Here is a 72089-nt window from a genome sequence, read left to right as displayed (position 1 = left end):
CAGTAGCGGACAGGCCACTATTCATGGCCAGCAAGTGTCCGGTAGGCCACTTCCATGGCTGGTAGGTGGCCAGCAACGTTCATCACTGGCCAGTCGGCCACTAGTGCAAAATTGGGAAGTAAGTTTGTAAGGTAGAGCAGAGTAAGCAGCAATGTTGGTGTTCAACTGTGCAAACAGAGGCATTCGGAAGCAAAACGGTGGTCTTTTCGGGTGGAAATCGAGCACGTGCATAAGCATTCTTTGAATATTGAGCCTGTTTAGCTTAAATATTTAGATTAAATTTTTGTTGTAATTAAGTAGTTGTAGCTAATTAATTTTGTTCACGTGCTGTAACTTAAATAACTAGAATAGTTAGTTGATTCATGTGTTGTAATTATTTAATTAGTTAGTTAACTAGTTTGTTAATTCAAGTGTTGTAATAATTAGCTTAATTAGCTTTAGTCTAATTAGTTAGCTTTAATTAGTTAGTTAATTAGCTAGTTTTTTCATTCGGACTCTTCTTCGTGAGAGCGCAATGTAATAATGTGTATGTCTTCCAACCCCATGTCTTTCTCCCTTTTATTTAACTGCTTATGATAGTTAGTTTAGGGACATCATTTTTTGTTTAGCATACTTCATGTTTGCATCCATTCCTATTGCATGCACCGAAGCTCGGTTAATCATTCTAATTGCATTGTCAATTTAATACTTCTTTGAATACGTGCTTAGACCGCATGTTATCAAATTGTTTCATATGCCATATTAAGTAGCCGAGGCTACTTAGTTGCATATCGCATATGATGCATTAGCCAGGTTGCATAGTTAGGAATCATGCATTTTTTCTAACTCTTTTGTTTTATTTTGGCTTGGAGTACTAAGTGAGCCTTTACTCACTTTAACATATTGCATAGTATGTTAGTGTTGCCATGTTTAGCATGCTTGCCATGAGGCTAATTGCTTAAGTGCTATAAACTGCTTGAATGCCTGTGGATGAAGGCTATTTGCTTGAATTGGAATAATTTGAGTAAAATATCTATATGCGATCACTTTTTCAAGTGGTACATATTTCGAAACAATTTTCAAAACAAACACAACTCAAATTTTCCAATTCTTGCAAATTTAGTCTATACTTGTGTGTGTGCGCATCACATAGTAAGGCTAGCCTAAATAATCAGAGCAAGAGCATATAATGTTGATAAAAATCATATCATGATTAGTAGAGGCCAATCTTTGGTTGGGCGAGCGGGGGTGCTCAAATGTATTCATGACCTTCCCCTCTCGTACCTAAGTTCCCAAGCCGAGACAATCTTGGTGACAACGGGCACATGGCCTTTGGCATGAGTCATGAGTTTCCTAAATTTTTTCAAAATAAAATATTTAGGTGGCGACTCTGTATCTGGCAAAGCAGTCCATTTTTGGCAATTTGATTCAAAAGCGATTTTTCAAAAGATTTGCCGGATTTGGACTCTTTGGTGTTTATCAATTTCACATTGCACTTGTGAGATTAGATTCAGAACCGCGGGAGTCCGAACTATTGGGCTTATATTTCAAACTTCCGAAAGGGGGCCTGAAAAAGCCGAGCTACAATGTTGTTTGAAAACTAATAGCGACGGTTTTTTATTTCATCGCTAAGAATAATTAAAAATTTTAAAAATGAGGGTACTATTTTCAATTTTCAATTTTTCTTTTCACTAAAAATTCCCTGTGCATTTTAATAACCTATTCAATAAAATATCTATTACAGATCAATACAAAAATTTGTTCATTTTCATAAACACCATAATCAAAATGTCTCATAGCATCCACAAAAATACAATATCAACTGTGGATTACCAAACACGTCTCCTAATATCCACAAAAAAACATGTCTCATAATATCTACAAAAATATAATATCAAGTGCGGATTACTAAACATATCCCCTAATACCCACAAAAATATAAAATTTACAATGTAAATAAAATACATGTAAGGTAATATTAACAAAAACACAAAATGAGCAACCTTTTGCTCTCTAGATTACCAAACATGATCTCCAATTTGCAACAACAACAAAAAAAAAAAAAAAAAAAAAAAAAAAAAAAAACGAAAAACAAAAAAAAAAGAAAAAAAAAAAGGAAAACAATTATTATCTTATCAATCAAATATACAATTTAACATTTTTTAAGCCTAAGTGTTGAAAAATTGCACTTTTCAATTTAGTTTTCAAACCAGGAGTCCCTTGCTAGTTCTGTAAATATCCACAACTTACATTGGTCCTTCCCGAGGTGTTCGGGGTGTTCCCCCGGCCTTCTCGTGGCTGTTTCACAATTTTGGCCCCCAATGGTCTATTTTCAAGCCTAAGTGTTGAAAAAGTGCATTTTTCAAACCGAGAGTCCCGTGCTAGTTCCGTAAGTTTCAACAACTTACGTTGGTCCTTCCCAAGGTGTTCAGGGTGTTTCTCGAGCCTTCTTGTGGCTGTTACATGATTTTAGCCCCCGATGGCCTATTTTCAAGCTTAAGTGTTGGAAAAATACATTTTTTGAATTAGTTTTCAAACCGGGAGTCCTATGCTAGTTCTGTAAGTTTTCACAAGTTACAATGGTCCCTTCTGAGGTGTTAGGGGTGTTCCCCAGGCATTCTCATGGTTGTTTCATGATTTTGGCCCCCGATGGCCTATTTTCAAGCCTAAGTGTTGGAAAAATGCATTTTTCGATTTAGTTTTTAAATTGGGAGTCCCGTGCTAGTTTTGTAAGTTTTCAAAACTTATATTGGTCCCTCTCGAGGTTTTCGGGGTGTTCCCTGGGCCTTCTCGAGGCTGTTTCACGATTTTGGCCCCCAATAGCCTATTTTCAAGCCTAAGTATTGGAAATATGTATTTTTAGACTTAGTTTTCAAATCGGGAGTCTCGTGCTAGTTTCATAAGTTTTCACAACTTACATTAATCCCTCTCGAGGTGTTCGGGGTGTTTCTTGAGCCTTCTCGTGGTTGTTTCACAATTTTGGCCCCTGATGGCCTATTTTCAAGACTAAGTGTTGGAAAGGTGCATTTTTTAAGCCCAGAGTCTCATGCTAGTTCATAAGTTTCCACAACTTACATTAGTCCCTCCTGAGGTGTTTAGGGTGTTCCCTGGGCCTTCTTGTGGCTATTACATGATTTTTGCCCTATATGGCCTATTTTCAAGCCTAAGTGTTGGAAAAGTGTATTTTTTGACTTAGTTTTCAAACCAGGAGTCTCATGCTAGTTCCACAACTTTTCACAACTTAGATTGGTCCATCCTGAGGTGTTAGGGGTGTTCCCAAGCCTTCTCATGGCTTTTTCACGATTTTAGCCCTCGATGGCCTATTTTCAAGCCTAAGTATTGGAAAAGTGTATTTTTGGACTTAGTTTGAGAAAGTGTATTTTTCTACATAGTTTTCAAACTGGGAGTCTTGTCCAATGTCCATGCATATATTATTATGACTTATGAAGATGTATTAGATATTTAATTGGTATCAAGCTAACCGCAAAAGGGCAGAAAGCTCTCACATCATTCGAGCAACGAGGTATCAAGCCAAGTGCGAAGCACAAACTGGAATGGGGCCAGATATTCCACTCCCTCATCTGGACAGATCTGATCACATCCAAACTCCCTAGCAAGGCATCATCAACCGATGTCAGTTGCAGATTTGCTACACACCCAGTTGTAGCGCAACCCCTCTGTGGGAGAAACTCACTGTTGTGAGCAGAAGAAAAAGAATCTAGCAGAATGCTAGGGGCATGAGCCCGCAACTTCCTATTCATCCATCAACCACCCAGGGGAGGAATGAAAAATGAGAGACTGAAGAATAGAGAGATGTGTGATGAGAGAAAAAGTGAGAAAAGGGTTTTTTCAGAAAAATAGAGATTGAGTGCCAGAGTGATGTGAGAATCATATATAAGAAAGGGTGGGAAACAATACCCGAAGAAACTAGCTCCTCACGTACTGAGAGGTCTCTCGTCTTTGTAACACGTCTGTGTGTCGTGTCTTTTGTTTTGTTTGTCTCGATTCTTGCTTTGAGTCGTCCCGAGCATGACTCGATGTGTTTAGGTTGTTTACCTTTTTTTCCGTTATTGAGCCTTTTTCGCTGTGTTCAGTTGTAGGCTCAATACCCGATCGAGAACTCATTTCTCAATTTCAAAAACAAAAAAATCATCTTGTGCTCAGAGTGTTGCGCCATTCTCCACATTTGTGCAAAACAGTATTTGTTCTTTCATAAAACTGCAGGGTCCACCCCCGATAAGTGTGAACAGTAAAACAAGGACCTATCTGAAACTATGTGGGTTCCAGACTGCAAAGCAAAAGAAGAGAGGAAAATTCGGAGCATCTGAGTTTGTTTCGACTTCTGCAAAGTTCCATCTTTCCACCCCGTGTGTTGAAAATGAACAGAATACTGTGTTATGGACTGTGTATTCAGAATGAGCAGTGTGCTGTATGAGCTGCGTGTTCAGAATGAATAGAACATTGTGTTGACTGTTTCAAAAGCCAGATTGGCAATTAAAGCAACTGTAGATGCTATCTCTTGCCAATATAGACAGGGTGTCCCCTTTTGAGCTAAGCGTGTTGCCAAGTCCTCTGAGAGGTAAATCGGAGGCACCATAGTACATGATTAGTGCCCCCATACTTGCATAGAACATGCATTTTATCGCACTTCTTTTGTGCACTTACTCGCGCTATCTTGCGCACCTTACCTGTACTTGTTAGCGCATTACATCGCACTGTTTTGTGCAGTTAATCTACATCGCACTGCCTTGTGCACCTATATTGCATTGTTATGCACCTCTTCACTTGCATTGTGATGTACTTTCCAGTTGCATTGTTATGCACCTTTTCACTTGCAAATTGTCGTTCTTTCTCCTCGCACGTGCGATGGGTTAGACCTCCTTTGGTTTACAACATTTGGAACACGTTCCAATGCTTATACCTTTCCTAAACACCGGGATACGTCCCTATGTTTCTCCCTTCTTATTCTGAAACACCAGGATACGTCCCTATGTTTCTCATTCCTTGCGGAACGCTGGGATACGTCCCTATGTTTCTGCTCCTTTGTTTGGAAACACCCAGGATACGTCTTTATGTTTCTTCTCCTTTCCTAAACTCTGGGATACGTCCCTAAACACTGGGATACATCCCTTTGTCTCTCCTCCTTTGGTTAAGAGCATTTGGAATACGTTCCAATGCTTATACCTTTCCGAAACACCGGGATACGTCCCTATGTTTCTTTTTCATTCCAAAACACTGGGATACGTCCCTATGTTTCTTCTTCATTCCGAAACACCGGGATACGTCCCTATGTTTCTTCTCCTTTTCGAAACACCCGGGATACGTCCCTATGTTTCTCTTTCTTTTTTCGAAACCCCGGGATACGTCCCTATGTTTCTCCTTCTCTTTCCGAAACCCCAGGATACGTCCCTATGTTTCTCTTTCTTTTTCCGAAACACCGGGATACGTCCCTATGTTTCTCTTTCTTTTTCCGAAACACCAGGATACGTCCCTATGTTTCTCCTTCGTTTCGAAACACCGGGATACGTCCCTATGTTTCTCCCTCTTTGGTTAAGAGCATTTGGAATACGTTGCAATGCTTGAACCACTATAAAACACCGGGATACATCCCTATGTTTCTCCTTCATTTCGAAACACTAGGATATGTCCCTATGTTTCTCCCTCTTTGGTTAAGAGCATTTGAAATACGTTCCAGTGCTTGAACCACTCTGAAACACTGGGATACGTCCCTATGTTTCTCTTTCGTTTCGAAACACCGGGATATGTCCCTATGTTTCTCCCTCTTTGGTTAAGAGCATTTGGAATACGTTCCAATGCTTATACCTTTTCGAAACATCGGGATACGTCCCTATGTTTCTTGCATGATCATAAGTTATGCTCGGCTTTGTGCATTGTCTTGCATTTTGCCCCTGCCATCGGGCGCATATCTTTGTCTGCTGCTTGTATTGCTTTGTCTAAGTCTTCGGCCTTGTCAAAAATGGGTCGTCTCTGGGCTTTGACATTCACTCCTGTCATTTTTATGACTTTCGAGTTCTGTCAAAGAGGGGCAACTGTAGACACCCCATTTTTGACCGTCCTTAAAACTTGGACATCATCGTTTGAACACTCGATGATTACCCTTGTTTGTGTTCGTCTTGAGTTCTCGAAGGTTTCGGCTACGCACCTTACCTCAAGACCTCTCGCCTTGTTTGTTTTGTGTTTAGTTTTGCATCAAACACTTGTTGTTTTGCTTCTGAGGGTGGGAAATAGCTTGTAGGCCATCCCCACACCTCACCGGCCAAGGCTTGAGGCCACTGGCCTTGTTTCCTTGCCACCAGCCATTGGTGATGGCCGGTCGGCACTATTGATGGTCGGTCGGCATTGTGTTTGGTCGGCCGGCCACTGATTTTGGTCAATCGGCCACTTTTTCTGGCCGAGACCTTTTCTTAAGGGGGTTTGAACCTTTTGAACCCTTGGTTTTAGCTTCTTGAGGAAGCTTGAACCTTTTGAACACTTGGTTTTAGCTTCTTGAGGAAGCTTGAACCTCTTGAACCCTTTGTCTAGCTTCTCCAAGAAGCTTGAACCCTTTGTCTAGCTTCTCCAAGAAGCTTGGCCCTTTTGTCTAGCTTCTCCAAGAAGCTTGCCCTTCTTGGCCCTTTTGCTCCAAGCTTCTAAGAGAAGCTTGGACCCTTCTTCCTCTATAAAAGAAGAGCTCCTCTTCCATTGCAAGGGTTCCAACTCTTTTGTCTAAGACAAAACATATATCTCTCTTGATATCTCTACATCCAAGCCTCCAAAGTGCTTGGTTCTTGACCCCTTTGCACCACAACTCCTAAGCACACACCTCCACCACTCATCTAAGGTTCTTGGAGGGTCTTGTGGGGACTCAAAACTTGGTTTTGACTAAGAAAAATCTGCTGGAGTGCTGGTTTTGAAGAAGGTCTTCAAGGGTGAGTTTCTAAGCCTTAAATCCCCCTTTCTTGCACAAGCTTTTAGCCTATCTTGCATGTTGTTCTGGGCTTTTTAATAAACCGAAAAAAGTCTTCTTTTGAACTCCTTTTTAAGTTTGTTTAAGATCACTTTTGTGTTTGGGGTTGTTTACCCCCCCTTAGGCCTTGTTTGGCCCCATTTTGTGCTATTTTTGGTGAGCTTCGGGACCACCTTGTTTGGGCCTCCTCACCACTGAAATCTTGAGGGATTTCAGTGGTAAGGATGGTGTCTTAAGGTCCTAAGAAGGAGAGGGCCATCCCTTCTCCTTGTTGTCTTCAAAAAGTGCCATTTTAGCCTCATGTGTGAGCACCATTTTTAAGTTCATGTTGGCCATCTCTTAAGTGTTATTTGTGCTTATTTTTCCATGATATAGCATTTGTTTTTACTTGGTTTAGACACACCATGCATGCCTTGCATACTTGTCTTGTAATGCCATGAAATTGCCTTAACATGCTTTGTGCTTTGAGCCTTGTTTCTAGCATGATTTTGGCTTAGCTTTGTGAAGCTTTTATGCATGTTTTAGTGTGTTTGAGGTCTATTTTTGGTTGTTCAGGCCATCCATGGCTTTCTTTGTATAGCTACCATGCAACCTAGCTTGTAGGCTTTGAGTGTTGGACCTCTAGCATGCTCTATTTGCATCATTTCAATGATTTGGCACCATTAGTTATGTCATTTCAGTCCTTATAGCATGCTTGTATGCTTGCATTTGATGCCCCTTTGATGCTTTAAAAGGCTTGTGTCTTATGCTCCTTGTTTGTACCATTGTGCATGCCTCTAAGATTAGGTTATTTAGATGCCATCTAAGTGGTTTTTGGGGCTCACTTTGGCATGATTTGGGACTGTTTTGGTCCACTTTGCTCATTTGCTTCATGTGTCACTTGACCATAGTTTAAGTCCTTGGGCTTGCTTGCATGCCTTGCTTGCATTGTTAAGTTGATTTGGCATCATCTTCTACATGTTTTCAAAGCTTATCGTGTATGCTATTTGTCCATGTTAAGTGTGCTTAAAAGCTGCCTTTTTATGCTCAAGTATTGGACCATGTGTGCATGAATGTTTGTGTGTACATTAGCCTTGCATGTTGTCACATACTTGGCCCATAAACATCTTGTTATCAAGCTTAAGTGGTAGTGCATTTGGCATGCACTCTTGTGGCTTTAGGTTGCTTAACATGTTGTTACATGTTTGCCCTATGTGTTGTTGCATGCTTGTCATTAGCATAGTTGTTCCATACCTTGCATGCTTGTTTGCTTAGGTTGTGTGCCTAGTACATATTGCATGCTTGCATACTTGCCTCCATGCTCATGTTGCATACTTAGCTCACATGCTTAGGTTGCATTTGGCATGCATGCCTTGCCTCTTGATTAACCATGATTGAGGTTGGGCCTCTTGTTTGTTTGTATCCATTTCATTTCATATTGAGTGGCACACTTGGTTTCTTGGGCCATCACGCATTGAAATGCGCGATTGGTGGTCCGAGAATCAAGGACCATCCTCCTTTGAGTCATGAACATGATAAGGAGGGTGTTTGTGCAAATATTTGCTTTGAAATGCATTGTCATGCCTTGTCTGTCCTCTACTGCTGTCAAAACAGGTTTCTACAGGAAGCTTTGGTCGGTCGACTACATCAAGTGCCGATCGACCAATGATGGATGGCCAATATCTCCATAGATGGTCGATGACCACTTCCCTTTGGCCGGTGACCATTCCTCATGGCCGGTGGCATTCCCCAGTGTTCATAAGATGTACCTTGGGACTTGTGCAGTCCTTAGAGGAGCAAAGCAGCGTAAACAGAGGCAGCTTGTGCATGGCATTGGATTTCCGAGCGAAGTCAATCCGAGCATGCGTGCATCCCTCTTTCCGAGGCCTTTTACCGCTTTCCTTAGCTTAATTGATTTGTTAATTAATTAGGTGGTCTGTAAATTATTTAATTAGCTTGTAGGTTAATTAAATTATATTATTCTTCCGGACCCTCCGAGCGAGGGCAATGTTGTAATAAGTGTGTGTGTGTGTGATGCATGTCTTCCAACCCCCACTTCTTTCTCCCTTTTATTTACCAACTTATGATGGTTAGATTAGGACATGTTTCAATTAGCATACTTATGATTGCATGTTTGCATCATTCATCTGTTTTGCATGCACCGGGCTCGGCGCAGCATACTAACTGCATTGTATTTCAATTCCAAGTTGAATACGTGTATCAGTTGTTGCATTTCATATGCCATTCTTAGAATAGCCGAGCCCATTGTAGTTGCATTTTTGCATGTGTTGCATTAGGCATTTCTGTATAGTTAGGATCATGCATGGATTTCTAACATAGCTCATGTTTTGGCTTTGAGTACTCGGTAAGTGTTTATACTTTAGCATCCTCGTATGTGTGTGAGTGACTGCCATGATAGCATGCTTACCATGAGGCTAACCGGTTATGTGATATAACTGCCTTAATGCCTGTGGGTGAAGGTTAGGTTATTTGGATTGGAATAATTCATCAATTGCGAGTTTTAAGCCCACTTGAGAGTGGCAACACCATGTTTTCTAAGCCCACCCGAGGGTGGCAAAACCTTCATTTTAGCCTACTTGCGAGTAGCAAACCATTTTCGAAACAAACATGAAATGTTTTGTTCCAATTCAGGCGATCCGGTCTATATTTGTATGCTGTGCGCATCACGTAGTAAATCTAGGCTAATACCCGAAATAAGAGAACATAATGTTTTCAAAACTCGATATCATGGTTAGTAGAGGCCGATCTTTGATCGGGCGAGCGGGGGTGCTCATAGCTGACCTTCCCCAATCGTACCCAAGTTCCCGAGCCGAGGCAACTTTGGTGATGACGGACATGTGGCCTTAGGCAACGAGTCAGGGTTTCCTAAATTCCCCCAAAATAAATATTTAGGTGGCGACTCTGTATCTGGCAAAGCAGTCCATGTTTGGCACTTCTTTACAAAAAATCTGTTTTCAAAAATGATTTGCCGGATTTGGACTCTTTGGTTCAGATTTAGAACTGTGACAATTTGAGTCCTGAATTGTAGTGAACCCAAATGAACAAAATGGAGGGATCCCTTCCGAGGCGTTCAGGGATGTCTACAGTTTCTGGCGACTCTGCTGGGGAGTTTAGAGAACTTGACTTGAACTCATGATAACTTGTTTTGACTACACTATGTGTTTCTTTGCATTGCATGTGCATTAGTGCGCCTAGGACACCGTGTTTGCCATCTGCTATTCCTGAACGGTTTGCCGGAGGCTTGCTTTATCAAAGCATGCCATAAGGCTAACCGGTTATGGGCTCTGCCAGTATGGGAGCACAAACCCCGGTTTTACTGGGGCACCCTTTTTGACCATTCGACCTAATGCATATTCGGAATCCATAATGACCATTCCAAACTAGGACAGGTTGCTTACCCGATACCCTAGCTCCTAACAAAATAGGACAGGGAAACCCTACCCCAACATAGGGGTGTTTTGGCTCTCACTTGCTTGTTATGTGCTTTTAGAGTGCGTCTCTACAGGGAATGCATGTATCAGTTTGCAAGTTTGAGTATCAGGCCTATGGGCATCAGGATCAGTATTTAGGGAATTAGTTTTACCTGAGGGTATCAGTTTACAGGCAGAATTTTGGGGCAGAATTCAGTAGAGGGCACAGTCATCCTAGTATGCTCATAGCTGTTTTGGTGAAATCAGGCTGAGGTGCTGTCTGTTTTCTCTTTTGCTAGGTAGTCCTGGAACCATAGCTTCAGAAGGCTCCGATATCCCCTGAGGTTCATCGGACTTGTGCTGATAGACTTTGTCAGGTCAGAGATTCAGTTCAAGGGCAATCAGTGTTCCTTTGCCAGAGGTAGGGTAAAAGGGCCAGTCAAGCACAGATCACCAGTTCAGCGGTTACCAGATCAGTGGCCCTTATCCACCCCACCAGTGAACAGTCAGACTGAGGCCTCAGTTTTTATCACAGAGATAGATATACCAGTCAGTTAGCCAGAACAGCAGAACATGGCAGGAATGGAGGAAATGATGCGTCAACTCCAAGAGAGCATGAAAACCATGCAGCAGGATGCTGCTCGTCAAGCAGAATTTGCCAAACAGCAGGCTGAGATCATGGCTCAACAGGCAGACTTAATTGCCCGACTCCAGCAGCAAACAGGACTATCTGCTTCACATCAGGCTCCTCCCCCACCCAGAGTTCCAACACTCGGGGAGACAGCTAATGTCCAGGAAGATACGGACATTCTAACAGGGGCACCTCCGCCCCCGATCCTACCCCAGCTATCTAAAACACCGATCAACCAGCCGGATTCACCCTTTGAGTTAGAGTTAGACCCTACAGCACTGAACGTGAGCAAGCTGGAAAAGATGTTCAAGAAATCTCAGGGAGTAAAGTCCATCCAGACATTGAGGACGGATACACCGACTCAGCCGTGACGCTGCCAGATCGGTTTAAGATGCCACAAATTGATCATTTTGACGGATCTGGGGATCCCATGGTGCATCTACGGTTGTTCTCAGATATACTGAGGCCGATAGGCCTCACCAGGTTACAGAAGCTTTCTTTGTTTAGCCGGACCCTGTCAGGTATAGCGGCCATCTGGTACGCAAAACTGGAAGACTTCGTCAAAAGGAACTGGGAGGAGATGGCCGAGGCCTTCGTTGCACAGTACTCCTATAACGCACAAATCGAGATTACAACCCGTGATCTCGAGACAACAAGGCAGGAGCCTAAAGAGAGTTTCTCTGAATTTGTAACCCGCTGGAGGGCCAAGGCCTCAATGATAACCATAAGGCCGACGGATAAGGATCAAATACGGATGGTTGTGCGCAACCTCCAACCCAAACTGATGCAGAAAATGATCGTGCTCCCCTTCCCTACCTTTTCAGATCTGCATGAGATGGGAGTACAGATTGAGGATGCTTTGAAACAGGGCCTGATTGACAATAACAGAGAGCAGCCCAGGAGGGCGTTTTCTCGCAGTTCGAATGCGACCATCAGCGGTGATGCAGCTGCAAGATCTTCCAAAGTAGGCATGGTCGCCACCACCACACCAAGAACAGCCACCCCCTTTGTTGGTGCATCCAATCCAAACCCCTGAACTTCGGACTATCTACCCCGAGGCAAGAGGGTTTTCACCCCACTCTATATGCCTTTGTCTAAAGCCCTAGGGGTCCTACTCAAGAAAGGACATCTGAAACCGTTAAAACAACGGCCTCTACCCGATCCTCTCCCTCCAAAGCATGACCCGGCTAAGTACTGTGCTTTTCATTAACAAACCGGTCATGACACCGACAGTTGTGTCCGTCTCCGCCATGAGATACAAAATCTGATTAACAATGAGATCATCGTCGCACCAAGCTCTGCAAAGTCTATCGGCACTTGATCAGTGAACTTGTGGGGGATAATATGACTATGTGATCGGGGGATGAACCACCTACGGGCGGCGTTCAGTTTATTTCAGATGTGGTGTATGGCACGCACTGTTTTTAGCATTTGTGAATGCTGGGTTTTGTACGTTCTGGCTTGGGTATTGAGTCAGTTCTGTTGTTTTGTTTTGAGTTTGTCTCTTTGTTTTGAGTCAGTCTTTTCATATTGAGTCACTTGGGTCTCTCTTGTTGTATCGAGTCAATCCTGTTTTGTTAAGAGTTGGGTGATTTCGGGGATGTTACCACAAACATCACTTGCTTGTTTTGTGTTTGTCTTCTCGTTTTCTTTTGAATCTGTTTCTGCCTTGGAGCCAGTAATGCCAACAGATTTGAATGAACAGCAGTGGTTTTTCATGCTTTTGTGTTTGCTTCTGCCGTGTGCCAATTGTGCCTGAAATTCTAAATAAGATGGCAGTATTTGACTAGAAGTTGTGTCTTTTTTGTGCCTTGAATTCATTGCATCGACCTAAGTTTTCCAAAACTTTTTTCGAAACATTGTGATAAAAAACGAAGAGGAAGGAATTCCTTGGGTTTTGCAAAATTTGATCAATTGAGAGAAAGAGAGGCATGCTAAGCCCTTAATGATCAAGATCATGCTTGTTAATGTAAGTACTGAAAAGGATCCTGACTTGATCCAGATTGGTTCTACATTGTCTTCAGCGCGAGCGATTTGTCGCTTTCTTAAAGGATTTCAAAAACTGTTTTGCGCGATCTTGCGAAGACCTGTGTGGAATCACTCTTGAGATTGTGCAGCCTAGGATCGCTCTCAGCCTCAAGACTCAACCCCTCATTGTCAAACCTTGGACTTAAATTCAAAATGTTCAATGGTCAACTACAACGTGAGGCCTGTGGGGCCAGATTCAAAGCAGCCCTCGAACAAGAGGCAAGAAAGTCAGATCAAGAAGATCAGATGTCATCAAAAGAAGCTTGTAAAGCTAGATCAGAAGCACCCTTGGAACTAGGGGCAAAGAATTTCAAATGTGCTCGAAGAGCCAAAAATGGATCATTCCACAAATCAAAGAAGGTCGGCAAGAATGCCAAATCCCAGAAGGGAGGAAAGAAGACAGTTTCTGCTAAAGAACAACTGGGTTCCTATCCGCAACACTAGGGGCAAAATCAGCCCCCCGTTGGATGGACTTCTACATCATCAGCGAACAGCAGCCATTCTCCTGGATTCAGATGACTTCAGGATCCTAAAACCATTTGACATGGACAAAGCTACACTTTTACCCTTGAGAGGCTCGCTGGGCCGAAAACCCGAAAGGGCGACCCAAGCAAAAGTTAGAGCAAGGAAAAAAGAAGAAAAAGAACAAAAAAAAAAGAGAAAAGAAATAAAATGCAAAGAATGAAAAAGAAAAGATGAAAAAAAAATTGAAAAAATGAAAAGAATTGAAAAAAAAGAAAAAGAAAAACAAAGCTCGCAAGGTTAAAAACCCGGAAGGGCGGCCTTGGCAAAAGTTAGAGCATAAAAGGTGAGGGTCAATACACGAGGGAACCTAAACCGGAACTACGTAAGGCTTGATTCCCATGTTTGGGATACGTAGGCAACTTCATCCTGAAGTCCAGCCCCACGCACTTTCAAAGTGACTGTGTCCATATATTGGTTTTGATCATCTTTGCCTTCTCTGTATCCGAGAGTTCGGTTGTGATCGTCACTCTGAGGACTAATTACAATGTGCTACGGTGCCATTCAGACAAGGGGCAACTTTCCGTTGCCATACAGTGCATTGCGGTGCCATTCAAACATGGGGCAACTTTCCGTTGCCATGCAGTGCCGTTCAGACAAGGGGCAATTCTCCTTCGGATCTGAGGTTGTGCATCTCAAGGGCAAGTTCTGTGCTCGTTGAGTGGTGGTCGTTTGCCAAAATGGTTTTTGAGGATTTTTCCTGAGGTTGACTAATTTCTTGAAAATTATTTCATTTTCCAAAACTGGACCATTTCCTTGGACCCAAAAAAGGAAAACTTTCAGTGCTCATAGCCTAACTTGCATGATTTCAAATCAAAAAGTTGAACAAGCATGTTAATCTAACTTTCATGTTGGTCAAAATTGTTTTAGTGGAAAAACAAAACAAAACGAAATGGTCAAAATGATGAACTAGGGGCACAGTTGAGTCAGGTCTCCGGTCTTTTCCCTGTTGTCAATGCATTTGCCAGAATGGGCACCATACTTGCCAAGAAGGGCACCTTGTTCGCCAGAAAGGGCACAACTGAAGTTAACCGCAAAAGGGCAAAAAGCTCTTACATCCTCCAAGCAACGAGGTATCAAGCCAAGTGCGAAGCACGAACTGGAATGGGGCCAGATATTCCACTCCCTCATCTAGACAGATCTGATCACGTCCAAACTCCCCAGCAGGGCATCGTCAACCGATGTCAGCTGCAGATTTGCTACACACCCAGTTATAGCGCAACCCCTCTGTGGGAGAAACTCACTATTGTGAGCAGAAGAAAGAGAATCTAGCAGAATGCTAGGGGCATGAGCCCGCAACTTCCTGTTCATCCATCAACCACCCAGGGGAGGGATGAAAAATGAGAGACTGAAGAATAGAGAGATGTGCGATGACAGAAAAAGTGAGAAAAGGGTTTTTTTAGAAAAATAGAGATTGAGTGCCAGAGTGATGTGAGAATCACAAATAAGAAATGGTGGGAAACAATACCCGAAGAAACTGGCTCCTCGCGTACTGAGAGGTCTCTCATCTTTGTAACACGTCTGTGTGTCGTGTCTTTTGTTTTGTTTGTCTCGATTCTTGCTTTGAGTCGTCCCGAGCATGACTCGATGTGTTTAGGTTGTTTACCTTTTTTTCCGTTATTGAGTCTTTTTCACTGTGTTCAGTTGTAGGCTCAATACCCGGTCGAGAACTCATTTCTCAATTTCAAAAACAAAAAAATCATCTTGTGCTCAAAGTGTTGCGCCATTCTCTACATTTGTGCAAAACAGTATTTGTTCTTTCATAAAACTGCAGGGTCCACCTCCGATAAGTGTGAATAGTAAAACAAGGACCTATCTAAAGCTATGTGGGTTCCAAACTGCAAAGCAAAAGAAGAGAGAAAAATTCAGAGCATCTGAGTTTGTTTCGACTTCTGTAAAGTTCCGTCTTTCCATCCCTTGTGTTGAAAATGAACAGAATACTGTGTTATGGGCTGTGTATTCAAAATGAGCAGTGTACTGTATGAGTTACGTGTTCAGAATGAATAGAACACTGTGTTGACTGTTTCAAAAGCCAGATTGGCAATTAAAGCAACTGTAGATGTTATCTCTTGCCAATATAGACAGGGTGTCCCCTTTTGAGCTGAGCATGTTGCCAAGTCCTCTGAGAGGTAAATCGGAGGCACCATAGTACATGATTAGTGCCCCCATACTTGCATAGAACATGCATTTTATCGCACTTCTTTTGTGCACCTCACTCGCACTATCTTACGCACCTTACTTGTACTTATTAGTGCATTACATCGCACTGTATTGTGCAGTTAATCTACATCGCACTGCCTTGTGCACCTGTATTGCATTGTTATGCACCTCTTCACTTGCATTGCGATGTACTTTCTAGTTGCATTGTTATGCACCTTTTCACTTGCAAATTGTCGTTCTTTCTCCTCACGCGTGCGATGGGTTAGACCTCCTTTGGTTTAGAGCATTTGGAACACATTCCAATGCTTATACCTTTCCTAAATACCGGGATACGTCCCTATGTTTCTCCCTTCTTATTCTGAAACACCGGGATACGTCCCTATGTTTCTCATTCCTTGCGGAACGCTGGGATACGTCCCTATGTTTCTTCTCCTTTCCTAAACTCTGGGATATATCCCTAAACACCGGGATACATCCCTTTGCCTCTCCCCTTTTGGTTAAGAGCATTTGGAATACATTCCAATGCTTATACCTTTCCGAAACACCGGGATACGTCCCTATGTTTCCCCTTCTTTCCGAAACATCGGGATACGTCCCTATGTTTCTTCTTCATTCCGAAACACCGGGATACGTCCCTATGTTTCTTCTCCTTTTCGAAACACCTGGGATATGTCCCTATGTTTCTCCTTCTTTTTTCGAAACCCCGGGATACGTCCCTATGTTTCTCCTTCTTTTTTCGAAACACTGGGATACGTCCCTATGTTTCTCCTTCTTTTTCTGAAACACCGGGATACGTCCCTATGTTTCCCTTTCTTTTTTCGAAACACCAGGATACGTCCCTATGTTTCTCCTTCGTTTCGAAACACCGAGATACGTCCCTATGTTTCTCCCTCTTTGGTTAAGAGCATTTGGAATACGTTCCAGTGCTTGAACCACTCTAAAACACCGGGATACGTCCCTATGTTTCTCTTTCGTTTTGAAACACCGGGATATGTCCCTATGTTTCTCCCTCTTTGGTTAAGAGCATTTGGAATACGTTCCAGTGCTTGAACCACTCTGAAACACTGGGATACGTCCCTATGTTTCTCCTTCATTTCGAAACACCGGGATATGTCCCTATGTTTCTCCCTCTTTGGTTAAGAGCATTTGGAATACGTTCCAATGCTTATACCTTTCCGAAACACCGGGATACGTCCCTATGTTTCTTGCATGATCATAAGTTATGCTCGGCTTTGTGCATTGTCTTGCATTTTGCCCCTGCCCTCGGGCGCATATCTTTGTCTGCTGCTTGTATTGCTTTGTCTAAGTCTTCGGCCTTGTCAAAAATGGGTCGTCTCTAGGCTTTGACATTCACTCCCGTCATTTTTATGACTTTCGAGTTCTGTCAAAGAGGGGCAACTGTAGACACCCCATTTTTGACCGTCCTTAAGACTTGGACGTCATCGTTTGAACACTCGATGATTACCCTTGTTTGTGTTCATCTTGAGTTCTCGGAGGTTTCGGCTACGCGCCTTACCTCAAGACCTCTCGACTTGTTTGTTTTGTGTTTGGTTTTGCATCAAACACTTGTTGTTTTGCTTCCGAGGGTGGGAAATAGCTTGTAGGCCATCCCCACACCTCACCGGCCATGGCTTGAGGCCACCGGCCTTGTTTCCTTGCCACCAGCCATTGGTGATGGCGGTCGGCACTATTGATGGTCGGTCGGCATTGTGTTTGGTCGACCGGCCACTGATTTTGGTCAATCGGCCACTTTTTCTGGCCGAGACCTTTTCTTGAGGGGCTTTGAACCTTTTGAACCCTTGGTTTTAGCTTTCTGAGGAAGCTTGAACCTTTTGAACCCTTGGTTTTAGCTTCTTGAGGAAGATTGAACCTCTTGAACCCTTTGTCTAGCTTCTCCAAGAAGCTTGGCCCTTTTGTCTAGCTTCTCCAAGAAGCTTGCCCTTCTTGGCCCTTTTGCTCCAAGCTTCTAAGAGAAGCTTGGACCCTTCTTCCTCTATAAAAGAAGAGCTCCTCTTCCATTGCAAGGGTTCCAACACTTTTGTCTAAGACAAAACATATATCTCTCTTGATATCTCTACATCCAAGCCTCCAAAGTGCTTGGTTCTTGACCCCTTTGCACCACAACTCCTAAGCACACACCTCCACCACTCATCTAAGGTTCTTGGAGGGTCTTGTGGGGACTCAAAACTTGGTTTTGACTCAAAAAAATCTGCTGGAGTGCTGGTTTTGAAGAAGGTTTTCAAGAGTGAGTTTCTAAGCCTTAAATTCCCCTTTCTTGCACAAGCTTTTAGCCTATCTTTCATGCTCTTTCGGGCTTTTTAATAAACTGAAAAAAGTCTTCTTTTGAACTCCTTTTTAAGTTTGTTTAAGATCACTTTTATGTTTGGGGTTGTTTACCCCCCCTTAGGCCTTGTTTGGCCCCATTTTGTGCTATTTTTGGTGAGCTTTGGGACCACCTTGTTTGGGCCTCCTCACCACTGAAATCTTGAGGGATTTTAGTGGTGAGGATGGTGTCTTAAGGTCCTAAGAAGGAGAGGGCCATCCCTTCTCCTTGTTGTCTTCAAAAAGTGCCATTTTAGCCTCATGTGTGAGCACCATTTTTAAGTTCATGTTGGCCATCTCTTAAGTGTTATTTGTGCTTATTTTGCCATGATATAGCACTTTTTTTACTTGGTTTAGACACACCATGCATGCCTTGCATACTTGTCATGTAATGCCATGAAATTGCCTTAACATGCTTTGTGCTTTGAGCCTTGTTTCTAGCATGATTTTGGCTTAGCTTTGTGAAGCTTTTATGCATGTTTTAGTGTGTTTGAGGTTTGTTTTTGGTTGTTCGGGCCATCCATGGCTTTCTTTGTATAGCTATCATGCAACCTAGCTTGTAGGCTTTGAGTGTTGGACCTTCTAGCATGCTCTATTTGCATCATTTCAATGGTTTGGCACCATTAGTTATGTCATTTTAGTCCTTATAGCATGCTTGTATGCTTGCATTTGATGCCCCTTTAATGCTTTAAAAGGCTTGTGTCTTATGCTCCTTGTTTGTACCATTGTGCATGCCTCTAAGATTAGGTCATTTAAATGCCATCTAAGTGGTTTTTGGGGCTCACTTTGGCATGATTTGGGACTGTTTTGGTCCACTTTGCTCATTTGCTTCATGTGTCACTTGACCATAGTTTAAGTCCTTGGGCTTGGTTGTATGCCTTGCTTGCATTGTTAAGTTGATTTGGCATCATCTTCTACATGTTTTCAAATCTTATCGTGTATGCTATTTGTCCATGTTAAGTGTGCTTAAAAGCTGCCTTTTTATGCTCAAGTATTGGACCATGTGTGCATGAATGTTTGTGTGTACATTAGCCTTGCATGTTGTCACATACTTGGCCCATAAACATCTTGTTGTCAAGCTTAAGTGGTAGTGCATTTGGCATGCACTCTTGTGGCTTTAGGTTGCTTAACATGTTGTTACATGTTTGCCCCATGTGTTGTTGCATGCTTGTCATTAGCATAGTTGTTCCATACCTTGCATGCTTGTTTGCTTAGGTTGTGTGCCTAGTACATATTGCATGCTTGCATACTTGCCTCCATGCTCATGTTGCATACTTAGCTCACATGCTTAGGTTGCATTTGGCATGCATGCCTTGCCTCTTGATTAACCATGATTGAGGTTGGGCCTCTTGTTTGTTTGTATGCATTTCATTTCATATTGAGTGGCCCACTTGGTTTCTTGGGCCATCACGCATTGAAATGCGCGATTGGTGGTCCGAGAATCAAGGACCATCCTCCTTTGGGTCATGAACATGATAAGGAGGGTGTTTGTGCAAACATTTTCTTTGAAATGCATTGCCATGCCTTGTTTGTCCTCTGCTGCTGTCAAAACAGGTTTCTACAGGAAGCTTTAGTCGGTCAACTACATCAAGTGCCGATCGACCAATGATTGATGGTCGATGACCACTTCCCTTTGGCCTGTGGCATTCCCCAGTGTTCATAAGATGTACCTGTGCAGTCCTCAGAGGAGCAGAGCAGGGTAAACAGAGGCAGCTTGTGCATGGCATTGAATTTCCGGGCGAAGTCAATCCGAGCATGCGTGCATCCCTCTTTCCGAGGCCTTTTACCGTTTTCCTTAGCTTAATTGATTTGTTAATTAATTAGGTGGTTTGTAAATTATTTAATTAGCTTGTAGGTTAATTAAATTGTATTATTCTTTTGGACCCTCCGAGCGAGGGCAATGTTGTAATAGGTGTGCATGTGTGTGATGCATGTCTTCCAACCCCCACTTCTTTCTCTCTTTTATTTACCAGCTTATGATGGTTAGATTAGAGCATGTTTCAATTAGCATACTTATGCTTGCATGTTTGCATCATTCATCTGTTTTGCATGCACCGAGCTCGGCGCATCATACTAACTGCATTGTATTTCAATTCTAAGTTGAATACTTGTATCAGTTGTTGCATTTCATATGCCATTCTCAGAATAGCCGAGCCCATTGTAATTGCATTTTTGCATGTGTTGCATTAGGCATTTCTGTATAGTTGGGATCATGCATGGATTTCTAACATAGCTTCTGTTTTGGCTTGGAGTACTCGGTAAGTGTTTGTGCTTTAGCATCATCGCATGTGTGTGAGTGACTGCCATGATAGCATGCTTACCATGAGGCTAACCGCTTATGTGATATAACTGCCTGAATGCTTGTGGGTGAAGGTTAGGTTATTTAGATTGGAATAATTCATCAATTGCGAGTTTTGAGCCCACTTGAGAGTGGTAACACCATGTTTTCTAAGCCCACCCGAGGGTGGCAAAACCTGCATTTTAGCCTACTTGCGAGTAGCAAACCATTTTCGAAACAAATATGAGATGTTTTGTTTCAATTCAGGCGATCCGGTCTATATTTGTATGCTGTGTGCTTCACGTAGTAAATCTAGGCTAATAACCGGAATAAGAGCACATAATGTTTTCAAAACTCGATATCATGGTTAGTAGAGGCCGATCTTTGATCGGGCGAGCGGGGGTGCTCATAGCTGACCTTCCCCAATCGTACCCAAGTTCCCGAGTTGAGGCAACTTTGGTGATGACGGACACGTGGCCTTAGGCAACGAGTCAGGGTTTCCTAAATTCCCCCAAAATAAATATTTAGGTAGCGACTCTGTATCTGGCAAAGCAGTCCATGTTTGGCACTTCTTTACAAAAAATCTGTTTTCAAAAACGATTTGCCGGATTTGGACTCTTTGGTTCAAATTTAGAACCGTGACAATTTGAGTCCTGAACTGTAGTGAGCCCAAATGAACAAAATGGGTGGATCCCTCCCAGGGCGTTCGGGGACGTCTACAGAAGATTTGGTAGGGAATGAGAGCACACATGTGAAAGTAAATAAGTACTGAGACCGTAAGAGTTTTATCAACCAAGATTACAAGATTTAGGATGGAGAAGAATGGTTATGCTTTTGTCTCTTTATACCAACAGTGTTAATTGTAGTAGTCCAATCCAATCTTTGAGCAAACTAATATACCATAAAGAAAAGGCCAAGCAAAAAATGGAGGTGCTAATTCGATAGTGCCTAAGAACTCATGACTAATTCGATAATAAGGTAGTTTGTCAGCTCTAAATCACATCAGATGCCTAATTTGATAGAAATAAAGTTTTCTTACCCCCTTCAGTTTTAACAGTTTTAAGGGCACAATCAAGAGGACCATTGCATCTACTGGACAAAAAGATACAATTTAATTTCTTGTATTTTCATTGAACTTTTGGATCAAAATTCACAGTGTTTTTTTACAAACTTCACTGAGATAAACAAACAATGTTTCATTGAGAATTATTCAAATTAAAAAAAAAAATCCCAATTTGTTGAAAGTATGAAATAAGATCAAATTCAATATAATAGACACTTTTACACTACAAACAATGTTCCACTATCAAGCCTTTTACCATGAGAATTTTCATACAAGAGGGGAAAAAAAAAAAAAAAGATGATTGCTAATGATGGGTTTGGTGCAATGTAATCATATTCTCAAACAAGTGAATAACAGAGCTTTGTATTTTTGAGAGATCAAAACTGGTTTAGGCTAATATTGGTGGTTACTCAATAATACCTACTTCAAGCAAATCTGTGGTTTGGCACGTTCACAATTCGATTCCTCTATAGTCCTTTCAGCAATACTCGAGATGGACAAATGTTGAAAAAGAACTTCATTCTCCATTTATATGTTTCCAGGGAAGTGTCAAGGTATCATAGTAATAACAGATTACATGCAAAACATCTAATCCATCTGAGCAATGGTAACAACATAGTAATAACTGATGATAATCTTTACAAAAGTGTCAAACACACAAAAATTAACACAATAGCAAGTTAGCTACAAAAGTCTAGGTAGTTCTTGACAAAGAAACCGTTGAGCCCATCTTTGTCACTCTAACTAAAATCCATTCCTCTTGCTAATCATTTAGAACATATTAAATAGGCAAAGGGAACTGAATTTTAAATTTAACAACATAATAAATTTCTAAGCAACAGTAACATACAAGCCAAAGAGACAACACCAAAAGGATAAGCCAGAAACAACCAAACATTGGAACTTATCAAACACTTATGTCATGAGCAGCAATGTTTGTCATGGTAATATCTTACAAATTTGTACCATAAAAATTAACAATTTTTTCATATAGAAATTTGGAATTTCATCAAATTGGTACATCATAATGAAAAACTATAACAAAATCACTGAAAAGCTTCAATCTTCCATGTATTAACAAGTCCCATCGGTAATCCAGGGCGGAGGCCTCACTCTACTACTTACTAAAGGCTATCAAAGAAGAAGTTCCTTAGTCAACTCACTGTGAGAGAAGCTACATCTAGAAAGGTAAGATTTATCTCTTTCTTCTCCTACGCTCTTCGATAGCTGCCCTATTCAGTTAGCTACTTACTTAGTAGAGACAATTCTAGCTTGCAAAAGAATGGAAAGAAACAACATGCAAAGAACGCCAGCTTCAGATCTCAAACAAGCTAAAACCATACACATTTCAAAATCACAAGTCAACTTTCGAAGTCAAAATAGAATGAAACAAAAACAACATCGAATTGAAAAAAAATAATTAAAAAGCATTAAACAAATATAATTTCCAAAAACTATATCAAACAAAGTGAAATAATCAATGTAACATAGATAATCAATAGGTCTTGAACCTAAAGGTTTAGATTATACAGAGCTTAGAATTAGAATTCGAAACTCGAGAGATTCATATATCCAATTGAGATAATCAAATCATCAACCACAACAAGCAACGTAAATAATAATTAAAATTTGAATCAAATTGTTTACCTAAACCAAAGCTTGAGGCGCACGATTCTCTGCTGATGCAATCACAGTCGTAGCAGTGGTTATCGTATTCTCATCTCTCTATTTTTTTCTCTTTGCTCGATCAAACAATTAACCTAATTTCACTCAACAATTTTATGTTTCATCGTAGATCAAATCTTGCGAAGGCCACAACTTTCTCGAGAAAATTCAACTTAGAAAATCCAATTTCGATTCCAAAAATGAAATTAAAGATCAGAAAAACAAAGCATGGATGAAGATGAAGAGAGAGAGAGAGAGAGAGAGAGAAATTCATAGAGAGAGAGAGAGAGAAATTCATACCACTGGAGTTGCGACTATGGTGAGCAAGAGAGCAAGAAAGACAGTTCATGAATGTGGTGATTCGTAATTCGTGAAAGTGAAAGGGCTAGGGCATTGCTATATAAGAAAAAGAAAACATAAATAAAAGAAATAGGAATAATAAATTAGGATTCATTTATTTGTGAAAGTGAAACGGCTAAGGCATTGCAAATGTTATTTTTTACGACAGTTAAATAGTTGGTCATAAAAAGTAGATGCAAAAAGTCTTTTTTCTAGCATTGTTCCCTCCGTGAAACTACCTCCGGCCCTAATTCGAGTTTGAATTTGCAAAATCATTTCAAATTGAGTCAAATTTGATAGATTTGAACCTTATCTGAACCAATTTAAAGCCCTAGCAACTTGAATTGAACTAAAATTTCTTTCAATTATTCATGTGTGAAAGGTGCGAACATGTTTCCTAAATTAGTTTTAAAGCTAAGTCAAATTGTTAACAACATTTTCAGAGAGAGAGAGAGCATACGAGTAGTAGGACTTGGAGAAGATGATGATGGAGTAGGACGCTGCTGTCACTGCCTCTACCCGCTGCCACTACTCGCAGTCACTCTACGCCACTAAGTAAGTGAGAGAAAGGCGATTAAGACTAAGTGAGTGCGCGAGAGAGAAAGAGAGAGACGCCGCTAAGAAAGAGATAAGCGACTAAAAGAGATGTTGCTGCTGCTGGACGCCGCTGCACGTCACCGCCTCTACTGCCCTACGCTGTTGAGAGAGAGAGAGAGAGAGAAAGAGAGAGAGAGATGAACGCGACTGAGAGACAGAGAGATAGATGAGCGACTGTAAGCAAGAGAAGAAGAAAATTAGGGGAAATTTTGGGGGGAATTTCAGAAATAATTTTTTTTTTTTTTTTTTGCAGACATGGAAAACGGGCGGGTTTGAACGAGTCAAAATAGGTTTTGTATTAAAAATTTGTTTCAATTTTTGAATTATTTTTTGAGTTTTTAATTAGTATTTTTTTTATTTTTAGTGAAATTTTTCAATATTTTAATCAATTAAAATATATTTTAATCAATTAAAAAAAATGATTAAAATATTTAAAAAGTTTACTAAAAATTTTAAAAATAAGGATTGAAACTTGAAAAATAGTTTTTGAAAACTGAAACCAAACAAAATTGATTCAAACTCACCTGTTTAATAAAGGGGTTTAAATGGGTTCGGTGGAGGTGGAGTGCTAGTGGTGGTAGTGGAGCAGCGGCAGTGGAAGTGGAGTGGCTGCAATGGTAGTGGCAAAGTAAGACAGTGGTGGTGGAAGAAAAATGGTAGCGATGGCGGTGGTAACGGTAGTGGTGGGGCAGTGGTAGTGGTGGCGGTGGTGGAAGTAGTGGAGAGGTGATGGTGGTAGTGGTAGTAATGCAGTGGCGGGGGCGGTGGTGGTGGAGTAGCGGCAGTGATGGTAATGGCGGTGGTGAAGTAGTAGCGGTAGTAGTGTAAAAGTGATGGTGGTGGTGGTAAAGTGGCGGCGATGGCAATGGTGGTAGTGGTGGTGGAAGAGAGTTAGTGGCGGCAGTGGTAGAGTGGTGAGTGGTGACGGCGGTGGTGGAAGATAGGTGGTGGTAGTTGTGATAGTAGTGGTGGAGTGACAACGGTAGTGGAGTAGTGGCGACAATGGTTGTGGAGTAGTAGCTGTTGTGACGATGGAAGTGGAGAGGTGGTGGTGAAGTGGTGGCAGTAGTAGCGGCGGTGGTAATGGATCCGTAGCGGCAGAGATGGTGGTGGTGTTGGAGTGGTGGCAATGGTGGTAGAAAAATCCATTTAAACAGGTACTCATTTCTAACTCAAAAGGGGCTTTGCAAAATAGGAATTGATTTGGGAAAACAAAGAGGGCTTCTCAGTTATAGCATGAAACAACGTCGTTTTGCATAATAAAACTATAGGAGACGAAATTATTTCCCCGCGAAAAAATTTGTACGATGGTGACGAAAATTTTCGTCTCTACAATGGCGCCCAAATATTCTACGAAATTTTCCAAGGGCGGGAATTTTTTTTTGCGAAGAATAATAAAATATAGAGATGAATAAAATTTTCGTCACCTATTGTTTTATTGATTTTAAGCATTTGGTGACGAAATTTGATTTTTCTCTCTAAAAATACTACAATTGGAGATGAAATTTTACTTTTATCTCTAAAACATGTTTATTTGGAGACGAATTTTTTTGTCATCATGCGTTTTTGTCATCAAAGACCTTTTTTGTTGTAGTGCAAGTTTTTCTTTAGTGTATCTAGTCTTGTTTGAAAGTTTTCTCTCCTTTGTTCTTCTCCCTTTTGTTGTTCTTCATTCATTAGATCAAGTTTTAGCTTATTTCAATTTTTTTTTCTTGGGTTTATTGATTTAAGTCATCTGTGTGTTCATTTCATGTCTATATTGCAATGTATGTTTCATTTTTTTTTTATTTGTTTTTACCTTGTTCATATTTGTTACCCAAAAAAAATGTTTATATTGATTAGTGCTGTAACACCCCGAAATAAATACAATAATCCATCCATAGCATTGATAAACAACAAAAATGATAAGGTACTTGTCTTCCATTAGTTTCCAATTAAGTTTACAAAAGAGTAACATATGCAAATATACATTCATAAGCCTATCCCTAAATCTATAGCATATGCTACATAATATAATAAACATTAGACAAATAAAACTTGCCCTAAGGGCTTACAACTTTCCAAGACAGTGTTTGGTTACAACAAAATAGATTTAAATCCAATACAGTTAAAACCTTAGGCTTGTACAATTAAATTCAACAAAATAAACAAAATGAAACCCTTGCTTCCAAGTCCTCCCTAGTTATTGCCTTGGCGGAGGCATATCATCAATACCTGAAAATGGTTGTCCACATAGGATGAGCCAAAGCCCAATAGAAATAATCCAACACAGCATATGAATCTTAACAAAGATATAAGAGTGAAATACATATGCGATGCTCATGACAAAACATTTTATATCCTTTTTTGAAACCATACAATGTTATGTTTATACCACAATTCACGAATCATTTCCTTTACATTAGAAAACAGGGGAATGATTCACAACTCTGGAATCTCAAGACAAGTATCACATTTTACAAAAATTTCGTCCGCGAGAAACAGTAAACCAGCACCCATATGAACGTAGGCAATACAAACGCTACTATTGCCATTTTACGGATATTTCGTCTGCGGGATCGGCACCCATTTATACGCGCACCCTGGACACACAAGTCAACTTATTTGATATAACAACAACTTTCTCTCAGATTCACCCATTTTTCAACACAAGATACATTTTCAATGAAGTAAGTATATAACAATGCTCAATGCAAATGGATGAGAAATTAGTTTTCAATTCTCCTAATTCTCATGCAATTTCTACAACAATCATAGTTATCCTCCACCGATAGTCTAAAACTGATATTTATAAACAAATAGATAATTTCAATAAAGATAAACTTTCCAAATTCCAAGATGTGAGTGATAATACATATCCAACTCCACCCTCATCCACAACAACTAAATTTCACAATTTGAAGATAAATTGAGATTTCTAGAGCAAAAACCCTCTTTCCTTTATAAATCATTTTCCAATGTAAAACCCATCATTTCAACATATCACATAAGTAAATATCCATCCACAACCATTTCCAATAAACCATTTGAAAACCCCTCTCTTTGATTTCAAACCAACACTGAAGATTTGCTCAAAAATCCACTTTTCCACAATAATGTTTCATAAAAACAAATAACTGAGTTAAAACTCATAAAGGGGTGCGGAGAATCCCTACCTCAAGTTTAGAAGAGGAAGAAGGAAGAAAAACCCAAAAATCCGACAGAGACGAAACGACGACTTTCGCCTATCAAAACAAAGCCCTCGACAAGCTCTACACTTAATCTCAAAGAAGCAAGGTAAGCTGATGCTTCTGAGTAGATTTGAAGATCTTGTGTGAGAAAAGTGAGTTTAGAGAGAAAGGAAGATTCACAGTTTAGAGAAGAAAAGAAAGAAGGTAAAGTGAAGAAAAGAGTACGTGAGGGCCCTATTTATAGTACTAGGTTAAAGTGAAACAAAGTTCCAAAGTCAACCCAAAAGAAAAAGTCAAAACCCCCAAAAAGTAGGACCCAAAACTGAACTGAAATCTGGAAAAAGAACACAGGGGTCGACCCTCAGACTAGAGGTGTCGACCCTCAGGAAGAAGTGGCAAAAACACCAACGCTGGCAGCAGACAAGGTGTCGACCCTCAAAACAAAGGTGTCGACACTAAATTTCAGTAGCTAATTCTAGTTTCAGCAGCAAACAAGGGTCGACACCTTCCAGACTAGTGTCGACCCTAAAGGCCAACAACAAACAAGTGTCGACATCACCAAAGGCTAGTGTCGACGCTAAATTCCAGTAGTTATCCAAGAGCATAGCAGCAAGATGGTGTTGACACTACCAAGGCTGGTGTCAACCCTAGGAACTGAACAAGACAAAGGAAAGGAGGCAGTGTCAACACTAACCAGGATGGTGTCGACCCCTGAAGCCAAAACCAAAAATGAAGAGAAAAGAACGACCACAACGGATATGGTTTCTCGAATTCGAAAGCAATAAATGGGTCGGGTCTTAGCCCGGATCACTATAGGTGCTCCATCAGCTTTGGATTTCTATTGTTTATGTAAGTTTTTTTTATTTTCTTTTCTTTTCTTGTACCTTATTTCTTACTTTTGTGTAGTTAATTTGTTTAGTTTCCATCACTTTGGTAGTTTAATATTCATGTTATTTCTTCCTCTTAGTCCCCTGTATATAATTATTGTTATTTGTTCTTGATTAACATCACTTGTTGGTACTAATGTGGTTATTTTGTGATGATCTTTGTGATGTTTTTGAACTGTTCTTGGCAAGGTTGTCTTTGGGGTTTTTGGGTGGTTCTGTCATGGGTGTTTTTTATTATCCTTGTTAATGGTATCCTTATCCGTAATGCTAAGTCATGTCTACCTACTTCAAGCGTCAAAAATCCATGGCCTCTCGTCCTAACTTCAATATTGAGAAATTCCAATCTAAAGAGAAATCCAAAATGTTTAGGGACTTCTTCGAGTCTAGGACTATCCATTTGGAGCAAAATGTCCAACCCAACACCTTTGAGTCAATCTTCATTCGTCCAGTATTTGACCGGTTGTGTGGTGACAAGGTTTTTCTCTTTTTAGGTAGTCAAAACCTGGACTGGGTTAGGAAGTTTTACTGTAATATTCGCTCCATGAGGATCATGGTCCCTTCTTTATCACTTGGGTCCGATCCAAGGAAATAAAAGTGAACAAAGATCTGATTCGTGTCATGATAGGGATTCCACCTATTCAAAATTGTCATTATCCCTTCCTTGGCTCTCTCATCTGTGACTACAACTTGATCACCTCTGACTTGTGTGGCTCTCCTCAGGTTTGGATTCCAAGGGCCTTGATCAAATAATATGAACTCATCTCTCGTTTTTGACTCCACAATCTCATTGTCTGTGCCAACCTCCTTGTCAGAACACATAGTTCTCATATCTCTCAAGACCAAGGATATATCTTATATTGCATTGACCGCCAACTTCCAATTGATCTCGTAACTCTCATTATTCAATGAATGATCACAGTCTTCAGTTGTAAAAAGTCTTTAGGTCTTCCGTATGGGTGTCTCATCAACTATATTCTCATATCTCTTGATGTTCTCTCTTCCAATGATGATGAGTTTGCTACTTTTGTGAAACCTTTTACCAAAAAGATTGTCTCTCAGAGTCTAGCCCATGTTAAGGGAGAGTCATATAGGGCCGATCTTTCTAATGTAGATGAGCAGCAATTGGCAAAAGAAGCTGAGATGGATGTTGGAGCAGCAAGTGGGGGGGAGCAACCCACTCGTGTCCATACTATTCAGGAGTAGCTTCACTAGGTGGAGCAGGCCATGTTTGAGCAGTTTGATCGATTGGATGCTAAGATAAATGTCTACGATGCCTGGCTCACGGATCTAGAGACGGCCGCCGACGCTTACCTCACTGCTTTGAAGGCATCCACTGGGCATATTGAGCATTCGGTAGATCGGTCATCGTTGTAGCTTGCCCAGATTCTTTCTCTTCTTCATCCACCGTATCAATGATGATTTTCTATCTCTATCTTTTGTATTTTTTTTTCTTCTTTTTCTTTCTTAGACAGTTTTTCTTTTCTTGGTTACATTATCTTGCTTAGTTCTTTGGGTAACAGCATGTTGATAGTTTGTTTTCGACTAATTGTTTTTATCCTAACTCTCTTTTGCATGATTTGTTTGGTTTACTGGGCTCCATGACCTTTTTGGGACTTGTTTTTCCTTTACTTTTGATTTGTTTGTGTTTATTACATGTCCCTTTGTCTCTCTTGATTAAAAAGGGGGAGTATGATATATGATGATGGTATGCATGCCTGTGTGTTTTGGTTTTGGATTCATATCTTGTTGCTAATCATCTACCTATCCTTTCTAGTGTTTGTGTGATATCTATGTTCTTTGCAGGATGGTTCTGTTCGCACGGTGTTTAGAATGGTCAGGTTGTTTCTTGTTTATGTCTAGAGCATGAGTTTGTTAGGATTCAATGTTAGATGTGTTTTGTTCGGGAATTGACAAAGGGGGAGATTGTTAGGTCCCTTGTGTTGTCAATTCTACGAACAAACACTTTTCAGTTGTAATCCAGTGCTTTGTTTGTTCATGGACCGCTTGAGCGATGAAATGCTCACTCGAGCAAAGATGGTTTGCTCCCAGAAGTTTTGCATGTTTGCAAAAGTACTGGGAGCTCGCATTGTTCGCTGAAGTGCACTTTTGGTCACTCAAGCAAAGTCATTTGTACACGCACGCCTACTAGACACACAGCTCCAGCGAACATTCCTTCGCTCGAGCTGTCTATGCGACCCAAACTGCTATAAAAGACATCTTATGCTATTTTTAGGGTTGCCTCTCCTACATCCAAGTTTGCAACCTCAAGAACTCTTGAGTATATTGCTAGAGAGCTTTGCTATTTTTTTCCTTGATGTTATTGTGAGATTGTTACCTCATATGTATTAATTTGTATACATCAAGGAGCTTGTTACTATTCAACCATATAGAGTGTTCATCGGTGGATTCCAAAGAGTTGCACTGAAATGCTTTGAAGGATTTCAAAGCTTCTCATTGTTGTGGATTCAACATGGGTATTTTGGATTCAACACCGTGCTATTCAATTTCAAGACAAAGGCGTTGGCGAAAGCAGTACAAGGAGTAGAAGACAATCCTAGAGAGAGTTAGGTAATTGTTTGTACTCTTGTGTAATTTCATTATTTTCAGAGTGGATTGTTTAGTGGCCTTTGGCCTGTGGTTTTTTATCACAATTTGAAGTGCTCCAATTGTGGTTTTTCCATGTTAAATCTCTTGTGTTGATTTATCAATTGTGAAACTGCAATCTAAATCACTTTCATACATACTAAATGATTTAGATTGTTAGTTTTGTGTTTGGGATTTATTGCAATTAAATCTATATTGAATCACGAATCACTTAGGTTTTTCACTTTCCCTATTGGTTGATTTAATTTTAGCGCAAACAATATCACAAGCACAAGGCCACAATGAATATTCCCAAGCTGGGAATAGGGATACTGATGTGCTTAAAACACAACAGTAACTGTTGTTATTGAAAAATGGCACCGTTTTTCTTCACTTAACTGTGCAATACGTTTTCCGTCTTTAAATGGCATCATTCTTTTATTCTTGAAATTGAGCCAAGGTGTTTTCATCATAAATGGAAAGATAATAACTAAATAATTCAAACAATACTGTTGTATAAATTATATTTAAGTATTTTACGAATTTTTAAAATTGAAAGGGGTTGGAGATTATAATTTTATGAAAGAAAAAAATCAAATGAATACCTAATAAATAGTTATCTCACACTAATTTAATTAGATAAGTAATCATACTGTGACGATTCCGACCTCCGTACTATTATATTATATTATATTGATTCAATAAGTTTAATTACATGATTGTGTGTTTAATTATGTGATTACATGCTTAATTTTGTAGTTATCTGTTATTACTTGGAAAATCTATTCACTTATCGACTTAGAATCATAAATTAAAAGCCCGAACGGCTTTAGAAGCTAAAATTGACTGGTCCAATAGGCTAATTAGAATATTTAGAATTTTATGGCAACTTTTGTCAAAATTTGATTCAGACCCAAATAATTTGAATAAATTGATCGAACTTAGTCAGAATTGAGCCTAATTAATTAACCTTAATCAACTTTGATTAGGCTAAGTTAATTACACTCTATATAAGGCCCTAATTAAGTCTTGAGCTCATTTATACACACTTGGCTGAGATTATGAGGGAAAAGAAAGGTGAACTCAACACTTAAAGAGAGAACAAGGAGTATTGTAAAGAATTTGGAAGATTTGAAGATTTGAGCCATAATACACCTGGATTCACACATTGGGTATGAAACTCATCCCAAATTCTTAGAATTAAGTCATGTAGGAACTAAGTTCATGGAGTTGTAGGATCATTTGCATGAGTTTGAGTAGGTTGAACGTGAATTACCATGAATATGATGAATTTGAGTTGAATTATGCACATGCAGGCTTGATCCTTCATTTTTGAGTTAAGATTTCTTGAATTTCATACATGCATGAAGTCTAGAAGGCATAAACTTGAAGGTTTTTCATGGTCTTATACAAGTCATGTCATCTTGTTATGCTTTGAGAAGAAAAGAATGCAATTAATGTCTTGCATGATTCCAACTTCATGATTCAAGGTTTGATTTGAGAATTGGGTCCATGATTTTGTGCAATTGATTTCAAATTGACTATATTTTCAAGTTCTAAAATGTTCTTCCATGTTTTTGTACCAAAAGCACGAGTTTTGGACCTTTGAATATCAAATTTGAACTTCAAACTCAATTCTAGAAATTTCAGGATTCGACCAGTCCGCTCAAGTGAAGAAAGCATCGCTCGAGCGTAAAAATCGAGCTCCCAGAAGTTTTATAAAATTTTGCAAACCGCTCGAGCGACCAAAGTTGCGCTCGAGCGAGGACCCTTTTTACTCAGTCTCTCGATCGAGCGACCGTCGAGCATCCATCAAACGAAAAATTCGTGCAACCAGTACTTTTGCGGAGTTTACAGACTGATCGAGCGACTACCCTTATTTTTGAACCTCCGCTCGAGAGAAGGAAACTACGCTTGGGCAAAGACCCTGTTTCCAACAAATTTTGACTAACTCTTTTAAGTGCATACTTGCATCCTCATGTCATTCCAAGTACACTTAGGCACCAATTGAGCTCATATAATCATGGAATGAGTTAGAAACACATGAGGAAATTTAATTATGCGGAAAGGTTATCGAACGATACTCCAATTGTATTTTTGTTATGCGTTTTGTATAGGTGGACGTCGGATGCCTATAACCCATAGTGAGTAATAACTTTATAAAGATATGTTCAAGTTATGTTACTTTCGAAAATGGTATTGGCTATCAAAATTGACATATGAATGATTGAATGATTTATTGAAGTACTACTTATCCTTAATTAATGAAGTTCCATTTGCATTTGTAATCATGGCATCCTTTAGTGAGGCCCTTGCCTGGGGGAGATTAATACCACGGCCGATTGACCCTTGCCTGGGGGAGATTAATACCATGGCCCATTGGTCCTCGTCGGGGGGTAAACAATATCGTGGCCCATTGGATAATTGAAACACAGAGATCTCTGATGTTAGACCTTCATGGTCACATTGAATATTGAACATTGATTGACCCTCGCAGTCCCATTGTCATTAAAGCATTATTACTCTATTGGATGTGCCACATGATTTGAATGAAATGGTTATTGATGTCGAGGTTAACTAGATACGTGAAAAATGACATTTGTAATGATATTGAACTTCATTCATATAACCTCTTTATTCTGTTATTACTCATTGGGCATTAGATCACTATTTATGTATGCATGTAGGTGAGCAAGTTGGGCATCAAGGATAGAGAATGCCTCGGAGTCACCCAGTGGTCAACCTTTTGTGGAGCTCCCGTGAAGGAGCCAACTTGGACTTGTGTAGAGCCAAGCAAAGTCTAAACCCCTTTTTGGTTATGAACTCTTAGCTTGGTTTTTGGTATATGGGTTTTGCGTATGTAAGACTTGTCAAGTTTGAAATTGTGGGCTGAATATTGTTCTTAAAATCTTTTGTGATGTGTGCACTTACCTATAAAATGATTGTACAATGTTAATGCGAACTCTTTTCATACATGCACAACTCAATGGACTACTTCTATATTTTAATTTGCTTCTGTTAAGCCTCATAATTCATGTTAATTTGATTTTCTTTAATAGAGGTCGTAGGTAATCTAAAATTATTGGTCGGTTATAACGCTAAACCTATAGGGGCGGGTTTGGGTCGTGACAAAGTGGTATCAGAGCACGAGTTATATCTCACTCACTGGTTCATTGTGCTATAGAGAGTCTGGGAGAGACTTCAAGATTGCATTCATGTGAATTTGAAATTTTGAGTGAGATGATTTCATGATTATATTTGCAATTGTGTGCATGAATATTTATTGTGTTTTTCATAATACAAGTTTCATATAGAAAATGTTGAGAATAAGAGGTGATGAGCTAGAGGAAGCAACCTCCTCAAGATTGGATAGAATGGAACAAATGATGTAGGACATGGCTGAAGCCATAAGACAATAACACCAGTGGCAACAGCAACAACAACAACAACAACAACCGCCACCTCGACCCCTAATGCATGTACCACCTCTAGCTCCAGGGTGTCAGACGGGGGACTATACTGTTGCTTTGACTAGAGAACTCAAAAAGATGAAGCCATCAATGTTTCATGGTGGAATTGAATCATTGAAGGCTGAAGCTTGGGTCTTAGGAATTGAGAAGTTGTTTGAAGTATTCCCATGCACCGAAGCTCAGAAGGTACAACTAGCTGCATTCACATTAGAAGATGATTGTAACGCCCCAATTTTTATACCCAAATAATAATATGGTAACCATGGTTCTTTAAAGTAAAACTAAAAATAAATTCTCACACTTGCATTACATGATACAAATAGCCTTTAGGCGATAATACATTCACTTCAAATCAAAATAACATAAACAAATAGATACCCCCAAGGGTTTACAAGTTTCCAAGGCTTAGGTCTAGTTACACAAAATGGTTATTCAAACCCACACAAATACAACCCTTGGCTTACAAACAGAGTTACAGCAAAATGAGGGCCTTGTACTCTCAACACATATTTGCTCACCTTTAGTTAGGCAGAATCACCACATCTTTTCCCGCACAAAAATCCCGTAGGGTGAGCATAAAGCCCAGTAGAAAATCCTTAACAAAGTATATACATTTTATACAAGTCTCAAGAGATGAATGCACATGCCATGCTATGCCTTTTTGAAAATAAATCATATCTTCATCTTTTGAAAACCATCATGCTCAATGATGCCATGAAATGTCCATTGTTCAAAACTTAACAATTTAATTCAAGGGGTGGTAAATACAACTCTGGTAATCCCTAGGTCGGTGTCTGCAAGTAGACTATACGAGTACTACCAAATTGTCATTTTTACCGGTATTAACCGGAAGGCTCGACACATATCCACGCGGGTTTTCGGTCTTTCACCCCGAACTCTCAGGCCAACTTATTCAATATCATCTACACCACCTATCAAGACTTACCAGCGTATTTACTCCAAAACCATTCCAAGAAAACTTATTTCTCAACATTCTTTTCTCAATGCAAGTTTTCAAATCAACTTTCAAAGTTTAATGTAATCAAATGAATTGATATGCCAATAACACAAGACGAATATAAATACTTTTATTCCAGTTCATCATCCAAGGAATAACACAATTTCCTCTTCTCAAGTATCCTCAACAATTAGTCATTTCGAGACTATTTCAACGTTCTGAACAATAATTTCCAAAATGAACAACAATTCTCATATTCCCTGAAATTCATCATTTATATAAATATAAATAAGAAATTTTCCAAAAATCCATTTATTTTGACACACAAAATAAATATAACAATATCATTCGTGAATTTCAGCCTCTTTTAAAAAAAAATTCCCTAAATTCTAGGTTTTCTCACAAAAACTATACAACTCAAATATTTTGAAAGAAAACTTTCCAAAATCATTTTTTTCTTCAATCAAAGAAGATTAAAACCCATAAGATCATTTTAAAAGAACAAGAGACAAACCCACTTTCAAAATCGCTCAATTTCTTGAATCAACAATCAATTTTCAAAGCTATCGAAAGATAATTTTGAAAATCATATAGATCTTGCAAAATATATATATATATATATATATATAACTCTAAGAAAATTCCTATCTCAAGTTTTGAAGAAGAAATGAGATAAAACCCCCCAAATCAATGGTGTCGAAACTCGATTTTCACCGCACACAACGAAATCCTCGAGAAGTTAACCAACTTTGATGAAGAAACTATGGCAGAACTCTAATGGATCTTGAGAAATCAAGATTTTGATCCAATTTGGCGTAGGAAAACGTAGAGAGATGGGAGAGGCAAGGGTTTTTAGAGAGAGAGAGAGAGACCTAACAAGAGTGAGATACACTCAGCCTGAAGAGAAGAAAAGACCAAAATTCCAGACTCACCTACCACCGCACGTGCGGTGCTTCTCTCGCACTTGCACTCCTGCACCTGCATTTATTGCAGTAGCCAAACAAGCCCTCCCCTGTTTTCCGAATGTGCGGCTCAAGCAATTTCGAATGCATTTTGCAATTATTTTTTTTTCGATCCCCATAAGCTGACCGGGTCAAAATCGGGATCGGTACAATGATGCAAGGCGTTGGTGGATGTTGGTTCGAGATGAGAATAAGGATATTACTCGAGCTCGTTTTCTAGAGATCTTTTACAAGAAATACTTTCCGCAATTTGTATGGGATAGAAAAGTATCTGAGTTCATGGAACTCAAGCAGGGAATGTAGAGACCCTAATTTTTGTAATTAACTTTAAATCCCTAACCTTGAGTTTATTTCAATAAAGCCCTTGAATTTTGCTTAATTGCATTTTAAACCCTAGAATCAAGAAGCATCACGGATTAATTCGAGTAAACCCTAATCGATCCTGATAGATTAATAATCACCTTTAAAACCCTATTATTAATTATTAGACCCTATAATTATAGATTAATCTTAATTCCCAGTAATGTCGTTTTCGCTCAGGTTCTCGCCTTTCTTTGCACTGTAATTCAACAGGACCCGAATTTATTATTTTAATTATTTTCTAATATTAGTATATTAATAATAAATATCAAGGGTTCATCAATTTATACCTGGTCCCTATATACTTCTATTTTATTTCATCTCAAACCTTAATTGTAATATTTTATTAATTAATGTACTTGTGCCTATTATTTTATGTATATAAATACAAATATCTCATATATATATTTCTTGGAGCCCAAGTAGTTGGCCATGTGATGGATGAAAGGGCCTTGATGGTACTTTGACAAATTCGCACTTAGGGAACTTAGTCCCTAAGAAACCTCCCCATCCCTTCTCTATATATATGCACACTTCTCCCTCTCTTTTTACACATTTCCAGCCATGCACTAAAGGAGTGAGAGAGAGTGATCTTGAAGAGAGAGAGAGAGAGAGAGAGAGAGAGAAGAGAAGAGAAGAAGAAGAATTGTGTTGAGTCTTATACAACAAAGGTAAACCTACATCACCTCTTCTCTCAAGTTCTTTTACCACTTGTTTTTTCCCTCCTAATACATGCTCTTTGTATATATATATTGTAGTCTAGGCCTACACTCTTGTATAAATGTGTATTAATCAAGAAATGGTGTGCTTCTCTTTCTTTCTTAGATTTCCAGTAACAAATCTTTTCTCTCTCTTGAATTTATTTTCCTATCAAAACTCCATAAACTCAAAATCTATTTTTATGGTGTAATATTTGGTATGTCTAGTGTATGTGATAATTTTGGCAGGACCTAAGGATGTACTTTTATAACCTAAACAATTTTTCTAACAGAACCAGAAAAACAGTCAACTTTATCTATTTTTAGAAAATCCCAAAAAATAATCTTGAGTCCACTTTTATGTCAAAATCTTAATCTTGGTGTTATATTTCAACTAAAAGTTTTTTGAATTCAAGAGAGTGGGGGGTTTGAGAGAAAAATCGATTTGTGTAACAGTCAACGAATCTGGATAGATCTTTTTAATTCTGCATTATCTTAAAATCTAAAATATCTATCCTACTTTCGTAAATTGAGTTTGAAACTAGACTTATTTATCTACAAACTCACACTAGGCCAGGTACATAGGGCCAATAGAAGTATTTTTTTTCATAATTATTTTCAAACTGGTTCAAATTTGAAAATCTGGAAATTTGTGTAATATGCTCTTAATTGGTTTGCAACTCTTATATTCTATGTTTCTTGAATGGTCTAGTCTTGGTATGTAATCTATGATAAATTGTCAATTTGTTTTACCATGAATAAGTTACTTGTTGTTTAGATTAGATTCGTAATTATATTGACCATGCTTTTGCCATAACTAAGAACATAATGCACTTAATAAAGGGAAAATCAGATGGGATGGTAATAGGTTGCGATCATTGTATTAAATTTTATGAGATAATGAACGATGAATTCAAAAGTATGATATAGTGGAATGTGTTCAATTTTTGTGAAGTCTTGCGCAAGTGTGTTTTCGAACCCTAACATGGCACGGGAGGTATTTTTGCTGCTTAACGGAAATGAGAGGCATAAGGGTGGCAGTGAAGGTCTCACATAGGGAGAGTATCGATGGAAGCCCGTTCCCTTGGTGCAGACCGTGATGTCACCACTCGAGTATGTAACCTAGATGAGTGGGAATCATTGGTAATGCGGTAAGCGACGCATTGGTGTTGTATTAACCAAGGGGAAGTCAAAATTGCCCATGGCCGGTGTTAGTGGTTGGGGAGGAACGGCATTCCACAAGGAGTTGCCTAGAACAAACTAAAATTGACTATTATTCATGAGAACTGAATTATAAGCTCTGCTTAATTATTGTTTTCGCTGTATGTTATGATCGTACCGTTATGTTACTTGTGTATTTGGAATGGGAAAAGGGCCGGGGTGTGTGTGTTTACTGGGCATTCCAAGCTCATGGCGTTTTATGCTAGATGAAGGCGAGTTTTATACCAAGAACGGAATCCCTAAAAGCTTTGAGAAACCATGGCTGCCTTAGAGATTACATTTTATATTTCATGTATATTCGATAATCTTTTTGTATCAAGGAACTGATCTATATTTCAAGACTTAAAAATTTTTATCTGTAACTATTAATATTTTCTTTTAGTGTAATTATTTGTATTTTGTACTTAAAAATGATGTGTGTCTGCTAATTAAACCCCGATGTATCGTTGTATTATATTATCAAAACTTAGGGCGTCACAGGGAAACAAATCAGTTGCCGAGTATGAGGCTCAGTTTACAGAGTTAGCTCGCTTCGCACCCCACATGGTAGATACAGACTACAAGAAAGCTAGACAATTTGAGGGAGGTTTGTGTGACCCAATCCTAGACAGGATCAATGTACTCAAATTACCGACATATGTGGATGTGCTTGATAGGGCACTGATAGCAGAGGGAAATGTGGCTAACCGTAAACAGAATTTCGAATAGAAGGGCAGGAGACAAAATTTTAATAAAGGGATGACATCAACAAACAAGAAGTTAAAGTCTGGGAATTCCAATAATTCGGGGTTAACCCAAAGTGGCAACTCAATACCTATTTGAACCGTTTGTGGAAAGAAGCACCGAGGTGTTTGTGGAAAGAAGCACCGAGGTGTTTGCTATCGCACTATGGGGGCTTCTTACCAGTGTGGAAAGGTAGGACACATGGCGAAAGATTGTACATAATCACGTCAAAGCTCAATTGGATCAATTCCCACAACAAAACCAGTTGCAACACCGTCTACCACAAGAAATGAACAGAGGCAAGGAAGAGTCTTTGTATTAATCTCGGGGGACACTCAAAATACTGAGGCAGTAGTGTCAAGTACAATCTCCACATGTGGTAAACCTGCTTATGCTCTAATTGATTCAGGGTCTACACATTCGTTTGTTTCTATGGTTTTTGCTGAAACTTTGAATAGACCTATGTAAACATTGAGTTATATATTATGTGTTGCATCACCTATGGGGGGATCCATGTTATGCTCAATTGCAATTGCTGCATGTGATTTATTTCTCGGGAATGCTGTTTTGTATGCTAATTTAATACCTTTAGACATGAGACATTTTGATGTTGTTTTAGGTATGGATTGGCTAGCCAAATACTATGCAACTATTAATTGTGCTTTGAAACGAGTGATATTCTGACCCCTCGGGCAAGATGAATTTTATTTTGAGGGAAAAGGGTTAGTTCCACCACCATACCTTATATCTGCCATGAAAGCCCGAAAACTAATGAATAAGGGTTGTCAAGGGTATTTGTATAGTGTAACAACCGAACCAACTATGGACATTACTCTAGACAATATACTAGTGGCGGGAGATTTTCCTGATGTGTTTCCAAATGAATTACCTGGCCAACTTGTTGATAGAGAGATTGAGTTTACAATTGATGTAATACCGGGTACACAACCAATTTCTAAAACTCCCTACCGTATGTCCACTATTGAAATGAAAGAATTGAAAACTCAATTGCAGGAATTGCTTGATAAGGGATTTATTCGTCCAAGTACTTCACCGTGGGGAGCGTCAGTTCTTTTTGTGAAGAAGAAAGATATGACCCTCTGACTATGTATTGATTACAGAGAACTCAATAAGGTAACAGTGAAGAATAAATATCCATTTCCACGTATTGATGATTTATTTGACCAGTTACAGAGGGCTCAAGTATTTTCAAAAAATGAATTGAGATCAGGCTATCATCAGTTGAAAGTGAGGGCTGAAGATATTGAAAAGACTACTTTCCAAACCAAGTATGGACATTATGAGTTTTTAGTCATGTCTTTCGGAGTCACTAATGCGCCCGCAGCATTTATGCATTTGATGAACAGGATTTTCAAACCTTTCCTAGATGACTTTGTTGTTGTATTCATTAATGACATTTTGATTTATTCAAAAGGTAAAGATGAGCATGAACAACATTTGAAAATGACTCTTCAAACACTTAGGGAAAAGCAACTGTATGGGAAATTAAAGAAGTGTGAGTTTTGGCTTGGTGAAATAACATTTTTGGGACATGTTATTAACAGAAATGGTATCTCAGTTGATCCTCAGAAAATTGAAGCAATTATTGGTTGGCCTACTCCGACTAATGTGACAAAAGTTTGTAGTTTTATGGGACTGGCTGGTTATTATCAGAGGTTTGTTAAAGATTTCTCAATGATTGCAGTGCCATTGACCCAATTGACTCGAAAGGGACAATTGTTTGAATGGACAGACCAAAGAGAATCTGCATTTCAAGAACTAAAGACAAGATTGACCACAGCTCCAATCCTTACTATACACTCAGATACGGAAGGATTTATGATTTCTAGTGATGCATATTGTAAGGGTTTGGCTTGTGTTTTAATGCAGAATGGTAGGGTGATTGCCTATGCCTTTCGACAACTGAGACAACATGAGAGAAACTATCCAACACACGACCTAGAACTTGTCGTGGTTGTGCTTGCATTGAAAATATGGCGTCATTACCTGTATGGAACCAAATGTGAAGTGTACACCGATCATAAAAGCTTAAAGTACTTTTTCACCCAAAAGGAATTGAACATGAGACAAAGACGCTGGCTTGAACTGATCAATGACTATGATTTACAGATTCACTACCATCCGGGCAAAGCCAACACTATAATAGATGCACTCAATAGAAAGAATGTCGGGAATCTAGCCTGTTTGCTCACAGATCAGAAAGAATTGCTAATAGAGTTTGAACGACTTGAAATTGAAGTGGTATCTTTTCAACAAGATAGCTTGATAGTTGTAATGTCTGCATAGCCTGTAATTATCAAAGAAATCAAACAAAAGCAAAAGAATGATGATTTTTTGAAGAAGATTAATGATGAACTTTACACCAAACCTAAACCAAGGTTCACAATTGAAGATTCCGTGTTGAAATTTCAAGGGAGGTTATGTATTCCTAATGATGCAGATTTTAAAAAAAAAAATTATTTTGAAGGAAGCTTACAAGTCAGTGTTTACCATGCATCCAGGAAACACTAAAATGTACCAAGATTTGGAGTTAGTATATTGGTGGCCCAACATGAAAAAAGATATAGTCGACTTCAATTCTAAGTGCTTACAATGTCAACAAGTGAAAGCGGAGCATCAGAAACCGGCAGGCTTGCTTCAGTCTCTCCCTATTTCGGAATGGAAATGGGAACATATCACCATGGACTTTGTTGTTGGCCTACCTCGAACGCCTAGAGGTATGGACTCTATTTGGGTTATAGTTGATAGACTGACTAAGTTTACTCATTTTCTTGTTGTAAAGACTTCTTTTATTGCATATAGACTTGCTACTATCTGCATTGATGAAATTATTCGATTGCATGGGGTTCTAGTGTCTATTGTATCAAATAGAGATCCTAAATTTGTTTCTAGATTTTGGTATAGTCTACAGGATGCAATGGGAACAAAATTGAGATTTAGTACAGCATTTCATCCACAAACTGATGGGCAAACTGAGAGGACCATTCAGACCTTAGAAGACATGCTTCGTATGCGTGTTCTGGACTTTCAAGGCAGCTAGGAAACATATTTGCCATTGGCTGAGTTTACTTATAACAACAGTTTTCACGCTAGCATCGGCATGGCACCATGTGAGGCACTGTATGGCAGAAAATGTAGATCGCCAATTTGTTGGACAGAGGTTGGTGATAAGGCTATTTATGGAACCGAACTTGTGCAAGAAACAACCGAAAAAATCAAAATCATTCAGCAAAGGCTCAAGACTGCACAGAGGCGACAAAAAAGTTATACAGACTAGCGAAGAAGAGACTTAGAATACGAAGCGGGGGATCATGTATTTATCAAAGTAACACCGATGAAAGGACATATGAGATTTGGCAAAAAGGGAAAACTGACTCCTCGCTACATTGGACCATTTCAGATTCTTGAGAGGTTGGGTCTTGTTGCTTACCGTCTCTTTTTGCCACCTCGGATGGAACAAATGCATAATGTTTTTCATGTATCCATGCTTCATGGGTATCTTAGAAATCCGTTCCAACCACCATCGGATTGCTTTAGATGAGAATATGATTTATGAAGAATGGCCCGTGCAAATCATTGATCGACAAGTAAAGCAATTGAGAAACAAAACTATCCCTATGGTGAAGGTTGAGTGGAAAGACCATTATGGAAAAGAGGCCACTTGGGAAAAAGAGGATGAGATGCAGCATCGATATCCGCATTTGTTTCCGTTTGAAGGTAACTTAAGTTTGGAGGACCAAACTTTCTAAGGGGGAGAGATTGTGACGACCCTGACCTCCGTACTATTATATTATATTGATTCAACAAGTTTAATTGCATGATTGTGTGTTTAATTGTGTGATTACATGCTTAATTTTGTAGTTATTGTTATTACTTGGAATATCTGTTCACTTATCGACTTAGAATCAGAAATTGAAAGCCCGAACGGCTTCAGAAGCTGAAATTGACTAGCCCAATAGGCTAATTAGAATATTTAGAATTTTATGGCAACTTTCGTCAAAATTTGATTTGGACCAAAATAATTAGAATAAATTGATTGAACTTAGTTAAAATTGAGCCTAATTAATTAACCTTAATCAACTTTGATTAGGCTAAGTTAATTACACTTTATATAAGGACCTAATTAAGTCTTGATCTCATTTATACACACTTGGCTGAGATTATAAGGGAAAAGAAAGGTGAACTCAACACTTAGAGAGAGAACAAGGAATATTGTAAAGAATTTGTGGAAGATTTGAAGATTGGAGCCATAATACACTTGGATTCACACATTAGGTATGAAACTCATCCTAAATTCTTAGAATTAAGTCATGCAGGAACTAAGTTCATGGAGTTGTAGGATCATTTGCATGAGTTTGAGTGGGTCGAACATGAATTACCATGAATATGATGAATTTGAGTTGAATTATGCACATGTATGCTTGATCCTTCATTTTTGAGTTAAGATTTCTTGAATTTCATACATGCATGAAGTCTAGAAGGCATAAACTTGAAGGTTTTTCATGGTCTTATACATATCATGTTATCTTGTTATGCTCTGAGAGGAAAAGAATGCAATTAATGTCTTGCATGATTCCAACTTCATGATTCAAGGTTTGACTTTGAGAATTGGGTCCATGATTTTGAGCAATTGATTTCAAATTGACTATATTTTCAGGTTCTAAAATGTTCTTCCATGTTTTTATACCAAAAACATGAGTTTTGGACCTTTGAATATCAAATTTGAACTTCAAACTCAATTCTGGAAATTCGAAAATTCAACCAGTCCACTTGAGCGAAGAAAGCGTTGCTCGAGCGTAAAAATTGAGCTCTCAGAAGTTTTACACAATTTTGCAGACCGCTTGAGTGACCAAAGTTACGCTCAAGTGAGGACCCTTTTTACTCAGTCTGCCGTTTGAGCGACCGTCGAGCATCCATCGAGCGGAAAATTCATGCAACCAATACTTTTGCAGAGTTTACAAACTGCTCGAGCGACCACCCTTATTTTTGAACCTCCACTCAAGCGAAGAAAGCTGCGCTCGAGCGAAAACCCTATTTTCAGCAATTTTTACTGACTCCTTTAAGTGCATACTTCCATCCTCATGTCATTTCAAGTACACTTAGGCACCAATTGAGCTCATATAATCATGGAATGAGTTAGAAACACATGAGGAAATTTAATTAAGTGGAATGGTTATCGAACGGTACTCCAATTGAATTTTTGTTATGTGTTTTGTATAGGAGGATGTCCGAGGCCTAGTGACAACAAAACCCACAGTGAGTAATAACTTTATAAAGATATGTTCAAGTTATGTTACTTTCGAAAATGGTATTGGTTATCGAAATTGATATATGAATGATTGAATGATTTATTGAAGTATTACTTATCCTTAATGAATGAAGTTCCATTTGCATTTGTAATTGTGGCATCCTTTAGTGAGGCCCTTACCTGGGGGAGATTAATACCACTGCCCATTGACCCTTGCTTGGAGGAGATTAATACCATAGCCCATTGACCCTTGCCTGGGGAAGATTAATACCATAGCCCATTGGCCCTCGCCAGAGGGAAAACAATACCGTGGCCCATTGGATAATTGAAACATAGAGATCTCTAATGTTAGACCTTCATGGTCACACTGAATATTGAACATTGATTGACCCTCGCGGTCCCATTGTTATTAAAGCATTATTACTCTACTGGATATGCCACATGATTTGAATGAAATGGTTATTGATGCCAAGGTTAACTGGATATGTGCAAATGACATTTGTAATGATATTGAACTTCATTCATATAACCTCTTTATTCTATTATTACTCATTGGGTATTAGCTCACTATTTATGTATGTATGTAGGTGAGCAAGTTGGGCATCAAGGATAGAGAGTGCCTCGGAATCACCCAGTGGTTAGCCTTTTGTGGAACTCCCGTAAAGAAGCCAACTTGGACTCGTGTGGAGCCAAGCAAAGTCTAAACCCCTTTTTGATTATGAACTCTTAGCTTGGTTTTTGGTATAAAGGTTTTGCGTATGTAAGACTTGTCAAGTTTGAAATTGTGGGCTAAATATTGTTTTTAAAATCTTTTGTGATGTATGCACTTACCTATAGAATGGTTGTACAGTGTTAATGCGAACTCTTTTCATACATGCACAGCTCAATGGACTACTTCTATATTTTAATTTGCTTTCGCTAAGTCTCGTAATTCATCTTAAATTGATTTTCTTTAATAGAGGCCGTAGGTAATCTAAGATTACTAGCCAGTCATGACGCTAAACCTATTGGGACAAGTTTGGGTCGCAACACATACGCTAATATATGGGATTATTAATCATTTCACTATTAATCATGTTAATCAAATAAGACCTTATAGTATTATTTAGAGTAATGCTACACTTACAATTTTTATTTTTTTTTATCATATTTGGTTTATCATCTCATATGTAATTATTGTGCTTGTTTAATGAGTTATATCACTTAAATATAAATAAATAAATAAATAAATATATATATATATATATATATATAATGTTAATAATGTAATTATGACACATCACATGATAAATTGTGGTAAAAAAATAAATAAATGAAATACTTAAATATAATTTTTATAGAAGTATTGTTGGAATTATTTAGTTATTATCTTTTCATTGAGGGTAAATTACAAACATACTTTTCTGAAATTTGTTTAAAATACAAATTGTCCTTGTGGTTCTAAAAATTACATCCCGCCTCTTGAAATTTTTAATTTCATAACAAATAAGCCCTTTTATTAGTAAATCATCATGGCAATTAATTTTCTTATTATATTGGAGAGCAATTAAGAATTTAATTTTTTTTCGATTAATTGTGTTAAATAAAAAAAAATTACAATGGAATATTTATAATTTTTCAAATCACACAAGATAATTTATATTTTAAGCAAATATCAAAAGGTATGTTTGTAATTTATCCTTTCATCATTTATGATGAAAACACCTTGACTCAATTTCAAAAAAAAAAAAAGAAAAGAAAATCGATGCCGTTTAAAGAAGAAAAATGCATTGCATTACACAGTTTAATGAAGAAATCGCAATCCCTGTTCCCTCCTAAGCTTGGCCTAGTTAACAAACGAGCCTAAAAATTCATCCTTACCCATTTCATTAAATCAATGGAAAATACTCATCTTTCCTTAGATTTTTAACAATTATAAAAAAGTTTCTATAATTGTTGAAAACTTCAAAAGAGGTCCGGAATGTCAAAAAGTCACAAAATATTATATTTTTTAGTTATTTATTTTTTTTTTTTGGTGTTTCTAAACTTTTCATTACTTGATTTTTAATCCACAAATAATAAAAAGAAAAAAAAAAAAACTCACTTTAATTGAAGATGAAAGAGAGTCAAGGGCTTGAAAAAACAAAATTTCCAAAATCACTGCAACTCCACCCCCGCCATGTTCAATCCCTCCTCTACTTTTTCTCGCCACCCCCAATACCTCACCCACATTCCCCGCTAATTCCAAACCCTGTTACAATGATGTGACTAGCATTAACTACAGTATAAGAATTTAGCATACAACAATGATACATTCCACTAATTTGGGAGCACTAATGGACCACTAATGAAGTAGAAATTCAAAAAAAAAAAAATTGAAGGCCAAAACATCACATCAGTCAGTGAGACCTACTCTCTAAAGCTCCTTTAGTACTCCCAATTTAGAGCTCCCAAACATTTTTCTTTAGCATATTATTAGCACGCATCCCATAAAACGTTATTTTTTTTTCAAATTAAACATATAACAACTATTTTTATAAATATTATGACTCATTTTTAACATTTTCTTTAGTCAAAATTCCACTCACTTACATTTTAGTTGCCATTTAAGAACATAAGTGTTTATGTACTATATTTCAAAATGCGTTTCATTGAAGTATTGGCATTTTTCAGTTACATGCCTCTATCAAGAATAAGGTACCGAAATGTGAGCAAACAATCCCACGAGGAGCAAAGATTTTGACCCTGGGTGCTCTGCACATTTCAATTCCCAAACATAGCATTTTATTGAATGACAATGACCCGTTTAGTATCACTTATAAATTAACATTTTATGATTATAACATCTTAGATTATTAACTTAAAAAGATTTAAAATAAATTGTAAATCTATTAACTGCAACTTCTCATAATATGTTTAAAAAAAAAAAAGTTAAAACATGTTTAGTTCAATAAGTTATCACATAATTTTTTTGTTGTCCAACTATCTAAAATGTGCTAAAAATTTATAATTAAAGCAAAAGAGATAGGGCCCTTTTGTCTATAATAAGGGTTTCAATTAAGCTAAAAGAGAGATAAATTATGACTTAAGAAAATCTCATTTATTTGGACAAAATAAACTGAAAAAGTCAATAAGTTAAGCCTTCATTTGGTTTTCATTGTGGGCTATATAATCACAAAAGACAAAAAAAAAAGTTACAAAATCACAAAAAGACAAAAAAGCTACAAAAGTACCAAATTATCTCATGTACAAACAAACAGTCAAAAAAGCATCATTCTATACTAAGGGCAATTTTGTCATTCTAAAGCCAAAAAGTCAAAAAACCCAAACAAGAATACCAAACGACTAAAAAAGTCTCAGGCTAAAAAAAAGTCAAAAAAGGCAAAAAGCCAACTAAAAAAGCCAAAACCAAACGACAATCTAAAATTGCTACCAAACACCATTACTTTACTTATTTTAATCAAATAAACTAGATAAATTGACAGATAAATTGACTTATAATTACTACCAAACATGGCTAATAATCGGTTGTAAAAGATAACATCAACAACCACAATAGAAGCGTCACATGAACACTAGTTTGATGAGCCAACAAGCAGTTGTGTGTTTCTTTGTATGTAGCACCTATTCAATGTAGATGTGAACTCTTTAATTTCTGTAAGAAATTTACATGAACAAACGAAAATAAATAAGGGAAGACATACCTTCATTATTATATGAATGGCAAAAATGTTTCAAACAGCTCTACTTTGTTGGACATCGCAAAAGCCACAACCAAGTGATCGAGATGGCATTAGTAATTCAGTAGAGACATGCATGGCCAATTGAAATCTCAATGAGCACAAAATTGTGTAAAAATCTCAAAAAATTGGTTTTGGAACTCAACAATGGGAGGATTAATTCACTCCACAACAGCTAACTCGTGAAAACAAAGAATCTGATAGGAGGGTACGACAAAATGTTTTTCAGTTGTTGATGAGCTTTTTGAATTTGATGATGCAATCCAATGCACGCTCAAATTCACTGTCTTCCAAGGCAGTTGTGAAGCGACAATAGCCAGGAATTCCAGTCCACAAAGCACTGTTGATGCATAGCCCTGTGGCCTTGACTATGGCTTCTCGGATATTTGAGTCCTCAAGCTTGGCTTGAAAAGAATTGGCATCTCCTTTGAGCGAAAGAGTCTTGCCCAGATAGGCAGGCGGTGTTGCCACCATGGAAACACCGGCAAGTGCTTCAATCACCTTCCATCCACAATTCTCTAAAGTCTATTGCACAAGCATCACAAGGAAATTGCATGAGATTGTGTGATAAAAAAAGTTACAGTACTAAACAAGCACCAAACAAGGGAATTCTAATGCTTTGTTTGTTTCGGCAAAAAATATTTTCTATATTTTCTGGTATTTGGTTCGGAGGAAAACAAAATTCCACGGAAATTTTTTTTATGGTCTACTTTTTATTTTTTATGAAAAAATGTGAAATGTGAGTTGGGATTGAAGTGATGTGGTAGAAAGCTGATGTGACCCAAATAAGAGATAATGCGACTCAAATAAGATGATTGTGACCCAAATAATGCCAAACAACCATTAGGCGGAAAAAAAATCACTTTTGAATGGTAGAAAACATTTTCCGTACTAAAGCCTTTGCCAATGCAGGGCCAAGATAACTTAGTTTGGCAGATTTTGAGTGCAATTATCAGTACAGATGGAGTGAGAAATGTAAATTATATGAACTATCCAATTTTCACGCAGTCTGTCACAGAAAGAAGGAAGCAGTGCGTTTAATAACAAGCTTTTACACATATCTCCATTTGCTTAGTTAATATTTTAGATCCAGTTACATGCTGTTGGCTAACCTACATAAAAATATAAATAATTGATCCAGAATGACTGAGAAGTTTGTCAGTAATTAGTTGAAGATGAGGGTCCCCTTTGTACAAGAAATACAAGCAGTGTAATGATGCAACATCAATGAAGATCCCCATGCAACATCATGCAAATACAAATAATTGTCTCCATTTTTTGAATAATAAAACTTTCGATGTTGAAAGTTTATAAAAAAAATGTTGTATATTAAGTGCCTTAGGGAATCAAATGTCAAAATTCATGTTAGCAGCAATTTTAAAACCAGTTCTCATTTTCCCAGGCACACCAATCATAACATATCTAAGTCCTTCATAGAGTATCATGGAAACATCATGTGACCTCAAGACCACTCTATCATGCAAGGGTTACCGCAAGCATTGCTTTGTCCTAAATCCTTTAAACAGTGAAAAAATGTACCCAAACCAACATATCAAAAAAAATAAATACAAAACCAAATAAATAATAATAACGATAGTAAAATATAATAAAAAACTAAAACAAAACACAAACACAAACTCAACGCACATTTTCGCACATACAAATGTAGCATGTATGAGTTTAATATTTAGGAAGAGAGATAGGTATTGGTGATGGATATTCTAGGTTAGTTCTTTTGGTCTTAGCTAACGTCAATTACTATTTGTCAATAACTATTTATGCATAGAACCTTCCTGTAATGCTAGGGTTTTTTATGATGAATTTGAGGATGTTGACTTTTTATGGGGTAGAGTATGTCTCTTTTTGGGCTTTAGTATTTACTCATTTTAAAAGGATTCAGTTATTTTTTATTTCTAGGGATTGGATGGCGGTGTGCAATTAGTAGGTCGACTTTAATTTTTTTTTTTTTTTTTTTTCCTCTTTTATTTTCTTTCGTTCTTACTTTGGTGGACTCCTTGTATACCACTTTTTTGTAATACAGTTCTTCATTAATGATATCTCATTTGTTGTCGACCAAAAAAAACATAGCAACTAATGATATCTCATTAGTGGGTGGCAGCAATCACCTTAGATGATATTAGGAGTCTCATCATAAGACTGGAGGGTTTGGAGGTTTAGAAATGGACTCTTAACACTTCGTTTAATTGCCAAGAATTTTGTGTGTTCCCAGAAAAAAGTGTAGAAAGTAAAAGAAAGGAAAAGGAAACTTATTTTCCTACATGTTCATTTGTCAAGACAAGGGAAGTGAATTGTTGAGATTCCTACAAAATCTTGTATTTTTTGCACGACAGGCTTTCAGGTAAAACTTATCGCAGTGGGAAGTTAAAGATATGGGTCCCACAACCTTCTTGCCAACTGAACATGGAAAAATTTATGGGAGAGTTGTTTTCCTGTACTTCACTTTCTTTTCTCATTGGAAAGTGATTGTGAAGATTTTCTAAGACAACAAAGCTCTTTCTGGCGCGTGGAACTTAGAAATCAAACACAAATATAGTGTTGACCACAATGGTTGAGGCACAATTTGCTAGCAGAGAAACTCCTCTGTCCCTGGAAAACCAATGCTAAGAAAAGCCTAACCTCTGTTCCTGCCACTAAATTCATTTTCCTAAAGCTCCATTCAGTTGTCAAGAAAAGAAATAGAGTACAAGAAAATCAACATTCCCATAATTTTTTCCATGTTTAGTTAGCAAGAAAGTTGTGAGACTCATATTATTAACTATCCCACTAGGATAAATTTTCCTTGAAAACATGTCTTGCAAAAAATACTAGATTTTGCAAGAAACTCAACAATATACTTTCCTTTTCCTGAAAAATGAACACACAGCGGAAAACAAGTTTCCTTTCCTTTCCTTCACTACATTTTTCTCACACAAAATTTCTGACAACTGAACGGAGCCTAAAGCACTTGTGGTGGTGTGATTGCTCTTTTAAAGAGCACTTACCTTCTAGGCTTTCAACATCTCCAATTGCACATCTAGGGGATCACAACAATTATTATGAAATATCCTAATCTTGACTGAAGTTTCCGATTTAGGATAAAAAGAACAGGTTGAAGATTCTGTTAAATTGATAATCCTTCTCAAACTATTTATTCCATTAGTTCTTAACCTCAAAATTCAAATGTCTTGTGGAACTTCAATGACACTGGAGGACTTGATGAACTTGTTTCAACTTGATACATTTTCCATGTTCTGTACTTGTATTCTCAAGGACATGTCTTGTTTCTCATCTCTTCTAGTTCTAGATAATAGACCTAAGAAGTTGAAGGTTTCCCAAAATAAAGGCTTTAGCTTGATTTGGAGCATGAAGGTCAATACTAGAAAACAAGCTCCAAACCAGGTCCAAAAAGGCTTGATGCCTGCAGGTCTCACATGTTGACTTCCTTATAATCCTTTCTCTTTGGGGCACTTGTTTTCCCTGGCATGACCATTTTCTCTGGTTATTTCCATGCACTTATTTTCTAAGTATTGCACTTCATGAATTCGGAAAGGAGACAAAAAATTATAATAATACAATGTCATGAGGGCTAACCTTTTGGCTTTATAATTGGAAACAGATGCTAAAATTTTTCATGATAAAACTTATATGAACTTCCTAGATTATGACTTCTTTTATTATCCTGCCTCTAGATTCAATCAAAAGTAGTTCTTCCAATTTTGTCTCCTAGAATATGGCCGGAGAACATCTCTTCTCCCTTGAGGGCAAACCTATCGGCTTTATAATTGACAAAAAATTGCTAAACAAATTTCATGATAATATTTAAATGAGCCTTATTAGATTATGACTTTTTATCATCCTTCTGACTTCATTATTAGAGATTTGGAAAGTTTGCCTCTGGAATCAATCAATAGTTGTTCTTCCTACTTTGTTCTCCCAAAAGCTGCCCAGGTAACATCTCTTATTTTCCAAAAAAATTTCTCCAAGGGAAAAATTTAAGAATTTTTGATAGGTGCTCCCCAGGCATTCCAGGGCCGACTTGTATAGTTGGTATTATAGAATCCACTAAGGTCTCATATGCTCCTATGCTACGCCACAGCATTGGTAATGGAGGGTTACTGGAAACTCATATTGTCAGGCCACGTAGCACTATTGTCAAGGATTATTCCTTGCCTCTCATAGGATGGTTGAGAAGACTTTTATTTATTTATTTTCATTAAATGACAAGAAATGGTCTTGTCACTCAGAGATATTACATGAGGCATGAGATTTGCAGTCTAACAAGAGTCATAGAGGTAAATTTCACATTGGTTTTAGATCACATGATTTGGAGGTAAATTCACGGCAAAAGGAGGGATCTTACTGTTGACCGCTTGAAAGGGTATGTCTACCAACACTAACCCACTCAATAAGTCCTTGGACAACTTGGATTTATTTTCTAGCGAGAAATCATCTCTCCTCCCCGGTCGTGATTTGAATGAGAAGGTTGATGCAACAAGAAGTTAGTTATCATTTGACTATTTTCATGAATATTTAGTTCTACAGATTTTAATTAGATTCAGAAATCACAAGAAGAAGCTTAGACTTACCATGTCTGGTGTAAAGAATTAAAATACTGATAATAATAGGAAAAAAACCAAATAACAGGAATGCTCAAGACAAATGGAAAGCACTTGATAGATTTAATCCTTACCTCTTTCAAGCGCTTAGATCTACTTCCCAAATGTTTTTTCTGTTCTGCAATGGCATCCAATAGGTTCTCTGCTCTCTGCACTCTAAGATCCAGCAACTTCTTCAGAGTGTATTTAAGAGTGCTGTGAGGTTTGCTTAGTCCTGAAAAGCTATGGAATGTATCAATCAAAAAAGGCTGGTTTAGAACTAGAAACCCAAATGTGAGCCCTCCAGTAAGCATATTCAGAGACAGTTCTCCAAGCAGAGACACGCAAAAAGTTGGTTTGCCAGAAATGTATAGTTTTGCTAAACTGTGCTCCAACTCCCAACTACCGCAGTCCGTACAGTCAAATTCCAATCCTGAGAATGAAGTATCAATTATAACTCTTGCCCCAAATTTAGCACATGTAGACAATGTGCTTTCTATCTCTCCATTGCTGTAAATCAAGCCAGTTGGGTTGATTGTTGGACCAGAAATATACACCCATGGTTTATTCACAGCCTCGAATACACCGGTAAGTATCTTTTCTGTCAACTTAAACCCTGCTTCAGAGTGGGTAGGAATAGTCATAACATTTGCTTTCAGAAATCTAGCAGCAGAAACATAATTCCCATTTGAGCCGGCTGGGAAGCACAAAGTTCCACCTTCTTGGATACAGCAGAGGACAAGTTTATTGAAAAGAGGTAGTGCACGGTCTGCATATATGAATTCTGTGTTACTATTGGTTGGGTAGCCATAATTGCTCTTGATAAATTGTCTGATGCTTGTTGTTACATCAGTTTCTGATTCCGCTACATTCTGCCTTGCAAAGCTTTCGAAAATAGCAGCCTTGACAGGAGAAGGTATAGGCAAAAAGCTTTGATCCACATCCATATGAATTAGGGAAGAGTTATCTGTCTCAGTTATTGACAACTCAGCATGATCAAGGACTGAGATGGCGGAACTAGCAAATCCGATCATTCCACCAGCTTTCACCTTGTCACCTTCTCTCTAAAGGACAAAGATGAAGAGTCAATTCTGAATATACTCTCTAGAAATTACAGAGAAGGTTTTTTACCAAGATTTTTTAGAGCTGCTCAAAATAATATGTAACAAGCTACACATTCACTTTTATGGACATATTGGCATTCATTTAACATTATATAAAATAAAATATATAAAAATTAAAAAAAAAAAAAAGGCCCAAATAGTACACATTACTGTGTGTTTGGGAGGGGAAAGATTGGGAACGTTAACATTATATAACAACCCCCCCCCCCCCCCCCCCCCCCAAAAAAAAAAAGTAGCAGTAGTAATAATGGGAACTTTAAGTGTTTTTAACATTAAAAGCTTAAATTTTTACATATAGAATCTTTGTGCATTCCAAATGGTCCACTAATTCAGTTATAAAATAAAAATAAAAAATAAAAATAAATGTCTTCTCTGTTCAAAATTCCAATCAGGTAAGCCTACACAGATCATAAAATGTTGCATAGAAAGTACACATTTTTTGAAATTTTGATGGCACACTTAATCATATGGATAAAGGATTACCATCAGATAAGGACTATCTAATTTTTGTTAAAGGGAGTGGGAATTGCAGAGAGCTCCTAAACAGAAATAGGAAATAGATACGACGTTCCAAAATGAACTCTGTCAAGCTTAATATAAAAATCCCAAGTGGGCCACAAGGAAGAGTTAAATTATCAAAGAAGAATAGCTTTTACACCTACAAGATAATCAAAAGAGTATTAGGAACGAATATCTTTAAAATTAAAGTAGGAGCGTAAGGAAAATTAACCTCTGCAGGTGGATGTCGATCAGCAAGCTGAAAGGCTAGAAGGTCATGGAAAAGACAACCATAATAGTATTGACTAGTTAGTGCAGTATTCCCTTCTAGTAGTTCCACAGTCTTGGACAATGCTTTGAAGATGCTCTCCTCTTCAGATATCACAAAAGCCACTTCCAAATCTGAATAAACCTGGAAAGAGAAATTGGCTACCAATATTAGAAGAGTAATTCATCCATTAAACAGGTAAAAGTGAATCTGAAATCATTTCAAGGACTCTCTAGTTTAGTTTAAGCACATAGAAAACTGTCACCTGCTACTACCAAATTACATCAGTTGCTCAAATTAAAAGAAAAAATACCTGATTTTTTAATAAACCACATATAATTGATGCATGAGGGGGCAGATAATTTCCTGCAAGATATTTCAGAACCCCATTGGAACTAGGGAGACTGGATAGCTCAAAGTGGTCTGATATGTCTAAGAAAATACGAGCTCCAATTTCCCTTGTAGTCTCTAAAAGGTGCTGAAAAGCAGAACTAGTAATGGCCTCAAATTGAGCCATTCCAGTAACTACCACCTGTGGCTTCAACTTTTTAATCAGCTCTATCATCAAATCCGACTGGCGTGGGGCTTCAATTACAGTGAGAACATCCTCTGGGAGTTTATCAGCTTTTGTATTCTGCAACGAAGAAGTACTTATTGGGAATCCAATGCAGCAGCCAAAACAGCCATCAAATTAATGAACAAAAGAAACACTTGAGGACATTTCAAAACCCCAAAGAACTGATTCTGGTCATAGTTTTCCCCTAGAATTCAACACAAATCCTCCACTGAATGTACAAAATACCATGTGAAGCAAAAGTAATGCTGTTTCTTCAAAATTATTCACTAATCCTTTACACAATAGTAAGCATACACAGATTCAACACTACAAAAACCAAAATGGGCTCCAATTATAAACATAACGAAATAATCTATGATATTTGATGTTTCTAACTCAACAGGTATGAATGTAAAACCAATATCACTATATACACTAAATAAGTTTGCACCATATTCTGATCAATAATCAAGATTCAAGAATGTTAGACAACACATATTAAGAGAGACAAAATATATAAATATGCAAATTAGAAAAAAAGTTGATTGCCGCAAAAGTATCCTTGATGGTGTAAAGGTTAAAAGAACAAAACGATAAAATGACTAGTTTGCAGAACAAATAAAATTTTATCAGAAGCAAGAGAAGGAAAACTTTAAATGTCACAACAATCTATTATGGTTTCATTGCCTTGGGTGCGGTTTTAATGACGACGATGGTAGTGATGGTGACTGTAATTGGCAACTTGATTAAAAGAAAAGAAAAAAAAAATTTACCTGAGCCTGAGCTATGCTATTAACCCTTTAAAAAGTCAAGGTTATGAAACTAAGGAGCTAGACTACAAAGAAATTTGTTCATAAAATGCATTTTTAAAGGTTTTGGGGTTCATAAAATACACTTTTAAATGAACTTAGTGATCCTTCTTTTTTCTTTTTTCTTCCAAACTTCCATTACTTCTTTTTTGATCGGGAATCTTTCATTACATCATCATTTGATTCTTTAATTATTAACTTATGGTTTATTTGGTTTTAAGTTTGATTTGTTTAACAAAATTTAGATGTCTTATCATCCACCGTTACACTAGTATGTTGACATTTTGTATTATGAACTTATATTTATGATACTATCATTTTTAATTGTTAAAATTTATCACCTACTTCACCCACTTAAACCTACTCCACTAAACCTAACCCACTACACCCACTTAAACCTACTCCACTAAACCTAACCCACTACACCACTACCACCTCACCTACTCCACTAAACCTAACCCACTACACCACTACCACCTCCACTTCACCTACTCCTTACCTACTACACACTCACCCTCTTCTATATATAGGAATCATGAATCATTGTAATAAATATATCAATATAAATCAATCAATAATACATACAATTTATTCTCTCTCTATTTCTCTTTATACATTAAATTTTACATGGTATCAGAGCAGGTTTAGAACCTAGTATTTTCGCTTCACCGGCGGGCGGCAACCTCACCTTAGCCGTCCGCCGGACCTCAACCTATTCCGCTTATTTTCTACACATACCTTGACTTCTTCAACATTTTCTTACACCCCTCCTCCGCTATGTCGGCGGCGGCACCCGCATCATCGTCTAGCCTCTATCGCCGTTCACCTCGCCTCTCACATATCCGTGGTTGTACTCTTACTCGTCGTCGTCGTTGGCGTTTCTGGCGCTGCTTTTCTGCTCGTCACTGCTGTTTTTTCCCGATTTGCTCTCTCTCTCTTAGCCATGGATTTGGGTGTGGGGTGTAGAGCTGTGGCTCTGTTGTTGGTAGCCATGTTTGCTGGCTTGAAGGTTTCAATGGCAGCAGTGTACAAGGTTGGGGACTCCGCTGGTTGAACCATCATTGGGAATATTGATTACAAGGCCTGGGCTGCTTCCAAGACGTTTCATGTTGGAGATGTCATCATTTTCGAATACAATTTTCAATGTCACGTGTTGCAAGTGCCCCACAAAGAATACCAAGCCTGCAGAAGTGTAAGACAGTAACATGCATCTTCACATACAGCTTGGGTAATGTGTAACTATCAAAAGCACAAGCTTCTTGGACATCCCTCTCTCTCATCTTTTCCCACTTTCAAACCCACTTTAATCATATCTCTCCTTTCTCTTAATTTATTTCATCCACGTTCTTTCACCCTTTTCTTTTATTTTAATATATATATATATATATTTTATTATAATATATTTTCCCTATCCCTTGTTAGTAAGCATCACCCGTTTTCCATTCTCTTATTATTATTTATTTTATATTCCACCAAAAAAAAAAAAAAACTGCTATTTTTCGTATCACCCATCCACAAATATTTTTCTCTATTTTCTTTATCCATTATTTTCTTTTATTTTATTTTTCTTATTAAACAAAACAACACCACAAAATAACACCAACAACATTCCACAACCTTGTCATTTTATTCATATCAGGGGATCAACCCCGATCACACTTTTACATAAAAAAAAAAAAAAAAAAAAAAAAAAAAAAAAAACCCACACAAACAAAAAACAAAACTACCACACCCACAGTGGGATTTTTCTTCTCTACTCAGCCGCCGGTCTTTTCTTCTTGCCTCCGTCCTGGGTGGTCCTTGCCGGTGTTGCCTCCGTGCTTCCTAGACCACCAAGCAAGTTGCCTCCTCCCTGCTCCTCCACTACAGCATACAGTGGACCTCCAAATCGGAACATCACGGTGGCCTTCCGCTTCAGCTCCTTATTTTCCGCCTTTAGCACACTTAACTCTGCTCGCGCATCCTTATACATGCGTTGGAGCAGAGCCAGTTGGGCGTTTAACTGCTGCACCTCATTTGTCCTACTCTGCAGCCGGTTCGACAAATTTGTAACCGCAGTCATGGTTTCCACACATGACTTCAAAGTATACTGATTGGCCTCAATATCTGTTTGCCCCGCCATTTTTTGCTCCACCGACCGCATCGGAAAGTTCAACGGAGCAAAACCAGAGGCGTTTGGTTGGGGATCACTGGCCACCGCACCGGTTATCTCTCTTGTTGACTCGTTGAGGTCGGGAAAGAGAGTGAGTAGACCACGAGACGCAAAGGCCATATTCTGGGTAGCTGAACGGGAAGAAGAGGCCATTGTTCAGATGTTTCAGAATGCAAATATTCAGATGTTTCAGAATGAAAATTTTCAGAGGTTTCAGACTGGTTTGTTATGCTTCCCAGCCTCCGCCTCCGCTTCGGTTTATAAAGACCATGACGAAGAGACCGACACGCGCACTGTCGATCACGTGCATCGCCGCGTGTCTGGCGCGCCTTTTGATGGCTCGTCTTTTGATGCAGTGGGCACGCCTTTTAATGGCACGCCTTTTGACAAAATTGGGCACACCTTTTGAGGGTGCAACTTTTTCAACGGTCCGACACGACCCCATAAATTGTCCCGACATTGATTCCGGTTAGCTCCTTTATGGGTCCGACAAGACTCTGTAAACTGTCCCGACATAGATTCCGGTTAGTTTCTACAAGGGTCCGACAAGACTCTGTAAACTGTCCTGACATAGATTCCGGTTAGTTTCTACAAGGGTCCGACAAGACTCTGTAAACTGTCCCGACATTGATTCCGGTTAGCTCCTTCATGGGTCCGACAAGACTTTGTAAACTGTCCCGACATTGATTCCGGTTAGTTTCTACAAGGGTCCAGCAAGACTCCGTAAACTGTCACAACAACTGTCACAACATTGTCTGCTACAACGGTCCGACATGACCCCATAAACTGTCTTCTACAACGGTCCGACATGACCCCATAAACTGTCTTCTACATCGGTCTGACACCCCCATACAGTGTCCTCTACAACGTTATGACACCACCATACAGTGTCCTCTACAACGTTATGACACCACCATCCAGTGTCTTCACCAATGGTCTGACACGACCATACAGTGTCTCCTATCCTTTTTTATTTTTATGTATTTTCTTGTTTTGTAACTCTCTCTAAACTCAAGTTGGCTAGTTCCTATCCCCCTTGAGTTTGCGGGGGGCTGTTAAAATTTATCACCTACTTCACCCACTTAAACCTACTCCACTAAACCTAACCCACTACACCCACTTAAACCTACTCCACTAAACCTAACCCACTACACCACTACCACCTCACCTACTCCACTAAACCTAACCCACTACACCACTACCACCTCCACTTCACCTACTCCTTACCTACTACACACTCACCCTCTTCTATATATAGGAATCATGAATCATTGTAATAAATATATCAATATAAATCAATCAATAATACATACAATTTATTCTCTCTCTATTTCTCTTTATACATTAAATTTTACATTAATCTTTAAAATATTTCATGAATTTTGTTTTTTACTTTTCTTTTCTTTTTTTTCAAAAGAAGGGAGAAGTTCTATTAGTATAATCTGAATAGTAAAGATAACTACATCCAACAAAAGCAAAATTTTCCATAGATTTAAAACTAGTGTAAAAATCAGTACAAGTATTGGATCATGTTTAAAAATTAAACAAAACCCATTTTAAACCCTACTAAATGCAATTCTAAAATAAAAACATGCATATCGCTAAGTTTTTGAAGTTGTGCAGTAAACAAAAAACTCCTAGTTCCAATTGCCACCACCATTACGCTACTGCCATTACACCTCGGAACCACATCAGGGCCATCATGACTGTTATGGTGGCTGCCACCATTACTTACAACCATGGCTCCTGCACAACACCCTACTCGGATCATCTTATGCCACCACCATTACGCTACTGCCATTACACCTCGGAACCACATCAGGGCCATCATGACTGTTATGGTGGCTGCCACAATTACCTACAACCATGGCTCCTACACAACACCCTACTCGGATCATCTTATGTAATCCAACACACGCATTTATAGATTGCAAAACTAATGGTCAGTTATCATTTCCACTTCTGATTTTTCATTTTCATTTTTCACTCTTTTGCTATGAAGTACGAACACGGACACGGGACACGGTGATTTCAAAAAAATGGGGACAAGGATAGGGCGGGGACACGAATAGGGCGGGGACACGAATTTTTTTTATTATTTTATATATTTGCAATGTAGATTAATATTATGTTACCAAACAATCAAAATTAATAAAAACTAACATTAATTCAATATATATAAAAACCACTAATTGGAAAATAAAATATTAATCACAAATACAGAAATAGAGAAAAAAATAAATAGAGAAAGAAACGTGTAGTATATGTATAATCAGAAAACAAATTTAAAAAAAGAAAAGAGAGCTTCAGAAGAGAAGACAGAGGCAAGAGGTGAGAGAGAAGAGAGAAAGACTTACTGTGTTTTCCGAGAGGCGAGAGAGAGACGACTGGAGCTTTTGATTTCTTTTCTTCTCTTTTGTTCTTCTGATTTAGGGATTTAGGGCAAAAGCAGAGATTGGATTATGCTTGTCTTTTTTTACTTTCATAATTGTACACTTTGACCGCAAAAGACATTTACAAAAAAATTTTAAAAAATAAAATAAAAAATTCGCCATGTCCCATGCAAAAACATAATAAAAATAAAGGGACACACCACGTGGCGTGTCCCGTCTGTGTCCTTGGCGTCTCCTCATGTCCGATACTGCTGCGGCACCTATTTTGAAGTGTCCATGCTTCATAGCCTTTTTGGAAAGAAAAACAATGAAAAGTACGAAAACACAAATCATTTTTATTTTTGTGCACAAACAGTTTTCAAAAATTTAGAAAACAACTTAAAAGCACTTCCTAAAAGATGGGTGTTTTCAAAAAAAATTCCCGAAAGCTTCTAGAAACATTTTTCCAAACAAGCTTTCCCTGTCAATTTCTGTTTTTCATGTTTTTAACAAATTGTTTTGGATAGAAAAACGATACCAAATTCCCCCTAAACAACTTTGTAAATTTCTCAATGGAATCTCCTTACACCATATGTCACGCCAAAACCTGACTCTCTGGCATTACCAATCACAAATATTGCATGGCTAAAAAAGTCAGACCAAGCCTTTCTAAACTCTTCAATAAGCCAACTCCAAAATTTTTTTTTACCATATCTATAGGTCCACCCTAATCAATCTCCTTTTTTCATGATTCATTTCTTTTGTATCCAAGTTTTTTTGTTTTTGTTTTTGTTTTTTCTTATTTATAAATATTTTCTCTGCTTCAAATATTTCAAATTGACATCTGAACTTCAATGTTAAATGCAAAGCTTCACGTCAAAAGGAGATTATATGCTAAAATCTAAAACAACATCAATTCCAAGAAAATAAAAATAAATGAATAAATAAAATAAAACAAATTTCTAATGGAATCATAATATTTAGGACAAGATTTCTCCAAAGATCAGTAGCCTTGAAGTTACACACCAAAGTGTGGGAACCTATGAGGAAGACAGAAACTTATCTGGCTGATCTATGAACAGAATCTTATATGGCTGATGGTACTGAAGTGATTAGGAAGTCATAACCAAGACAATTAAAACTCAAATTGCTTCTCTAATAAAACAAGGAAATGAAATATAAAAGCATAAAAGGCATATTTATGAAACCATCACAAATATGCGTACCTCAATTGCCAATGAAGTTAACCATTGCCTAGGTAGGTGTCGGGTCAGATGTTCATCAACAATGGCAAGTCGTGGTGAGAATAATCGTAGAGCATTCTCTATAGCCATAGCCCTTGAAGGAAATACAACAACATTCTTGCACAAGAATTGAAATCAAGGAAGTCAGGAATGCAGCTTAGCTTATGTAGTATGGAAGGTATACCAACATATATATAGTACCAAAGGAGGTAATATTATTCATGTAGAAGGATCAAACTGATTCTTAAAAATAATAATAATAATAAAGCTTGCAGGTACCTTGTCTCTTTTAGATTGCAAAAATATTCATGCAAATTTATTACCACAACACACAACATTAGTTTAAATTACAAAAATTTAAGCCAACTAGTTTACTGAAATTGAAACTCTGTAAGCATCAAATCAGAGAGTGAGTTAAGTCCTGCAACTTTCATTTCACTATAAATGGTCAACCATGGGTTTTTGGTGTAGATAGCAGATAAACTAGTATATGAACAGAAATTCTATGGCATCAAAAAAGTTGTTTGCTCACACCAAACATTGCATAACAATTTTTTATTTTTTATTTTTTTTTCAGATTGTCTTTACATCTGTGAAAAAGTTTATTGTCAATCTTTTATTGCTTCAATTCAATTTCAATCAGAAGAATTGACTTTTCTCTAATTGCTTCTCCTGATATATAACAAATGTTTTTGTGTGTATGTGCTGTGTGTGCACATTCTTCAACTAAACAACCATTCAAGAGATTCAGGTGTAGACCCCGCAATTGGCATTGCCCCATCTTTACTTTGTTTAACATGACTTAAAAAAGGCACCCTGAATAGAACATGCTTACAAGCATCCAACAGGCAAATGGACACCCATTAGGACCAGTTGAATGAGTAATCAATGATAGAAAAAGTGTTTTACGCTGAAGCATGAAAGAAAAGAAAAGTTGAATTCAACAATGAATGTTCTCTTACATCAGCATTAAGTGGAATGTGGTGGTAAGTTTTCATAAATCCTGCAATGAGATTTCGAAATCTTTTGCTTCCAGCTGGTGGCTCATATGGAAAAAATGAGCTATTTTTCAAAACACTGGAAAGATAAGCGAGGAATGGAATCTTCTCATCCGCAACAGAATCATCCTCAAAAGATAATTCTAAAGAATTGCTGATCTCATGGAACCCATTTTTCAGAAAATCAAAAATTATCTTAACCTGCCAGGGAAGCAAAGTCAGTATTCCTGCCCCGTCAAATGCATGAAAATCCACAACTTCAAATGTAGACTAATACAAGATCAAAAAACTGTTGCAGACTTATGTAAAGTGTATACATGAGTCGGTTGACGAAGTTGACAGCTGTAAACTGATAATGCGTGAGAAATACGACCACCAGCCATTCCATAGGCCCACGCTGTTCGAGCACAAATAGGCTGATCTCCAGCTAGCCCCATGAAGAACTCAAAACGATGTGGACTATTCTTCTCAATTTCAACTAAAGCTGAAATATCTGTGTCAGCAGCCTGCAACAACAAATTTCAATAAGTATATATTTTGGTATAGAGATTATTTTCATTTAAAAGGGTACACTTACCTGAAGAATTTTAGTCTGCCAAAGCTTGGTAACAGAGAGACCACGACGTTCAAACAAGCGTTTACAAACGCCTTGTCCTGGACGACCTCCCATATTAAAGATCATAATCCCCAAAGGTTTGATCACAGAAATTGATTCTTCAACTGCCCTGGCAATTAGACCCAGGCCAAACTGATCCTCAACAAAGCCCTAAACAGAAGATGAAATACAATGTTAAACCAACACAATCTCTAAAAGAAATGAATTTTAGTCAAGTTCCATTAGTCATATTCATGGTTATCCTTATATTATTATGGATGAGGACGGTGTAAATATGTTTGAATAAATGCATCTAAGACTAAAATGAAAATAATAGCAGATGAATTATTGGAATTAAGGTCATGGCAATAATTCAGGGCAGAAAAATGCTTTACAGATTTAGTGTTTCCGAATTTCCATATTCTTGACCTGGATTTAGACCTCAGCCAAACACCAAGACACCAAGTAATATAATTCATCTAACAATAAGTAGAAAGAAGAGAACAATAATGTATCTCTGCACAGATAGATCAGCCATCCAAATGATTTAGTGCATACTAGACTACAAGTGTGCAAACTAGGCATACTTATTTATTATAAAAGAGGCAACTAGGGATGCAATCTACATACAAAAAATTGATGAAAGACCTATATCATCAATGCATTAAAGCATTACTCGAAAGTCTCAACAAAATCCAAAATTTGATTCAAAAGGACGGATCATAGTATGTAAGAACCAACTATACAAAGAAGATAAAACTCTAGTTTTCAAATTAAACATGGTCTATTCCTTCACATCAAAAGTTCTCCAATTGCACTCTAGCTTCCCTCCAAGAACAAAGAAGATCCGCCGCCTTCAGGGTGAAAACCCACTCTAAGCCAAACATGTCAAGGATCAAAGACCACAAATCCCTCACCACGGCATTGTGGTAAGAAGATGGCTCACAGATTTCCCATCCTGCTTGCACATGTAACACCAAATAACATAATTTGCTTCCTCATCAAATTATCAATTGTGAGAATCATGACATGCTTATATCCTAACAAAATTCAAACGTTGCATCATCAAAATCATTAGAATCTCTCCAACCTGCAGTGCACAATAGTTACTCAATGAATGAAGAAATTCCTCGCTTGCATTTTCTGTAATCATCTTGGACATGGCATCTGGGTTAGGGTTAAGAATCTGCAAGAAGAAAGCGAAACAAGTGAAATTAAAGTGATTATACAAATATAAACCTTCTAACCAGCACTCAGAAAACACTGGAATAGTTTACATCATCTTAAAAGGAGATAGAGAACAACTTTATTCATAAAAAAAAAAAAAAAAATCCCTAGAAAATATCATATGAGTGATAAAATACCTGAGGTATGCATCCAACAATTCGTTCAAGTTCTATTTTATGATCTCTACAATAACCTAGCAGATCAGATTCATGAAACTCCACCCTCTCCAGTAAAGTCTTCCCCTCCCCATCATAGATAGGTTGACCATTCTCATCCAGGGCATTTAGATATAAATTTATCCAAGATATCTTAATAGCTCTTGGATTGATATCAAGGCCATACACCTGTGAAATGTTACTTAGACACTAGTTAGACAGCTCCATGAAACAGATATCAACAAATATGTTCAACATTAGCCATTAAATATTAGGTGCTGTCAAAGTGGCAGAGACACAGACACAGTATGCAACACGACACTGACACGCCGACACGTCGATTTTCAAAAAATGAAAGGCACAACATGTCTGGGACATGTTAAAAATTTATATTTTTATAAACTTGTCATAAGTCAAATATATGAATACTTTATTCAAAGGAAATGTTTTTTTTTTTTTTTTTTTTTTTGGGGGGGGGGGGGGGGGTGTGAAGCAACATAATGCTAATTAAAATTAAAAGCCATATATCTCATTACTTAAACTTCAAGATATCATTCATGTAACAATTGCAATCTAAATAATATAAAACAATTTTAGAATATAGAAACACAAATGATGCATTCACCTTATAAATGTTTCAAAATATATTTTCAGTGAATAAGATGTATTGCAAAGAATACATAACATTGTTACTATAAAGAGATTCATCACATATGTCATGTTCAGAGGGTTGAAGAAGGGTTGCTGAAGTGTCCAAGAAATATTTGTAAAGTGTCCGATATTATAAATTTACATTTTTAATTAAGACACATTGAAAAAAAGTGTCTGCAGAGTATTGTCCCCAACACGAGTGTCCGACATGACACGTCTCCTCCATAGAAGTGTCCATGCTCAGCTTACACTGGTATAGGAAGAATTAAAGAAACATCATGAAGTACTATGTTAAAAGGATAAAAACTATAAACCTTCAATGGCAACCATTTCTCAGCAAGGGCAATGGATATCCATCCATTACCACAACCAAGCTCAGCAACCGTCTTGTCCTTAAAGATAGAGTCAGGATGTCTATTCAGTCCCTCATAAAAAGTGAAGGACCAGTCCTCTGGGATAAAGATGCTGGGGATCACCATCATTGATAATTTCTTCCTCCTCTGGTAACCTGAAATGGGCAGTGAAAAGTATCAAAGAGCTGATGCAACAAGCAGAGTGAGCAAACGTTTTAAAAACCATAATTCCATCATTCAGAATAAATTAAAAATGTTGGAAACAAATAAAAAGATCAAGTTAAAATTTTGTAACTTTATCTCAATGTTGGGATAAATGAGTGAAAAGACTTGAGAAGACAGAAATCAAAAACAAGGAATTTCAATAATGTTCCATCACTTTCATGAAACAGAGGAATTTGGAAGGGGTTTAAAACATCTTTGATCGGAAGGGCTTCAGTCCTTAAGGGTTACAGGTTGATTCATATGGTTGGTTGTTCATAAATAGTTGGCAAAGTTGCTTTCCAGAGTTGCAAAAGGTCGTGGCAGGGTAGCATGCGACGCTCAAAGGCATTTTTAGAGGGCCTACTATTACAATGCGGTTATTGTGTTAAAGGAAAACTTAGAGCAGAGGCTCAAAAGCAGAGAACAAGATGTTACTTGCAAAGTAGATATTAAGAAGGTTTATGACCACGTTCTTTTGGCTTTTTATGTGTTAAAAACGGTTAGGAGAAACATGGACAAAGTAGATATTAAAATTCACCATCTCAATTGAGGTTGCAGCTGCTCCGAGTTCTTCTAACTGATGGCAAGTATATCTAACCTGTTTCTAACCAAAGTGGAACACAGAGCTTATGTTAGGATGCAGAGCCCACGAGCTAAAAAGGAAGAAGCTGTTGTAGGCGGTGGAGCTGATACACAATGCATGGCCAACAATTTCTTTTGGTTCTTTAAGGGGAATTGAACAAGGAAGTCCTATCTTCCCTTATTTATTCTGATTATGGAGCCTTCTAACAATGATGCTTTCTAAAGGTCTCCTAGACTCCCAGGTGATAAACATTGAGGGGTTCTTATTTTGTTTCTGAGGGTAGAAAAGGAAGTCTGGCACTGTTGATATCACCCTAATTGTAAGCTGATGTCACAACATTTTCATAGGACTGGCATGAATCAACTGAGAACCTCCATTACAACAAGTGTTCTTGAAGTGAGAGTGAACTTGGGATTTTGATGCAGAGGTTGAGCATTCAGAGGCTTGACTAGGAAAATGATGCAACTTCGGCTTTGGTCCCACTCATTTAGTTTTTCCTTTAGGATTAACCTACAGATTTGAAATAGTTTCAGACTCACATTGTCAAAAGACTGGAGAGACTCAAAAACCTAGAACAAGTGGTACCCTTTCTAGCTAACAGATACCTTCTGGGCCCATTTAACTGGAAAATGGGTAACTTGTGTACATGTGGAGGAAGGAGGAGGTTGAATTTTTAAAGAGGTGGGAGGTCTGCATGGGGCAGGGATGCAGAAGGCTATCAGGAGAGGGTGGGATAATTTTTCAAGCATATTTGCTTCTCACTGTGATGCCCAAAGAGTCTGATTTTGGCAACATATATGGTGTAAATATGCACCTATGAATAAAACTTGCCCAAATCTCTTTCATATATAGAAGTGAAACACTACAAACTTCCTGGCATTTGGAAATATGGGTCCTTCAAGGGGAAGTCAGAATAAAGTACCAAATTCCAATAATGTAAGCTCAGTTTGGGGAACGAGGAAGCAGAAATGTAGAGAAACACTGCTGGAAGTTGATCTCTATGCTGACATACCAACAGATGATATGGTCCACTCAAAACAAAGCCGGAGAGACAGGATTATACATTTCAAAGAATCCAGAAAACAAGAAGAAAGATGATGTTTTGTTCTTCTTTGAAACACATTTCTGTTTTTCCAGTCTATCCATCATCTTTAACATTTTTTCAGTTTAAAGTGGTAGCTACTTTCAGTGTAATTGCTCTGTCCTAGTGAGTTGTAACAACTTTTTTCAGCCAAAATTACACTCTGGCTTCTTCTTGGTATTGTCAAGGTATTACTTTACAACAGAGAGTAGTTTAAAAGTCCCCTGCTTGGGTGAGGGCAAAATGAAATCCACAAAAGACCCACTATTGTCGCTAAATTGTGGATTTTATTTTGTGCATTTTACTAGAAATTAGACCCAAAATAAAAGACTCCTGATTTTTCTTGATTGTGTAAGTTGAAGTACTTCTAGAAAAAATAAAAAATAAAAAACTCATATGCTGTAAATTGAAGGTATCACAAGGGTGTCAGACCCACAGAACAGAGGAACATATAAAACCAAAGAGCCATCCAAAATGATTAAGATAACTCATAGAATATCACAAATGTTAGAATAAAGCATTGGATGGCTTTGTTATTCATTTTCCAAAGATAGCAATCAATTAGAATATATAAATCACTGAAACTCGGTATAACATGTATCTTCCACGAAAACTTCACTACAAATTCATGAGAAGTTTCAAAGACCCAATATCCCCAAGAAATTGAAATACTTTTTTTTGGGTCCAAATGTAAGACAGATAAGATAAATAAATAAAATAAAATAAAAGAACAAACAACAAGGATCTATATATATATATAGTGATTGGATTCTCTCAAGTTGGCTATCCAACTTGAGAGAACGTTTGGCTTTGTTGGCCCATTTTGGGGCCGACTTAATGATATGAACTGTTCACTTTTTAAGACTCATTAAATAGAATATTTATGTAAAAAATTAAGATGATCAGACAATGGTAGCTATATGTTTTACACACATTGGTATTACAAAGAATGGATAGATATTCTTGAAATTATAACAGTCGTTTATCTTTTTTAAAACAAATGTGACTCAAACATATAATTAATGATATCCAGTCACCTTAATTTTTTATATAAATATTCTACTCAACAAGTCCTTTGAACGATTTTGATCATCGGCCCTAAAATGGACCCACCAAACCCAAACCCAAAAGCATTCTCAATTTGGATGGCGAATTTGACAGAATCCAATCACTATATATATACATATATATATATATATAGTAATGTACAAAAGTAAAACATGTTGCAAATGATTCTTATTTGATCATTCATTGCCTTACTGATTTGCTATCAAAATTTCAAAACAAATTTTGGATATTGTTATTCATGAACACAGAGCAGCTACCAAATATACAAATGCATGTATGTATATGTACGTATCTACTTCTAAGAAAATTGAAAGTTTGATCGATAGATACCTTCATATTGCTCAAGATAGATATCTTGAATGAGGAAATGATAGGTCTGGAGGCATTGCTCCTCCGGGGCTTCCTTGGCATCGAAACGTTTCTGGAGATCAGACAAGAAGATCCGAGCTTGGACTCGGGTTTTCGCATCTTCGAGCCTCTCGAGCAGTGATCTGAGCGCACTGTACGCTGAGTCACTGGACTGCTCGCACTGTTTCAAGAACTCATCAATGGATCCCCACAAACCCTTCACTGCCATTGCGATTCAATCACCAACAAATAAGGAAAAAAGCGATGCAATCTATGTAGACGAACAGTAGATATATCGAGAGAGATAGAGAGTGAAGCAGATATATATTATATATATATAGTTTTAGTGCGAGAGAGAAAGGGAGGCTGGTTGCAGCGTTGCAGAAGATCGAGGACGTTCCCGGGTTATTTTAAGGCTGAAATAATAGTAAGATATTAAAAAAATTTAAGTCTCGTTTGAATGCAAGTTTTTGGTTAAAATAATAAAAATAAAATAAAATAATTAATAAGGTAAAATATTACATTTAAATTATAATTATTATTTTTATAATTATCAAATTAATTATAAATAAAAATTAGAAATTATCTCAAGTATAATTTTTTTAACCAAATTAAAATAGTCAAAAAAAATCAAATTAAAAAACTCATTCCAAACGAGCATTTAGTACATATTATTTATATCATTTTAATATAAATTTTTAAACAAAATTTAAATATTTCAATATAAATTTATATTAAAACAAAAGTAATTATTTGAATATAAAAAATTAAATCAGCTTTGGCCATCTAGTCTCTCTGGGTGGGGGAGGTCTTAGGAGTGGAATAAGAAAGTTAGATTTTCTTGCAAAGTATACGTCTATGAGTTCTAACTCACTCGAGGTATCAATTTAACAACTAATTATTGATTTTCGTCGATCAAAAAAATAATTAAATCAAATATTTATTTGAGATTTTTATTTTTATTATTATTTTATTTCTGAATATTATTTTTTGTTCAAACAAAATAAATGATATGTGATGAGATTTCTTGTGACGGGCAAATAGAATTTTTCAAATAATAATTTTACAGCAGTAATCCAATAGTTTGAGTGATATTACACTTTTGATTTTCATTTTTCAATTTTTTTTTTTTCGTGCTTAGAGGTCCAGCACCACTAATTTTCGATAGGGGCTGGCATCGGATTGGAGAAGTATTGTTTGGTTTATTGGGTCTATTTTTTAGTCTTATTTTAATAATTCAAGTCGTTCATATTTTAAAATTTGTCGAGTACACTATTCCTGCAAAAAATCAAGTCGCTCGGATAACTGCAAACACATGTTCAGATCAATTTGATATTACAAAAATAAACAATGAAAAAATAAACAATTCATATAAAATTGATCCGAATACGTTATTATCGTTATCTGATCAAATTAATTTTTTATAAAAATAATATACTCGATAAATTTTAAAATATAAATAATTTAAATTATAAAAACGAATTTAAAAAATAAACCCAATAGACTAGATTAGACTATCCAATTCGACTTCAGACTAAAGAACATCGGGATTCCAATCGATACATAGTCCTCGCCCCATAAATGCTAGGTGAGTCACAGGAATAACCTTTATATGCACTTTAAAATAATTATTCGGCACTCATTTCTTAAAACACTTTATATTTAAATTCTTCTTTTTTTTTTTTAACACTTTAATTAATTTCAATCTTATCTCACACAACTGGGATCTGTCGTACTAAAAGCACAATAGTAACCATGGTACCTCTATTTAAAATGTATTATGGTCTTATTTTTATAATCCAAATCGTTCATCTTGTAGGATTTGTTGAATACTTCATGTCTACCAAAAATTATATTAATCAGATATCAAAAATTATATAATCGATAACCAAAAAAATAAATAATAAGTTTTTCTATTGAGAAATAATATAAACAATATGCAACTCGATCATATAGTTATTGATATCCGATTAATATGATTTTTAATAGGTATGAAATATTTAACAAACTCTACAAAATAAACGATTTAAATTATAAAAATAAAATCATAATACAACTTAAATAGAGGCATCATAATCACTACCATACTTTTAGCACATCAATGACCCTTTTTCCCCCAGGTCACCCATTCAACCATCCAGGTCACCTCTCGCCTCTTTCCTTTAGCCTTTAAATGCACTTTAAAATAATTATCCGACGCTCATTTCTTAAAACACTTTATACTTAAACTTTTTTTTTTTTTAACTCTTTAACTAATTTCAATCTTATCTTGCCCAACTCACCCATTCAACCATCCAGGTCACCTCTTGCCTCTTTCCTTTAGCCTTTAAATGCACTTTAAAATAATTATTCAACACTCATTTCTTAAAACACTTTATACTTAGATTTTTTTTTCCTTTTTTTTTTAACACTTTAATTAATTTCAATCTTATCTCACCCATTCAACCATCCAGGTCACCTCTCGCCCCTTTCCTTTTGTCACTCTCAGCCCATAGTCCTCTCGTCTTTTAGCTTTCATTTGGAAGAAAAGAAAAAAATTAGTTGATTTTTTTTTATTATTTAAACCTAATAAAGTTTCATTTAGGATAAAATCTTGACTTTTTGTAATGGGCTATTTTGAAAAAATGATTAAAAGCCATCTTTTAATTTTTAATTCATTTTAAGTCACATCACATCATTTCTCATATTTTTTACACATTTTTTTAAAAAAAAATCAAAAAAATTAAAAAATCAGCTTTTAACCATCTTACCAAAACAACCCTTTGTGAGAGAAAAAATAAAATAATCATGATTTAAATATAATATTTTATCTTATTGACATTTTAATTTATTTTATCTTTTAATGATTTAAATTAGCCCCAACCCTCTTTTCCACCGTCACTCAGAGTTTCATTTTCTTCCCCTACTTAGCTTGCAAGCAAATCAAAAGAGATAGACCAGCAGGAAATATATATATATATATATTAGAGGGAAAAAAATTAGAGAATGAGAGAGCTGCAAGCAGAAAAACAGATAGAGTATCGTGATTGGAGATATAAATAGAGTTGTGAGTATGATCAAATGCTAGTGAAAGAAAGGAGGTTATGGCCAAATAGGGGTGGACATATGTTGGGCGAGGTCGGTACAATGTAATAAAGAATTTTATGTTTATCTAAGCTGGATTGGGTCTTAATATCGAGCCTTTACATTTGACCAAGTTCAGCTCAAAAAATAATTATAAATCACAA

The 72089-nt window shown here is 37.5% G+C and overlaps 2 protein-coding genes across 2 annotated transcripts; one reads left to right on the top strand and one right to left on the bottom strand.

The window, feature by feature from the left end:
* The first annotated feature begins 39815 nt into the window (after nucleotides 1-39815).
* Nucleotides 39816-42955, top strand: LOC145791365 (uncharacterized). Its single transcript, XM_082871716.1, has 6 exons — nucleotides 39816-40038; nucleotides 40429-40489; nucleotides 40559-41255; nucleotides 41797-42022; nucleotides 42519-42731; nucleotides 42876-42955. Exons 1-6 carry the CDS (start codon nucleotides 39816-39818, stop codon nucleotides 42953-42955), a joined length of 1500 nt encoding a protein of 499 aa, XP_082727842.1.
* A 4971-nt stretch (nucleotides 42956-47926) lies between these two features.
* LOC114317228 (methionine S-methyltransferase) lies at nucleotides 47927-69280 on the bottom strand. Its single transcript, XM_082868695.1, has 12 exons — nucleotides 68845-69280; nucleotides 65540-65733; nucleotides 64557-64763; nucleotides 64283-64378; nucleotides 63175-63363; nucleotides 62915-63103; nucleotides 62562-62798; nucleotides 61582-61716; nucleotides 54780-55100; nucleotides 54431-54610; nucleotides 52672-53640; nucleotides 47927-48506 (listed from the first exon to the last, which is right to left on the bottom strand). Exons 1-12 carry the CDS (start codon nucleotides 69089-69091, stop codon nucleotides 48207-48209), a joined length of 3264 nt encoding a protein of 1087 aa, XP_082724821.1. The 5' UTR covers nucleotides 69092-69280; the 3' UTR covers nucleotides 47927-48206.
* Nucleotides 69281-72089: the final 2809 nt, after the last annotated feature.

This window comes from Camellia sinensis, chromosome 5 (genome assembly GCF_055761805.1).
Source record: "Camellia sinensis isolate YWXY chromosome 5, ASM5576180v1, whole genome shotgun sequence".
Classification (NCBI taxonomy): domain Eukaryota; kingdom Viridiplantae; phylum Streptophyta; class Magnoliopsida; order Ericales; family Theaceae; genus Camellia; species Camellia sinensis.
This window is presented reverse-complemented; position numbering and strand designations above follow the sequence as displayed.

Bases quoted from the DNA above. Each gene is read 5' to 3' on its own strand.
- LOC145791365 (XM_082871716.1), top strand. From the start codon at position 39,816: ATGGACATTACTCTAGACAATATACTAGTGGCGGGAGATTTTCCTGAT. The intron at 40,039-40,428 runs GTACTTCACCGT...TTTATTCAAAAG, and splicing joins TAAGGGATTTATTCGTCCAA to GTAAAGATGAGCATGAACAA. The intron at 40,490-40,558 runs GTATGGGAAATT...TGTTATTAACAG, and splicing joins ACACTTAGGGAAAAGCAACT to AAATGGTATCTCAGTTGATC.
- LOC114317228 (XM_082868695.1), bottom strand. From the start codon at position 69,091: ATGGCAGTGAAGGGTTTGTGGGGATCCATTGATGAGTTCTTGAAACAG. The intron at 62,799-62,914 runs GTATACACTTTA...CTTCCCTGGCAG, and splicing joins AACTTCGTCAACCGACTCAT to GTTAAGATAATTTTTGATTT. The intron at 48,507-52,671 runs GTAAGGATTAAA...CTTGTGCAATAG, and splicing joins GATCTAAGCGCTTGAAAGAG to ACTTTAGAGAATTGTGGATG.